The 72,089-nt window shown below is 40.5% G+C and overlaps 1 protein-coding gene across 1 annotated transcript; it reads right to left on the bottom strand.

Annotated features, from left to right (window-relative positions):
• Positions 1-30,084: 30,084 nt before the first annotated feature.
• On the bottom strand, positions 30,085-71,841 carry CPE (carboxypeptidase E; the record flags this gene model as incomplete). Its single annotated transcript, XM_079534984.1, has 9 exons — positions 30,085-30,183; positions 31,257-31,375; positions 33,762-33,861; positions 35,725-35,864; positions 39,648-39,826; positions 40,867-40,988; positions 41,547-41,714; positions 43,655-43,851; positions 71,556-71,841. 9 exons carry the CDS (start codon positions 71,839-71,841, stop codon positions 30,085-30,087), a joined length of 1,410 nt encoding a protein of 469 aa, XP_079391110.1.
• Between the last annotated feature and the right edge of the window lie 248 nt (positions 71,842-72,089).

The following is a 72,089-nucleotide window of genomic DNA, read 5'->3' as shown; positions in this document are numbered from 1 at the left end:
GTGTTAAAAAGACTTTCGGATCCCACATCTATTAGGTTTTGTTATGCTTTTTTTTTTTTTTTTTAAATACCACACTCATAATTGGTTGGTTTTCTCCTTTTTTTTTTTTTTTTTTTTTGGTGGAGATTTAAACAATGCTTTTCAGGTGAAACCAGACCTGCAATACGCTCTAGGCTAAAACATGACTTGCTCTGAGACATTAAGTTGTATTTCTAACAAACGCAGACTTTAAGGGTTTTCTAACTCCGAGGGATTCTGAAAGAATCCTCAAAACACACTGTGCAGAACTGGCATAGATGAAACCCTCTGAAGAAACATTCTCTACTTCAGGCAGTAAGCCCATCGCATTCCACTAACTCCAAATGATTTCATTACAGGACTTCCCTTCAGTATTTATTCCCTCAGATAACTGAGGAGTAACCTGCAGCAAAGGAGCCAGCTCTTGTAAATTACCTGCTTTGTCTCCCTTCTCTGAGGAAGAGAAGATAGGTAGTTTGTTAAAACAAGTATGATTTTGGTTGGTTGGTTTGTTTTGTCGTTGTTAATCTTGGTGCTCTGTTTGATTTTGTGGAGTTTGGGTTTTTCTGTGCATTTTCCTTTTTTTAAATACACACTCATGGAGAAAGAACAGTTCATCAGGAAAATAATTCAAATGCTCAAAGGCAAATCATCCATTAGGCTCACCTACAAAACAGATGAAGTCCTGCAAGAAGTTTCCATGGAATGAGTAAAAACTACTGATGTAGCAAATAAAATTCTGTTCCAAAAAGTAAAGCCATTTTACCCAAGAGCACTGTAGACTTCACTGGTGCCAAAAAGCATCAGGAGGTGACGACCACACCATTCTAGGAAGTCCTGAGTAAGGACACAGTACTAAGCAGTATGGCTGCCAGAGAGACAGAAACACTTAAGATTATATTGGCTCTTTATTCCCATGAATCACAGAGGAGCAGATTTGTTATCAGCAATAACAGCCATTCTCCTAAAGAGAGGGGGACGATACAGGAAGCATATGCTCCAGGCTATTTATGAGGATGTTGCCAGAAACGGGTGTAACATCATGAACATGGTGACCTGCACCTTTAGATTATAATAGTACGTGAAGTCATAAACTAGACAGAGGGACATAAGAGGGACACAGAAAGGAAATCTTATAAAAACGATTAATACGTGATAGTTTCCAATCCATTATTTCATCAGGAAAAGAATAAAACTGCATATTGCAGCTCTTGGACTCCACCTTTTAGTTTCTTTAGCCAGGAACAACTGCGTTCAGCTCAAGTTTCTGTTTTATCTATCGTAATGACAAACATCTCATCTAGCAGCATATTTAATATTTGCTCTAGAGATATCTAAGTCTCCCTGTCAATGATTAGGGAAGGACTGGGACATAGCAACAGCGCCGTTGGGTTTAGTGTCAGCATGAGCTGCCAGTGCTTACTTCCAGTTACCTATAGATAGTTTATCCATTTCTAGGCTCGTTCAGAATAAGCCACCAGTCAATTTGTGCTAGTTTCCTTACAACCTATTCTGCTAAAGAGAGTAGGCTAAGGTGTGGCTGCCTAAGCACAGTAATGTTAAAGATTCAGTTCACACTTGTCTAGGTCATATCAGACATACAAAACCATTTTGATATAGTATTTACTGCCAACTTCTCTTGTTTTTGCCTGAAGCTCTGCAGATCTTCTTCCACCCTGGCCGAATAGGTCACTGCAACTGAAGCTATTCAGTGCTTATTACTTTATTTTCTCTGGGATTATTTTCTGTATTACACTTCTGCCTATATCCTGCCCAAATAATAGAACTGACTATTTCACTATATCAAATTTCTCATGATAGATGGATTTCAACATCCAAATACTTTTAGGCCCTTGCAGAAAACATCTCCTTGGCTTTTCAATCAGCAGTAAGCACAACTCAAAACGAAATAAAACAGAAGAAAATAATAGACAGAAAACCTTAAAGAGTCTAGCCTATGAAAGAATAAGAAATATTTTAATAAACATATACATACTCCTGGATTAATTCATCACAATTAAAGTGCTCCTTAGAGAGACCTGGAATTCTCTCCCATTTGACTTTCCCATGAAAGCTTCTACGTGCTTAACTTATTTCGATGTATCAGTCAAAAATTCATGTGCTGTTACACATCTGAAGTGGCTGTGGATATTTTGCCAGATTGCATGATCAGCTGGCACTGCTGTCAGATCATATGGACTTCTGCACAGGAAAGCAGTTTTTCTTTACACAAATACATTCAGCAAGTGCCTTCAGACGTAAAACCACAAATAGCATTGGTGCGGTGTTTAACAGGACAGAGTTCTCTGTTAAGTCCTTAATCCTAGTTGTTTATTATGGAAGAAACAGATGGAATTCAATTTTTTTTTCCCCCAACTGTTACGAACCATGAATATCTTTTCAGTCAGTGCCAAGGGAGTACAGAGATATAACAAAACAGCTTGGAGATCAAAATATAAAATATGATTCAACATGAAGAATAAATGCAATTATCATATAATTTGTTGCTTCAGCCATGATTTCCTTACACACAGCAGGCCAGTAGCTTTGAAAAACCTGGTTTTAGTACTTAACCGCTGTATTTTCTAACATAGTAATTTCAATCTAACTAAAATCCCTAATTCAAAGCTACAGAAATCAGTCAGAACATTTCATGTCAGTTACCACTGGCCCTAAGAAATGTCACCTTCAGATTTTTGCCGCTCTTGCAGATGCTCATCAGCTTCAACCTCAGTTTTCTTAGTCACTTTTCATATTGTTCTGCTACTACCACACCTTCTTTCAAGCCTTTCCTCTGATTGAGAGCTTGTTGACTTCCAGAGGCTGAAATCCATCCTTCCTAGAAACTGCACTCATACTTTTGGAGGCTATCATAGATTCTGGTACTGTTCACACAAGTATTTACGTGGAACACTACTGTATGCTTTCTGTATTGCTTGATTTACGTTTTCAGTCATTTAAGAAACAGAGAAGGGGGAACTAAGCTAAGAAAAAAAAAAAAAAAAAAAACAAACCTTCATGCTTGGTTTTCCCCTTGCAGGATCCTCTCCCTGAAGCCATTTGGAGGTTTGTCCTGATTTACACAGGAGACAGATAGGGCTGTAAATCAACTTCCAGAGATGTACTTTTTCTTATTTTTTTTAAGCATTGCCCTGATTATTTTCCAACATTTACTTCTACCATACAATATAAATCAGAAGACTTTCTCTTTGCTGTTTGTCAGAGGTTTTCCTGCAAAATTCATAGTGGGGATTTAACGGAAGAATACCAGCGATACATGCAAGACGTGCACACATTTTTCTTTTGAAATTACGTCTAAGGTGGTCTTCAGTGCCCTGTGATTTTTCCCTATTGTATATGAAGTGACTCACTGAGACATTGGCAATGCTCATTATTTTCCTGCTGCCTGAAGAAGAAAAAAAAAAAAAACTCAAGAAGCAAGTGTGAAGAGGCCTCTGCATACTGGCTCCATCTGTGCTTCCTCAGCGACTCCTGGGCTGTCAGAGTCAAGGACAGCCAGTGCTCTCCATGTTCCAGCACCACGCGCTCTTGATGGGTCATTGTTTCCCTACAGGCTATCATTGTTTCAAGTTGTCACTTGAAGGAGATGTTAGGTTTCTGGCTGCCAGGTCGCTCTGCCCTCAGAAGTGGTGTTTATAACTTTGCTGTAGCCTTTTGCTAAGGCTGCCCGGCAGGCTGGGACTGAAGGAGATCTGAGCAGCTTTTCTTTCCCTGGTGACTGCCAGGTTCTTTCCATTTCCCCTCACTGCTCCACGCAGCAAGATTTACATAGCTACCTCCACTGCTATAGAGAAGAACCTTAAGATCCTTTACGCTATAAAGGTCAATTCATAGCTCAGGTTTGGGAGGAGCCAAAAGTGGAAATTTCTGTTAAAATACAGAAAGGTTTCTGGGGGAAGCAGGCAATTGCAGCACAAGAACTTGTAGGATTGGTGTACAATAATTACAGCTCTTCATCGTCTACACATTTCAGGAGAAAAGCCATGCTGCGAATTGGATCCGCACAGCCAGCTTACAGGCTGGTATAAAGCTGAGAAGTAAACGTATGGGTAGTTCATAATCATTTCCTTAATCAGGTGGCACTGCTGAGTGCAGCGATATTCTGAAAGCAAAACTGTGACAACCTCAGTACTATTGGGGGAAAACAAAACGCAGTTGTCCAAACTTAAGGAATCTATAAACAAATGCGTGGAACATTAAGATTAAGAGGAAATATACCATCCATAACAGCCTAGAAAGAATAATAAACCTGACAACCTGAGCTGAGCATTTAAAAATGTATTTGCATACTTGCAGAATTGCTGTGCTGTTAAAAAGAAAAAAAAAAAAAAAGAAATCTCTCTCAAACTGTGCTCCATTCATCAACCCCTCTCATTATCACAGGCACACACCACACTTGGCTCACAGGTGCCAGGCCACAGCACAGCCAGCAGTTGGGAGTCCTTCACCCAAGGACTTACAGCTGCTGTGGAGCACCCATTATGTCCCATTCCTAACATTCACATTCATCCCCAAAGAAAAATACACAACCGGGCATGGCATAAAGCATAATGAAAGAGATTCAATTCCTTTTTAGGGAGATTTGCAGGAGGCTCGAGTTCAGACCTTCTAGTTGTGCATTTGAGATCCATCTACAAGCGCCCTCATCTGACACTCTCCAGTGGGAATTTTCCCCCACTCAGATTTTTTTTATTTACTACTATAAATATATATTTTAATAGAGGCAGCCTAGATCAGACTAAATCACTTTTGTGCAAATCCCACTCAAATCGTTATGAGTCGCCTCCTCTTTATGCTATTTATTTCCCTTCATTTTTGTTAAGCAAGTTACTTCTGCTCAATAGGGTTATAAAACTTATTACGTGACTCAGGGACAAAAGAAAGCTATTAAATAAGGCTAAAATTTGCTTGCTCCCTACCAATAGGGTTTTCCGTCACTATCCATCATGAAAACAACCTCAGAACAAACAGCACCTATGCATCATATTTAGTGATAAAATCCTTTGAACATTTAACAGATGTCCCCAAGTGACCGAGAAGTGTGCATCCTACTACCACAGCAACACAACTGAGCAGTGGAAAGACAAGGAAAAGGAATCAATCTGATTAAAAACTTGTTTTTTTATCTGACAAAATAAGCTTCTATTGACAAAAAGACAAACCTTTATCATAGTACAGAGAAGATGGAATACTTGTTTACCAGAAGCACCAAACATTTTGCTCTCGCTGCAGTTTCCAGGACTCCATAACAATGGGAAAGCCCTCTGCTATCAGTTGCACATGAAAAGCTGATCCAGGTAATGCTACTGTCTTTACAGAAGCTACCAGCTGGCCTTCCTGGTCTGCCAACCTCTCCCACTTTCACAGCAGCTGAAGGGGCAATCAGGGCATGCATTGTCTGTGCATACAAGCCACCCAGTTGTGCACCCACTGCTTCTGCTATGAAGTATCTTTGTGTTTCCTGATTGCGGTATCCGCTCATTTACTCATCATGTATTTAGATATTTAGTGTATTAGCAGGAACCATCTGTTTGCTGTGAAGAGTGAATATAGGTATCCTATCTCTGATTGACAAGTCTGATCTCTACTTTACTGTTAATTAGAAAAAAAAAAATCTTCCTTCCTATTTTAAATTGGAAATAGAAAAAAATCTTTCTTGAAAGAAAAATAGACTTATGCAGAATGGCAGTAGAACAGTCACTGTGAAATAAGCACAATTTACCTCCTTCAGAAGCACATTCACATCCCCACATCACAGGATATTACACACATAACATCCAGCAGGTAACAAGGATCCAGTCGGAACGCCAAAAACTAAAATGATCAGCAGCTCTTGCATGAAGGTCTTTGTAACATGCCTCGTAAGGAACATGGTTCAGTGAAGAATTTTCCAAAAGAACAGGGAAGTATTATATTTTGAGGAAGACAAGGTTTCCTCAATGAGACGCTGCAACTCAACAGACATCTGAATATAATGTAGTTGGAGGACTACAGGGAGATCTGTATTCAGAGTAAAGGAAGTATTCTGGTCCAAGTAACATGTCCCAGCAAATTTACACAGTGTAGCTGATGCACTGGAATTAGATTAACACAACATTGCTCATTTCCAATTGCAAAGACTGTGTGTAGAAAATGCTTAATGGCAACACTACGAGGAAACTTGCTGAAGCAGTGAGACACAGATGGCCAGGGCTCAGCACTGAAACTCCCTAGGAGTCAAGTCGTTCTGGGGCTGAGATGAGATTTCACGTGCACCGATCTGCCCCGTAGAGGACAAAGAGCAATTGTGCCTACTCTGGAAAACAAAGGAAATGTTAGAACAGCTACGTGCAGCACATTTAGGGATGGAGAGGTGCCAGAAGAAGGTTCAGAATTTCCTTCTCTTGCCAATAATGAGCAAGCAGATTGAATACTTTGCCATATAGATATCATTCTATGTGTAGTCAAAGTAAAAGGAAAAAAGAAAAGCTTGAAAATCTCTGTATCAAGAGACCTTGGTGACTGGGAAGACATCAATAAGTTATTTGGTGCTGCTGGATTTGTACTGTAGACATTCTGGGCATTCATTCCAAATTAATAGTGTGTGTGTCAAAACTTCCGCTCTCCCTCAATTTAGGGATTTAGGGAGTGTTTTAAGAAAAAGGATATTGTAAAGTAAGGGTGGGGTTAAACACCAGGGAAATCAAAACTGTCTCATTGGTTTTACCACAAAAAAAAAAAAAAAAAATTCAGATGACACTGGGGCAAGTCATTCAGTTTTTCCAGATTGCTTTTTTATCTACTTAATACTGAGATTAGAATAATAACATTTCCTCCCTTCTGCTTTTGCAGAATTGTGTATTTCACTCCCCTGAAGGCAGCAATACATGTCTTTCCAACTCCTGACACAATAACTCCCACTTCTGAGCTGGGGACTTCAGGAAACACAATTTAAACAGGCAGCGTGCGTATAAACCCATCATTTGGTGGTAGATGAAGAGGGCAGCAGATGAAAAGTGACTCAAAGAGAAAGAGATGAGCAAAGGAACGGCACACAGGCATTCACTTCAATACAGATATGAACACATTTCCATACAGAACTATCTGTGGTGCCTTTAAATGCTGCACTGAATGCAGATGTAACATATTTAACCTCACAGCAGGGTGGAATTGCTCAGCTGGCACGAGGCACTACAGGAAATAAAGCAAAAACGGTCCTGAATTATAGACATACATACCAAAGATTTAAATGGTGCCCCACAATTAAAGCCGATGAGCATGCTTGCCCAGCCATAAATCTCAAACAAGGTATAATTACAGCCACTTTAGAGCAACAAGTATTGCCCTTTAATGTCATTCTATGTTACTGGACTCCATTTTTCAACTACGGTCAGCGAAATAAGGTCTGAGGCAGGCAGAGGAGAAACTTCCTTCGAAACAGAGAAGTAGAGACAACACAAAGCATTTTGAACAGCACTTTCTAAGTAGCTGTCTGTTACACCTGCCATCAGCACATTTTCAAAAGCATCCCTTAACAGCAGGAGACATAATGCAGTCACAAGTTACCCACACATTATGTTTGAAGAGTTCCTAAATCAAGTAACTTCTCAATGAGTGGCATTTCAGTGATCAACTTTGTTACAGGCAGAGCAGATTGTGTGCATTTTGTTTCCATTCATGCCTAATAAATTTTGGAATTTCTTAACAAGATAATCTTTCTGTAGTTTTTTTTTTGTGTGTGTGTGGGTGTGTGTGCTTTTTTGTCAGGTTTATCAAGAAGTTCTTCAGAAAGCTATGAAAACTTCTTACGAAGTCAAAAAAAAAAAAATCATTGAAGTGAAATCATTTGAGTGAAACTCACTGCTCTCCAGCAACCAAAATACTTCTCATCCAGTCACTAAATTAAATTCTGTACTCAAATGGCTATTCCAGGTGATGCAGATTATTGATATTTCATCTTTCATAAATTAAGTTTTACAGCCTTACAGAATTAAACTGAAGACGGTCGTAATGAAACACGGAATTAACCACATAATCCACATTTGATTGCAAAATGTTACATTTGTCTTACTCATCATCCTGATATTTCCAGCACTAGACAACTGAAAGCTCTGGGGACAGTCAGCTTTACAATCAAATATCCAGGCACACAATTCCAGACAGTGACAACATGTTCGTGACTTTGACAGTCTGTGATTTAGGACTCATTCTAATCCCTGCAAAGCTCATTCCTAGGAATCAGTGTCTTATCAGCACCAGTATGCACTCAGCTATCTGAGGTCTCTATGTCGATATTAACGAGGTCAAGTGCTTAACAAATTTAACTCTCAGGAAAGTAACATAAAAGATTTAATCACAGATGTAAACTATCATCTTACCAGTGTCAAACTCCTAGCAAGGAACAAACATCGAGTGAAAGTAAGATTTTTGTTAGTGTAAAAATAATCACCCAGCTCAAGAGGCCTGCCCTGTAACAAATTACTCTGGTCCAGTGCTCTCCCACAAACTCAGTGGTGTGCTTGGCTACCAGCTGGTCCTCCTGCCCACAAGGCTCCTCATCTCCTTAGCAAATAGAGCTTTGGCAGGCTCCACGTTAAGGCTGTTTGCACAACCTTCTTTGCTTTTTATTGCTCTTAGGTGAGGAAAAACTGTCATCCCCCTCCAAGAACGTAGTGTTTAACAATCTATATCTAATATCAGGCACTTTGAAAACAATAAAGAGTATCAGTGGCTGGCTGTTACTTGCCCATTCACAGATCTAGACAGAAGCGTATGTAATTAATACATTCCTAAGGTGGTGACTGAGCACTTTAATTTTCAAATAATACATCAGCTGAAGTGTTCCAGTTTAAGTAGCAAGAAATAACTGCACTATAATTATGATAATTAGACAAATGAATATAATCACTGATCCAGATAACATATTAACATGAAAGAGTATTTTTGCTATGATTAATTGCACAGCATCCTTGCTCCTCGAACTGGCTCAAGCCATTGCATAGCACTGCAAGTTCAAAGATAGCTAAAGAATAAATTGCAGTTGACACCAAATAATCTGATAAAACTCAGACGCCAGTGTAGCCAAAACAACAACATTCATATCCTTAAGGCTAATAACAACTAATAACCACAACAACAAAGACAACGCCATTTTCTCTACTATTCACAAAGCCTTCTTTTCTGTCTGGCAAGTCTTCCTTGAGAAAGAATGACTACTGCCTCATGTTCATCATTGCTAGAAGCATCTACACAGAGTAACAGTCTTTCTTTCTGCATCATTGCTGTCAATCAACATTAAGAGAAATACTGCTCTGAGCCATGATAATTCATGGGTGTTGATGTTAGACATTTGCTTATATAGATGCAGACGACAAGAGAAAGTCTTTAAACCAGTTCTGCCTTTGTTTGAAGTTGTTTACTTGGTCAATAATAAGGGATAAATTATGAATAAATGATCATATTCTGTTGGTTGACTCCTGTCAAGCTTGCATTATTCACCGTTGCAGTTCTGCAAGTTCCCATCTTACCATGATTATTTTGCTCCCCTGTAATCATTCTTACTTTCTTCTGGATACCCTGGGAAAGGTCTGGATTCTGCATGATTAAAGTTAATGGGAGCTTTGCCATCAAATTCAGAGAACATGGAATAATGATCTGTGCCAAATTCCATAAACCTTCCAGTAAGCCAAAACACCTGTTTTCCTTCTCCTCCCATGCCCCATTTCTCCTCATTGCACATTTTTTCTCTGCTCTGACACCTATTAATCCGTGCACTCTACCCAATCCATCATATTCATCTTTCTTCACCAGTTATGTTGCCACAGCTCTATGGCTGGAATTAGTAGGAGAGTGCGAACTCACTTATAGAAGTGCTACTTCTCTTACTGCCAAAATAATGTCAGTGCATCACAGAACACAAGTTCAAAATGGTATGCAATATCTTTTCATGCATCTTGACGTGATTTTAATTTTGCTTCCAGTCCCCCTTGGAAAATCACCACCCAATACATCTATTACTAAAATGTTCTTACACCCAACTGTTAAACTCTGCCATTGTTCCATTGAATTTGCTGAATTCCAGCCTTTTCCTTCCTACTAAGTGTAATGAACATACTTTATTATTCCTGCCAAAATATTTCAATATTCAAATGCCAGCACTTCTTCATTCCTTGTGCTAAAACCCTCCCTGGGATTTTCAGCTTCAGTCCTCCCAAGTTTTTAGAAGACATATCTTTAATTAAAACACCTACCAAGAGAAGCAAAACAAGCAAAACTATCTCAGTAGAATTTAGAGCTTCAGCTGGTAGTGACTAGACAGACTGAAAGCAAGACAATCATTTGGGAATGATTGCCTGGGTCAACAGTCTCAAATACATATTAATCATGAAGGGGAAGATTAAAAAATAGGGTACTTTGGGAACAGTCAGTTCCTTATTGAACCGAGACATACTGCTCCGTCTCATTACTGAGTGCTCTTATTTGTTAAGACCTTTCATTAGTTGTGTGAAAGTAATCCCCTACTTCATCCCCAAAATGCATGACAGGCCCAGCAGCAGGTGAAGAGCATCCTGTATTCAGCTCCGTCTGACTTTGACTTTATTAGAGTTATTCATCATTCAGGATTCAAATTAACATCTACCCCCAGAGACACACTGCATGGCTCGATATTTGCACTGAAGCATTATTTGAATGTGCTGGTTGTACACACAAAGTATACTGCCATTATCAGGAAACTTATCTTCCACTACTGGAGACCATCCTGTGAAACCCAGACTCCTGCTGGTTTATAAGATGTGATCTTTTACCCTCACTTTTTTCCTCGGAAAAGTAAAACCTGAGCAGCTGCAGTACTAAGTAAATAGCAAACTGTTAGACATCCATTCAAAAACCTAGCCAAACACACAGTTCAGATTCTAACAGCCAAATGCTTGTTGCTCACTCACTGCTTCACAAGAAGCTAGGACATTGACATCAAGTATTTCCTAATAGTACCATTGAAGCTGAATTTTGTGTCTTTATTTCTAACTCCTAAATACAAGAAAACCAAGCAGCTTGGTCCAAACCAACATCTGACCAGACTGTTGGAGTCTCTTGGTCAAGTAACCATAACATGCCAAAGAAATTGCACTGTAGTCCTGTCCACCATACATTTTCAATCACTGAATAAATGACATCTTAGCTTTTTTTTTTTTTAATTCAAAGAAAATTAGGCACTAGAAGAGTAGCAAAGTAGTTCTGAAGCCTTTTACCACTGTTTAATCAGTAAAATTTAAGTAGTACAATCCAAATAAAAGAAAATCACTTCAGTACATTTTTGAATTTGCAAAAGGTGCAGAGAAGAGCAAAGCACTGAAGCACTACTCTCACACAGAGAATAGAATTTTCTACCTAGCAGCACAAGCAGATGGGGAAGCGTAAAGGGAAGCTGGGGCTTTCACAGCAATTCCATTAGCATTTGTGGGCTTTCAGAACCGCTGCACTCTAATAATTGTTCAGATCCCAGGTCCTGATTTGCCTATATATGCTCATTTCACTGTTGATTTTATTTCCTTATCTTAGCTCCTATTAATGACCCTGCTTTTTCAGCCCCATGCGAGGCACTTGACTCTTTCCAGTCATCAGGTAAGCTTAAAACTAAGTGCTGGTTTAAACACTTGGGAAAATTTAAAACTACACTGGATAGTATTCAAGCTATTTTACAGGCACAGAGAGCAGAAAAGATTTTTACAGCGATGTTTTATCCAAATAAATCCTTTACAGTTGAACATTATATTATTAGGAATTTTTTTGCCCTCCTACTTCTAAGCCAATACTCCAAACATCAAGTTTCTCTGCATTTTTTAAAGATTGGAGAGAAAGATCAATTTCAGAGTAAGTTTTGTTTTGTCACCATGCTGTAAAATCATTCTCAAATTAATTCTGTGCAAGTTTCTATTTCAAAGGCTTACTCTGCACAGTGATGAGCAAGTGTTACAATCTGCCAACTTCCGAATCCACACTCATGTAGGCACACAGGCTGTAAGCCTGAGAGTTTATGGCAGCACAATTTACTTCATCTTCAACTGAGCTGTGCAAACCCCTCTTGCACATCAGTGGGATTACCCACTGCGAATTTGTTTTGTGCAGACAAGGAGTAAATCACCTGATAATCTAATGAGGATGGATTGTGTAAATAGTTGCACAAAGAGCTAATGTGCATAGATAGGGCAGTAAATTGGAATGATCGATGGGACTAGAGCCACAGGAAGATCAAAAAGCATGAGGCTGCAGTGAGTGTTTTAATCACCAGACCTAGCGCTGCCATTAACCACTTCCCGTAAGTGCTCTCTCAGCACTCCAGACTAGAGATTTCCTGCACTTTTTTTTTTTTGCCTTAGACCATTCAAGGTCAGCAGGATACAGCCTCCAGCAGCACCAGATACCAGGTGAAGTGCAAACAAGACTGCCCTCAAGATACATCTGCTCAAGTCATGCAGTTCTGCATGCTGCTACACGAGGGCTCCGCCAGCAGCCTGCCTGCTGCACACCATCTTGCCTTCCACATGAAGGATTACTAGATGAAATTGAGAGCATACCTTCGGGACACCATGGTGACATAAATGGACACTGCCAACCCATCCCCTTCAACGCTGTACTGGAGTTCTGCCATTAACAGTTCAGCACGCTGAAGGAGAACAGGCTATCACGTGGCAATGGGATATCGAGATGATGGCAGCAGTCACTTCTGCCCATGCTGTCTCCTCTGAATCTCCTTGAGTTTGCACTATCACTGCCTTATCACAGAGCAGGTATATTCTCTGAAGAGCCCCACCTGTATACTGAAGAAGTAACGCACTGATGGTTTTTACTTTTAATTCCTTTCCTCTCCATGGGGAATGGATATTAAAGATTCTTAATTAACAGCTGGGTTTTTGGGGATTTTGGTTGTTTATGATGTTTGTTTCATTTTAAGATTTAAGACGCGCAGTTTTTTGGTTTCCTAAAGATAAACCTGAATGCCTAGCTCTGTTCCGAAGTATAATCTCTCCTGACGTGTCAGTACATAAAAAAAGTTTCAAGAAAACACTTCATTTCCCACACAGTATCCTCAGGCACTCTTAGCAGCACTCTCATGTCCAGATTCCACTGTGAACTCATTCACAAGACAGGCCCAGTGAGTAAGCTGAGACGTCAAGGCAACATAAATGCTTGAAGAAACAATTGCTCAACAAAGGGTTGCAGGATTTTCTCCTAAACATGAAGGTCGAATTACTGGAAAGCAGGAGGCAAAAATTATTAATTCTCTCCTTTGGATTTGTCTCAATTTCAAGATAATAACTGTGTCATTTTTCTCTCTGGGAATTTCAGCCAGTTGCTGAGTCTTCTAAAGTTAAGACCTCTGCAAATCACCATAAGCGCTATGGGCACTCCTTACTAAATCGGTCAGGATTTGCTTTAACTCCACAGTTAATCCATTTTACCCTGGAAAACAGAAAAACAGATAGGAAGGACATCCAGTCTGGACACCGTAACTAGCCAGATAGAAAAGATTTGCAGTGGGAATTATTTTTACAACTGGTTTCTTTCTGAAACAGAACCCCTAAGAAAAAAAAACTTTACAGTGAAGACTTTCAACGAAGAGAAAAGCAAGTACATCGCCAACCAACCCAAAGTCTTGATGGGTCAGTGTATATACAAGCTAAACAAAACAAACACACGCTACTGCAATCACCACCACAACCCGCCTGCACGTCTAACTCAGAAGCAAGCAAAGAAAAAGAAAACTCACATCAACTGTGTTATGTTTCACATAGCAAACTGTAAATAGCAACCAAATGAGAACAAAATCTTAGCTGGAAACTGCAGAGCAGTGACTGGCTGAAATGCTGTGGCTGCCATTGAGCTGGCAATCCACCGCAAAGCAGATATTTTGTTATTTGAGTCATCCCTGATTTCTTACACGCTTTCTAATTTTTGTGTTGGGGAGTTTGTGACCGAGGAGGGATGCGTGCAGGTTCTAATTACTTTTAAAAATATTAGGAAGTCAGTTATACTGGAATTAAATCTACTCACCATTTAAAAAAAAAAAAAATCATTTTTCACTTGCTTGAGAAAGCCATTCTGCAGCACTTACTAGTAAGAACTAGTGAAAATTACCTATACGGAAGAGCTGAACCTTGAGGCTAAACTAAGTACACTGACCTTTCACTCCTTACTTAATATACATTCCTCATATATTAAAGTAACATATGGAATAGCTCCTGATTTTTTTTCCAACACCTGGAACCTTGTGGTGCACTATAAAGCACAGAAAATATCTGCTACAGCGTTCTGACAGTATAAATCTATAACCCCAAAACTATAGAGTGAAGCAATAGGTTATCTTGCAATTCTTCACTCAAAGGAAAACCACTCCTCACACACAAATAGAAATTAATTGCATAAAATCAATCTCTTATAATCTCTTGCTCTATACGCAAGAGCAAATACATTAGTCTGAGACTTATCTGACACAAGGTGGCTCAAAGGAATCTCAGAAACCAAGGTCAAACTTCATGTCAAAGAGTCACATCAAAGTGAAAAAATCTAACATCAGTGTTCAAAAACATTTTCTAATGAGCTGTGGTTAAATAATATACATGCATATAGATATTTAATGAGCTTTTAAAACTGCATATCTTCAACTTCTTGACAGTATCGCATAATAAAATGTCTCCAATGCAAGATGCCCCATGGCAATCATGGTGTTAGAATGGATAAATTTATCCTATGACCTCTTTGGCTACCAAAAGCACCAAAAGAATATCACGGTGCATTTTCAGCTCACTTTTATCTAGGGCCATGCTACCTGATTCGAGAGAGCATTTTCCATAAATTAACAACTTAATTCGTTTTTCACTTTTGCTTTCTGTTTCACTTGAAAGGAAAGCCCTAAGGCTGGGAATACAATGCAATCCCATGCTGGTTTGTAATGGAGAGCTGTGCTCCAGAAGAGTCCCACTGCTGGCCTCAAGTGCCGCAGCACAGCCAGCTAGAAAGAGGCAAAGGAACAAAGCTTAGCTTTAGAAGACAAGAAAGAAGAGCCAGGATTAATATACAATAGATATTAGCTAATGAAGATACAGTAAAGTTTTTCTATAGTTTTGTTTTTGTTGCTTGCATTCAGATACTCCGCAGAGAAAACAAATAATCCAATATACTTTGAACCTATCATAAGACTGAAATGGTAAATTGATTTTAAATACTACTGTTAAATCCCTGTGAGCCAAGGTACTCCTGATCTTTGCGAGCATCTTCTATACAAGAGTGTGTAGAAAGGAAGAAAAAAGTAGCTAACACAAGCAGGAGGGTGGGCACGACATATAAATGGCTGAAGAGAAGTCTCTTTTGGGGAGAATGCTAGAATAATTAATCGGAAGAGGTAAAATGAAGATCAGAGTTAAGGGTGGGGGGAACTTCAGCATCTGTACAGGATGTAGAAAGGTGCCTGACAGGGTGAATTCTTGAGGGACTTAAGGGATTACTGGTTGTTGGCTCAGGTTAGAGCGGCTTTTCATACCTAGACATCATAAGCACTGGAGAACAAGATTTGGAGCATCTTGTTAATCCTTCAATGACAAAAAAGTGAACAAACTATTTTACTAACTACCAAGCTTCTCTGATTCTGATTATGCACTTAAGTTAGCTTCAAAGGGTATGAATTGAATTAAAATTTAGATTTAAAGTTCAGCACTGTGTAACTGAAATTTCTGGTTTCTAACTTAGAAAAAGCCACAATACGTGCGATTTCCCAGTTTGATTCTTGATGCCAGCAACACTATGAAAGAAGTAACTAGAACTTCTGCTATGAACTCAGCACAGCAGATCACCCCTAAATTTTGCTTAAATTGCACACGGAACAAATTAAAAAGCAAAGGAAGAAAAGCAGAAGAGGAAAAGCTTCTGAGTACGATGCAGATCTACCAAGCCTTCAGATATATTAAACGTTATTTTTCTGCCCATTTCTGACTAAGGCAATCACACAAACTACAAGTAAGTAGACTACAGCCTATATTAGCTCGAGTATTACTACAGGCTTATCTACACCCAGGCTAAATCCTGAAAGCCTGAGAAAAGGGTGGATTTGGAATACACATGCGACAAAGCTTCCTTGTGTCCCATTTTTGCATTATTGAGCTATTGCACAGACTTTGGCTCATCAGAAAAAAGAGGAAATGAAAAAGGAACATCTGCAATGTCTAAGGTATCCCAAGGGGAACACATGGGAAGGATGTTTCCAAGCTATTTGAGCTAGTGTCAAACAGGGATAGGAGATGCAAAACCTGATTAAGTCACATACCAACAGTTTACCTTCTGAAATATGACTGAGACATACGATAGCTACATATAAACACAGTTATGAAAAATTAACTAAACAAACGCAATCAAGAAACATACGCAGTGGATTTCTCATAATATAAACTCATCCTTGTGTTATATTACATACTCACAGCTCACAATAAAGGAAAAACAGCTCAGGTGAAGCTGCTACTTTGAAAGAGCTCGCTGCACCTACTTGAGAGCATGCTTTTGTTCGGTTTGCCACTAAACTCTTTGTTCAGGTATTACATTGCCATCTAGTGTACGTCTCATATATTGTAAAATCCAAGAAACCGACCTGTGGGCATCGTACAGACATTCCCCTAGCTGGCTTTTCTCAAAGCATTCAGTCCTACAGAAAGATAGATTTCTTCCAGTCAAGAAACATATGTTTCACTTTATTTAAAAAACAAAAACAGCACCATATAGAAAACACCGCTCCAGTGGCAGCCTGTCTACTCGATCTGAAACAGCAGGTACATCCACTGATAGATTTAGGAATTTCTAGTCCTTTCATCAAAGGGTGTTTCAGCTTCAGCCTTACTCCCCCAGAGGGAAGGTGAGCCCTCACCCCTACCATCAATACAGCCACTGCACTGCAGCAACACGGGGCACAGCACAACGCTGATCTTTCTCAGCCTGCTCTCCATACCAAGTTAAACAACTACTGAGAGAGAAGGGGGTGGCAATACCAAAGCCCCCTGAAGGGCAGGAGTTCTGTGGGATGCACCACACACAGAGCGAGATAGAGGAGGCATCTGGCCCTGCTAAGAGTGGGGCTTGGCTGCTTGGAAGGTTTGCACCGCAGAAAGCTGAGCACTGTGCACTTGAACATGCAAGCCTCACTCCAGCTTAACAATTCAGGTTTTTCTACCTAAAAATCTCTGAAACAAATTATTCTCCAACCATAACAACAACATTTAACTTTTTCAGAAGAGTCCTTTCAAAATACAAACAGGCCCAAGTTTAGAACGCAGAGGTTAACTCATAACATACTGCAGAGGGAGCAGAAAACATCCTGTCCACCAAACAGCCCCAGAGAGGCTGCTCCAGCACTGAGCTCCAGCACCAAGCCCCAGCTGCCTCCCCAGCCCTGCCATCAGCTCCAACTGCTGCAGTATACAAGAAAATGGTTTTGCACTCACCTCAGCCACCAGTTCAGCCAAGAGAGGAACAGGAACTCCACTGGACGGAGAAAAGATAAAGCAATCCTTATTTTGATCAGGAGAAAAAGTGATACCTATAAAACATATTCCTGCTTTCAGAATCAAGCTTCTCAGTTGTTATCATTTACAAATACAAAGTTTGTGAGAACTCACTACAGCTGTTCTCTTTAGTATCTAGCCATTTTGAAAAGATACCAATATCCTAACATTATGCATAACAAGTAGATTTTACCTTTTTGTTGTAAGCTGTTGGAGCTTAAATTACTAGTTCTCCTTGTTAAAGTTTACTTGCTTTACGACTCTTACCATATGATGTATTGCATGAAATACAGCAACAATAAACCTATTTAATAGCCTGTATGCTGTTTTTCCAGCCATCACTTTACGCACTTGCATTTGTTATTTCATTCTAGATACAACTTTCATCAAATTCAGTGTTGCTTCGTTAGTGACCCCCACAGATTACTTACAGTATGCTTCAAATTGCCAATGCACAGACAGTCCATGAACAGCTGAGCTGGAGAAGGAAGCTAACAAGCTCCCTAATTCATTGGAGTCTGAAAAGCACAAGTTAACAAAATACAACTACTTAAACTGGGTAATATCATTTTACACAAACTGTGCAATAGCTCTCTTCTCTGATGAGAAAAGCCAGTCCATCCAAAAGGGAGGGAGATGAAGGACAGTGAAAGTTGTTAACTCCTCTCATTGATGCATTGCAGAGCATTAGACCAAGAAACAAAGTGCAAATTAAGTTCCAGAACTATTATAATCTCATTGCATTAAAAACATGGAATGTTAATCCAGCAAGAAACTAACACACGTACTAAGTAAATACACCTTTTCTCTTTTAATAGGGTATCACCTCAAATTCAAAAGTGCACAACTAACAAAAGTACAATTAGAAAAGTGGTGCGGGTAGGATGACAATTCACAAGTTCATAGTTAGAAAAATCACCATGGTAAAAAGACAAACAAAAATCAAAAAGCTTACCCACATCCTAGGCTCACAGTAAAAGACTCCAAATAGAAGCATCTTCAAAAAGAGACCCTTCCCCTCTGCCAGTCAGCCTTAAATGGAGTCTAGGAGAGGCAGAGCAAGGCTCTACCCTTTCTGGTCACACAGCTGAATTGCCTTCACCTGTGCTCCCAAAGCTGACTCAGTGCTTGCCACAGGTGATCAATTAGTGGTTCAGGCCCTGACTCAGTAATTACCATACAAAAAGTGAAGCAAGTAAGTAGCTGGCTGAATTAAATCCTTAATGTAATCATCTAAAGAACTGGTAAGAGATTTTAGTACACCTCTTCCATCCCCTCCTGTGGAATGCCTCCCTTGTTCTATCATTGTTCTTAAAATTCTTCCATAAAATCATATTATCATGGATTTGTCATAGATAGGCACAGCATCATCAACGTTATTCAAGTATATTCGTACCCTTAGGGATGCAATCAGAAAAACCTGTTATTGCTTTAGCTAGAGCCAGGTGCATCCCCCATTTGCAGAAATAAAAGCAGTTATAAGTGATTAATTGATCATTAGCTTACTATCTGAGTAGCTAATACAATAAGTGGATGTTATATTCAGAGACTCACACATGAAAAGAAGATAATTTTTACTGTGATAAGTAGGAGTATTAGCCTTGTTTTCCAAAAAGAAAAATAAGATCTTAACTAAGGAAAAAGCTGTTCCAAACAGATGTTACATTTAATTGGATCCTTTTCTACTGATTTTTAGTGATTTTTCTTTTGACCAAAAGTGAAAATAGAAAGATTCTAGCTTTAAAATGTAAAGAATTCTGGTGCTTAACATGATATAAATTTCCAAAAGCATCCTAAAATTGGCCACAGTTTATCAGATCTAACAAGTTAGTGACCAGCCTTTCATTTGAACTTTACTACAATAAGAAGGAATTTAATCTAAGGAGATAAAGGTCAAGAACCATCTGAAGATACTGTCCTCTTGATTCCTTAGCTAGAGCACAAGACAAAGCTTCTACTAAGAGCACTCTGTACCAATTTTGAACACCTGCTGTCTGTTATCAGCTGAAAATCAGCTGAAATTAGGCAATAGGACTCTCAGGCCATTTAGACTTTGGCTTCACCAGAAAGTGTTTGCGGGTCAAATGATCATAAATGATTTTTCTTAGTAAAACTAGGTGGAAAGCCATTCATCTACAGAATTGTTTCCCAAAGGCCACTGTTTGTTACTGAGCATTCGTGACTGGAGAGCAAACTGCTACCGAATTTAGCAGCAAGAGAGATGGATCTTTACCTGGAAGAAGAGGATTTCACATTCTTGTCCCAAAAGCCACATCTTCCGTTTAAGTTTCTGCAGTGTTTTACATGGTTATTATAACGTTTTATTTTTTTCACAAAGGAAGTGGTAAAATACTGGGGTTAAAATGATAATATAAAGAGGAAAGCCTTAGTGGAATTTCCTATGGCAGTATGAAGCTTTTACTCATGAAAGGGTAACCTACCAGTTGAGAGCAAATCTAATACCCAGATGCATCCAGAACTTGGTGCTTCCAAATATTTCAGGTATGTGAGGTTGGAAAACGTGATATATGATGCAAAAAATGCGCACAGGAAAGGCAAATCAGTATCTGGGAGGGAAATGCACAGCAGCAGCACGTGCCAAACTGCCATAGCTCAATGTTAAAGCTGGGAAGGAGGATCTTTGTGGAGGAAAGAAATGGGACACGAGGTTGTTTTTCTACTCCCAAGGTTGACATTTAAATCCAGAGTAATTCCACTGAAGTCAGTGGATTTAAATGTAGAGTAGAAAATAGACTCCGTTCCTCCTTTCTAATCACGATGAGAGGTGGAGAATCAGTTGAACGTGTCTTCACCAACATCCTCCTTTCTAGGGGACAGTTGGGATCAGGACCTGAGAGATATGCAAATACCTGGATTTGCTGACTCGTAGAGTTGGATTTAGGACTGATACAGAGGGAGGTCACCCCATCAGACTAAATCTGTTCCATCTCTCTAACAGGGGAAGTTACCTAGAAGTAGGGCCAATATGACTGTCAACACACAGAATCTCAAGCCAAAAACATATGAATCATGTGATGTTTGCAGTAGGCAGAAGCATAGATGTCTAGATCCTATTTTAAGTTTTGGTCATGGAGTATTATTTAAAGGGGTTTTAGTGCTTTTACTCAGTACTTAATTTTATGCTTAGGTTTTCCAAATATTTGGAATCCACTTTTTTTTTTTTAGCATTTGTTTTAGCTTTACAAAGCAATTTTTCCAACTGTTAACAGCTTCAAATGGGGAAAAAAAAGCCAAAAACCTATGACAGGAAGGGTGTTTATAACTAGATTTTTGTCTTTTGGACATTTTGATCTCTGCAATTTTAGGAAGGGAAAACTTTCAATGGAAAAGTGTAACATGGATTTTTTTCCTTTTCATTTCAGGCTTCTGAGTGCATTTCAGACCAAATAAACAAACAAACAAACAAGTAAGGAAAATGAGAGAGAAAAAGCTCATGTTTAAGTGTTTATTGATTCTTCAGATAAATAACCACACTGTAGCTTTCCTGCTGTTGCTTCTAATATCACATGTACTCAGGTAAGAAAAGGCATGATACACTTGCCTGATGCTCTGGGGAAGAACTAGATTGAACTTAGAATCGTGGTGTGACTTTGTCATTTTCCTTGATTGCGTGTGCAATATCTCCATTAATGTGCAGCTTTCAAACACTTTCCCTTTTGTGACTGCTTGTGATTTTCACAGGATCCACATAGGCATCCATTTGTCTAGAAGAAAGCGCAAGTTGCTGTGAAGTAGTTTGCTTTCATATAAGATAATTAATTGTGTGAGGATCTGAGACTAAGAGGAAGCAGAAAAGAAACCGAACTGCAGAGAATGCTCACACCTGTCTAGCTGCATCTTTAAGGGGAAGTGCTGAGTAAAGATCTGATGGGGCATGGACTGTGAAGACAGCCCATTGCCTTCAATTCTTTTCAAAGTCCCAGAATAATGAGGCTGCTCATTAGAAATGATGCAGCTGTGCAAGTTCTATAACTATATGGCCTTCTATTACCACCGGCAGCTCAACTTCTGATAAAGAAATTCCATCTTGCAACGATGTCACATCTACCAACTTGGAATCCAGAGCGCTTTGCAGCGCAGAGACCACAGAATCATAGAATCACAGAATGGCTTATGTTGGTGGGGATCTTAAAGATCATCTAGTTCTGACCCGCCCCCCCGTCATCTTAAGGTGTATCTTAGAGACACTGGAATGAAAACTGAAATTGTGAAGAAAGAACAACTACAGAATCCTGGAGATGAGGGTGAAATGTTGGTCTTTGATGTCCCATCCCTCCCCGTGGAAGCAGCTGGATTTGAGAGGAATAAAAGCTAGCAATGCAAACACTTCTCTTGGCTATTATGGGAGCTGAATCTGCTCACATAATGAATATTAGGCCAACGAGCCAGGCTTTACTTACTGAATTCTAGGAACAATGTAATCTGAGAAAAATTGAAGGCTTGTAAGACTGTAGAAGTCTAGAAAGCACTTTTGAGCATTTTGATTGATCTCAAAATCAAACGCGATACTGAAGATTAAACATGTGCTGCAATCGAGCCAGCTGAGTGGCCAAAGCATCTCTGGTATGGAGGATGGTGGTGGCCTGGAACACTGTCATGGCCCTTGAAAAGCAAATCTTATGGCAACAAAACATGCACATGCAGAGCACAGTGGATTAGCACGTTCTGCTGTATTTTTAAATTCTGTTTATGATCAAAGCTAAGATCTCCCTTGGCTTAGTTTGTGGAACAGATAGCAAGAAAACCCAGAAGCAAACATAACAAATCAATATGCAAATATTTTTAATGGCATACAGATCCTGACCTCAGAATCCAAAAGTGAATTCCTAGAATTCAGTAATTATTGCATCCAAAAATGTCCTTAGATTGATGAAGCAGAACCTCAAAGGTGTGGATGATTGTCTGATACCTCAGGAAAAAATTAAACCAGAAGGTACTATCTGTAGAAAGGGAATTCACATGAAGAATAAAGGATAAAGATGGCACAAATCTGTCTTTTAAAAGGACAGTTTTAAAAATTCATACGATGAAAACATCTTCTGTATGGCCCCATGAACTATTCCAAAGATGAAGGAGTCCCGCTAAGAAAATATGTAACATTAGTTCTGCTTCTGAGTTTGTCTAGTTTCAGCTGCCAACTATTTGATGCTGTTTGGTCTTTCTTTGCTAGACTGTGTGTTCAGTTATGTGGATACATTAATAAAAAGCATGAAACCAATAAAAATGCTTTCAGGTATAAGCATTAGCCTCTACAACCTCAAAAAAAAAAAAAAAAAAGAATTTGTTATAACTGAAGCATTCAATTAGAAGCAGAATGTTACGTTTTTCAAAATTTTACTATTCACCTTTCAATAGCCCTTTTCATTTTATTTTTCTGCCTACGGTTTTCAAAGGAACCCAAGGCATGTGGGATTTCGTTTGTAAGTGAATTGTTTTGGCACACAGACATTTATTGCGATTTTTTTCAACTTCCAATCATTATATTCTTTTCTGGAGATCCACGGTGTTTTCTGGTTTTTATCTTAACTTAGGTTTCTCAAATTTAAAATGAGATTTTGGGGATAAATTTATTTTCAAGATGTATATGAACACACCTCCATATTTAAATGCTTTGCTAAGGTAAAATTCCACTGATTACAAGTTTCATTCTTCTGTGCCACTTGTTAAGGTATATTACATGTAAATTTTATAATTTTGGGGGGGGGCTTTGTTTTCCTGGCAACTATTTAGCTAAGAATTCTTAACATAAAATGCCAACAACTTGCGTAAACTCACAATTAATAGCACTGAATATTTTTCATGTTACTTTGAATTTCTCTTGGCATCTTGTAATTCCACGCAGTACGCTGCCAAACAAATATTGACAGATTAGCTTACAATTCTCTCCAAATTTTGTTTCTTCTCAGTGGAAATCCCCTGCAAGCTCTGTCTAACTTCTGAGACGTTACTCAAATGATCAGAAGATTTTGCAAAAGTTAACTATCTTGCCTATTACCACATATTCCAGAGAGATGGTGGAGTCACGTCCCTGGAGGCGTTCAAGAAACGTGGAGATGTGGCACTGAGGGATGTTGTGTAGTGGGCTTGCTGGGGATGGGTCAGTGGTTGGACTCGATGATCTTAAGAGTTCTTTTCCAACTTTAATGATTATATGATTCTATGACATTTTAACAGGTATCTGATGCTGAAGCCTGTCAGAAATACATGGAAATTAAGAACTAAAGAATCTGGGGTTTTTTTTTGTGGGATGAGAATGTTTTATGTTTCACGGTACAATGAAGTTCAAGACCATTTTCGTTTAGTCTTTCAAGTTTCCTGAGGAAAGCACAAGAAAGCATTGCCTTCAGAAGCTTTATTTCACGAAATCCCAATTACAATAGTTAACAAGCAGACTTTTTAGGTCAGAATACAGTAGAGGTTTCTTGGCAGGCTTCAGCAGAGGGCTGTCTGGTGCATCAGGCAGGATGAAAGCAGCCAACGCAAAGAGCCAGCAGCCGCTATTGTCAATTCAGTGTAGTCACCAGTCCCTTTGGAGCCATTTGTTGCCTCCTTTAAATTACTACTTTGAGCAGTGACGGGGTCCCAGGCTCGCCCAGCCTCTCCACCTTATCCAAAGCACCCGGGTCTGCCTGGGATTAGCGTATTTTATTTAGATAAGAGCCATGAAACCATGAGGCTGAGATCTTTTCATAGAAAAAAAATAAATAAATAGGCACCTTCAAGGATTTCTGTGCACGTAAAAGCCCACCATACCCTGGAGATGCTGTACCTTGTAGCGCTACTCTTTCATTCCTCCTCACATCTCCGTACACGCACAGTGCGTGCAAAAGGCAATCTTTGCATCTCAGCCTCTTCTTTGCCAGTTAGACTTTTCTGAATCCTAAGTTTTCGTACTCCAAACGTGCTGCCCTTCAGTCTGCCTCCCAACAGTCTTCATTCATCACAGCTGCCCCGTAACACCAACACCTCCTTGGTCAAACAGAAACAAATGCAGTGCAGCACAAACAGCTAGCTGCATTTCAGCACACTTCTTCTCCCAGAGCTCTGTATTTCAACCGAACTAAACTAAATGGCATTTCAGCCACTTGAATAGGGAACACAGAGCAGATCTGCTGCTTTGCAGTGATGAATATCACTGCCACAATATATAGTGATAGGTATTTATAGGGACTATAACTACCTTGATAAATCTTCAAATAAATTACTTGAATCTGAAAGGGAAATAAGGTAGCATTAAATCAACCACTGTTCTTTTTTAGATTGAGTTTCTGAGACTGTCTCAAAAACCACATCTGAGACCATGTCCAGCCTGTGGGATGCAGGAATGCTTCCCATCCTCCAAGTCTTGGCACATGCTTGCCCTGCTGAGGTGTGGAGTGAAAGACATAGGCCAGATCCTTCCTCCCATACCAGCAGGGAAGTGCAGTATAGGTCTCCTCCCTCCATGGAAAGAAACTGATGGATGCAGGCCATTAATAAGCTGCAAGTGGGGTCCCAATTCTGGAGACCTGATTCAGGATGCCAGGCCATGCCATAGGAGATCTGCCTCCAAAAGCGAACTTCAGAATTTTGAATGCAAGAAAGCCCTGTAATCCAGTCCTGATGGGTCTTGGCACAAATCAGCCTTGAGCTGCTCAAGCTGGGCTAGTTTTAGACACACCCTGAGAGAACTGGAAGCAGCCAAGGAAAGCCACATGAGCGGATATTGTGTGAACGGAAGGGAGGCAAGTCAGACTGTAATTCTGTACTGCTCTTGGCAGCTAAGGCTACTCTTGAATCTTGTCCACAATCTCTGAAAATGTGTTCAATTCACCTTTTGTGCTGGAGGTGCTGGAATGTGGAAGAGGGATGCTGGTTCTGTACGTTTGGACACCAGCGCGCACAACAGGAATCTCACATTACCGGATGGAGTTGCAACACTATTATCTCCTCTATTGAGGCCATGCTGCAGTCAGGTGAGAAGTTCATCCAGCTTGATATTTCGTCTCTAATCATGGCCCTGACCACATCCGTAGTGGGTGAAAGCAACAAAAACATCACCCTGATTTGCCCTCCTATCCTCCACTGAGATTTAGTGAGCTGCAGGTTGCCTCTGGTCCAGCTGATCTCCCTGATTTCTACTTCAGGTGTTGCAATGACCCGTAACAAATTCCACAACCATTTCTGCATTTTGAGAAAATGGATTACATTTCTTATTTTCTTCCATCTTTTTTTCTGGAAAAGATGAAGAACAATTACTGTTAATGCAAAATGAGCAGCCTTGGCAACATATACTCCTGTTTACTCAGATTCCAGGCTTGAGGGTCTGATAAAAACCCCAGTGAAGGTAACGGGAATCTTTCCAGAGCAGTTTTAGCTTTAGTCTAAAGACACAGACATGTTCCACTCCTAGAATCCCATGGGTCCATAATCCTATTCAGACTTTTCCTGAAGAAAGATTAGCAGAAAGATCTACAAAATCTACTTATTTCACAATACTAAACTGCTTCCAGTGCATTTCCAGATGTCAAATTCCCTCAACATTCCCAATGCGGGAGCCAAAGTCTTCAGCTTCTATCTTTGACAATTTGCACTGTGCACAAAGGGATGCATGATTACAAAAATCTGTGGTGGCTTAACTTAATATGAAAGTAGGACAAAGATAAAATAACATGCAAGTATTAACTATGAATTCAGGGAAAATCTAGCACTGTGATAAACGGTGCCTAAATATGGATGTGTTTAAGTCATTGCTGAAATATAATGCCTAGGATCAGCAGAGCAAGGCAATTTAAATCAATTAACACAGCTCTCATTATCCCTGTTAGTAAAAGTAAAGATCAGTTGCTTCTTTTTTTTGTGCTGCCTACTCCAATACTTGCTGTACTACCCACAACCTCAGCTTCTGGAGGCATAGGATTACATCAGCTTCTCGGTTGTCATTTTCTTCTCCCACTAAAGCAGGCTGTAAAAATGGAAACTTGAAGCAAGCTCACTCACAAAGCCGGGAAAAAAACAAACCCACTGTATTTTTCTTAATACCACGACTTCAAGGAAATCTCTTGGCTATTTTTGTTTTCTGGGTTTAATTACAGAAGTCAGAAATACTGGAACAGAGGCTGTGTCAGCGACCAAACTTCTGAGTCAAATTAAAAAGCAGTGAATTATTCACGCTGGATGTTAATTCTACATAAAGAGAAATGTAGGGGGCAACAAAATATCTACGAGGAGATGATCAGAATGGGATCACTGCAAGATTCAGGAAGTTTAAAGATGGGGACAGCAGTGATGTTTCTAGGTCTCATGCTCCCGGTGCTGCTGACTACAAGCAGCAAGGCACTTTCTCCCTGAAGGAGGTCTACTGAGAAGCTCTGGGGGCAGCTCAGACACACTGACACCAAACTGCTGCTGTTCTACAGCTTTTGCTAGACTGAGTCAAACCGAGCTCAGAAACAGAAAGAACCAGGCGGGTGGGATCTGAACCTGCTTTTAATCGTCTCCTCTAAACTTATCTGTCATACTTGCTTCATTATAATCCTGAGTATTACCAGTTTTGCAAGCACTATGCTTGCTAATCCTAACAATTACTATGAAATAAAAAAATAGATCAAAGAACTGTAAGTACTGGGAAAGGGAGAAAGACTCACAAAAGTGGGTGACCTGATCCCACTGACCCCATACAGATGCAGAGCATCTCATTCTCCCTCATGACTTGACCTGAAAACCTGCTTGGGGAAACCCGCATAGGAAAGAGATACAATCCACAAGTAGGCTATTCTGGCAGTGTGAAGGGGTACGGATGGCTCTCGGTGGGATAGTGGCAGTGAGCCCACTTGTTTCTCTGTTCTAACAACAAATCAGTTGGCATACACCCCTCACTGGGGATTTGCTGCCATACTTTACAGACATACCCAGAAAGAAGGTCACAGCTTGAACCTGTAAATTACTCACACATTGTAAGTTTTAAATAAACCTGTAGATTTATTGTACAATAGTACAGCATGTGCCTTTTAAACCAAAAGCTCAGCAGCACACAACACTTTAATCTTCCATTTAAACATACACAGCCCTACAACACAGCTCAGTTCAGCTAGGAAAGCCACATAAATCACTGAGAGTCCTGGCTACGTTGCTCTGAAGGATGTTTACCTACAGCAGGAACAGTGGCAGTGGTTCTGCTGTTGTAACAGCTAATGACTGTAACCTGCTCTCATCACAGTAATAGCAAGCAGTCACCTAAAGCAAAACGTCAACGGGACACTACATTTCACTGCCAATGCACAGAACAGTAGACTAGAGAATCTCACATGTTGGTACAAGTAAGGGTGAGAAACGTATTACGAGATCAGTCTGATGCAGTGTCTGCACAAGCTATGCTGTACAATCCACCACACAGGAAGACTGGATGCATGACAGGCATTGCACCACATAGTAACACTGCGTAGGTTGATACAGCAAGGTTTGGAAGGGGCAGAGCAGGGTGTTGTATACAAATATACATTCACCTTATTACATTAGTTTACAGGCCAGAAACACTCCTGTAGCCAGTCGCCCATATGCCAGTGGTCCCTTTAATTTTTATGCTGCTTGCTTCAGCTTTACCTGGTTCTGCTGAAAGCGGCATCACTGCTTCCAGGCACTGGATGTGCCTTAGTATTTCCAATTATCACTGCAGCATCCTTCACCCAGGCATGTTCATGTGCCCAGCTTCCCCAGGCTGCTCCCAAGACACGCACAGGTTGGACTCTTGGTTTGACACAGGGGCTCCTCCTCACACTGGAGATTCAAAGGTCACCGCTGGATAAGGACTCACAGCACGTTCAGTTCCCCCAAAGGCTGGAATTCAATACCTAACAACTAAACGATTTACAGGTTTCAGAGTAAATTCCTGACCAGTGAGTATATTCCTTCTGATTGCTGTCCAATCTATCAATGTGTGGTTACATTTTTATTGCAAAGGATTGAGTACTGTTTTTATTAGAGAATACCAAATTGTCAAAAAAGAGTATTTTTCTGTAGAGTTTTAAATACTCAGAGGAGGTAAATTTGGATCCTATTCCTGGATATGTGATTTTTCACTTAAGGTGGGAATACGATAATGCACTGGTGGTTGATCCTAACTGGTACCGAACTTCTACAACATCAGCTAAAATAACATGCTCATCAAAACACAGACAGAGGAAGGAAATCCGTATCAAATACCTGATCTTGGATTAAAATAGAGCAGCAACAGTGTCAGAACTTTCAATGAGATGCTTAGTTGAAATACAGCAGTTCCAGAAGAATTGTACCAAACTTGTACCCACTACAGCTCACGTGTAATTCTCTGACCTCACAAGTTTCACTCAACTCATACAAAATACCAAAGCAAGGTAATTAAACTATAGTACACTTCAAAAAACAAAAAGAAAAGGAGGGAGGAGGACTTTTTTTTTTTTTTTAAATCAAAGTTACCTTTTTGGTCAAATTTCACCACTGATAAAATTCTCACTGATCTGTCTTGCATCCAGATCCCAATAAGACTAACCAACGTAAGAATCAAAGTTGGAACAAAAGCAAACCATTCTTGGCTTGTGAAGCTAAATGCATAGCAGCCATGATTTTCAGCTGTCTGACCTTTGTGTAAAGTTCTGGTAGCTTCCAGTGACCACAGAACTTTCAGCAGACTGTCTAGGCAGCACTGATACACTGAGAGTTTGTTGGAAAGGCAGGTACATAATTTCAACTGGTATGGTCTGAAGTTCCTTTTTTCTTCATGGAAAACAAACACAAGTAGCATATCAACAAGATGCATGAGCTTTTCTTCTTTGTCTGTTCAGAATTTTTACTTTGGCTAGCAAATAATGAGAAATAATATAGACCTGATCTTGAGATACCATGAACGGTTTAAGACAAAAGATCTGAATTCCTGAATTCATTTCATGCCATCTTTAATAGAAGAGTTAATGCAGATTCTTTCTGCTTCCTGAAATGGAGTGAGAAGTTTATGGTTCTTACATATTTGAACAGTCCCAACACCAGAGACACACAAAATGTTATAATGTATTTTAATCATTACACCACCACATTATTATTATAAGCCTTTTCAATCACACTCAGTATAGAACTCAGCAAAGAGCACTGTCTACTACTATGCACTGTCAAATATTTCTGGTGGTACAGGGAACTGACTACAGTGTTTTATTTATTTTTTCTTAAATCAAAATTTAACTTACACATTCTGAACTTGTACATAATACACAAGGCTGCACTTCCATATAGGCTGCAGAGACATTCACTCTTTTTTTCTGATTTGTATATAAGAGTAAATTTTCTATAACAATATGAAAGAAAATTAATAACTTATGTATCTAGCTAGGCGTTTAGTATTTATTTTTAATCATAGTAATCAAAAGATGACTGAAAAAAAATCAAAGTTAAATATTGTGAAGTGCACAAAAATCTAAAATATAGGGACCTTCCACAGTACATTATACTAAATCAACACATAACAGATTCAAAGCTTAAAAGCCAAAATCTTCATTTAAAAATTTAGTGTTTCTGACATCATTTTCCACCATTCCATCAGCTCTTCTTTCTCCTCTTCTTTTCTTTCAGATAATGACTCCAATTCAAAATCAACCTGAATAAGAGAAGCAATCAAAATACTGGTAAGAGAGAGAAGTGTGGGCTTTTAAGAGTCATTTACTAAAAGTTGTTTAACACTGCCATAGGCCCTGGGGAAAGACTTTCTATTTTAGGCTAGGATTTATTCCACAACCTCTTGTGTCTGATTTAAGGATGTGCAACACTTCCATATCAATACAATGAACATCCATAAAGAACACAATGGTGCATAATAAAATTTCCAAAAGAATCCAGCCCTCTGAACAGCATTTGGCTTGTCCAAAGACTTCAAAAACTACAGGGCAAGGAAATTAAGAATAGTTTACAGGTACACGTATCTCCTAGCATGTAACATGCATCTCTTTCACATACTGCTAGCACCTAGCAGGGCAGACTCCCAACATACCAAAATACATGCTCTATTTTATGTCACCAGGAAAATCCAGGGAGCTTTTCTGGCACACGGTTCACTACTGTGGATATGACATATGAGTTACACACTAAAGAAATAAGCATCTATTGTAATTTTTAGGAGCCGACTCCATGCCCATATGGAGGATGAATAAACAATGCTTCTGAAGTCTTAAAACGGAGCATCAGTCTTATCCACCATACAAAGTGGGTACGAAGCACAGCTCCATCATTTCTTCTGCACAGAGCTGAGGACAGTTTTTAACCTGTGCAGGTAGGCACTTGACAATCTAGACTAGAAAGACAAATGAAAATCTCAGGACTGCTTACTCCTTATGCCACACTACTTAGAGATATGCTGTGATTGCCTGATTTCCTAGCCATGTAGCTACTCATAAAAAGAACAAATATCTCAGTATCACCCTCCTCTGTGCCACCTCATTTCAAATGAGGCCATAAGGAAAATAAATGAGTTTAAATGAGGTTGTTCTCAGTGGCTTACACAGCAAGTACTAGAAAAGCAGATTTCCAGACTGTCCTCTAAAACAGTATAAAATATTCTGAAAAACAGCCTCTAGGCTAGGCTATATATATCAGAAAGAAGAAAAAAAGTTAGCTTTTTAGTTTTGTTTGTTTCAATGTAATAGATGCTAAACAGACATCCATATGATCACTTACCACAACTGCAGGACTAAAGGGCACAGCTACTTTTTTAGTTATTGCTAGATAACCTGGTGCTGAGGCTGTGAGTTTGTAGTTTCCAGGCACAAGCAGTCTCCAGTAATCACCATCCTTGGCTGCACAGAAGATGAAAGAAATAAAATCAAATAAATATGCATAAAATGAATTACTGAGCCAAGGAACGGGGACTGTCTAGCTTGTCAGCAACTGCTGTGTTCCTGTCAGCCTTCTTTCAGCTGTCTGAAAGAAATCTTCTGTAAAGACTGTATGAATATATCACCACAGATTTTCTTCTTTTCAGGTTAACGCAACAAGCATTTTTAACTCCGAGGTTGTGCTGTATCCTCCTTCAAAGACTTTGTCTTCTGAAGCTGAAAGCCCTCAGCACACTGAAGAAAAGGGCAATCTGGGACATGATCCTGCTAAAAAAGTGCTTCTCCAGCCAATGCACAGCCTGTTTTAAGCATCTGAGCTTGCCTGCAGTGCAACGTGGATTATTTATGTCCTTCACTCAAAATTCTGGAAATTCAAATTGATATCTATTTTATTCTGCCCAGATTCAAATAAATAGGACCACTTTTCTCAAGCTATAGTGTAGAGAAAGCAATAAATTATCACACCCTGGAATATTCCATGTATAATGTCTCTGAAAGTATCTAATCATTTCAGTATCCAGGCAATGTCTAGGGCTTTTTTTCCTTCCATTTAACTGAACAAAGAAATAAAAGCTTGATCTACCAAGGTCAAAGAAAGGCTTCTACTGCTCTGACTATTACTGCAGACAATTTCTTTTTTTTTTTTTTTTTGGCAGAGAAATAAATTACGTGATGTCCAAAAGAGTGGTGAGGCACTGGAATGGGCTGCCCAGAAAGCTGGTTGAGTCACTGACCCTGGAGGTGTTTAAGAAATGCTTAGATGCTGTACTAAGGGACATGGTTAAGTGGGAAATATTGCTGGTAGGTGGACGGTTGGACTGGATGATGTTGGAGGTCTTTTTCAACCTTAATGATTCAATGATTCTAATTTGCACAGTAAAAAACGTTAGTAATCGTTCACGCTGTTCCCAGACTTTTTGCTTTACAAAACAAAAAGGAAACAAAATACAGAGCAACAGTAATGATCCATTCTACTTTCTGGCAACGAAACAAAGATGAATTTTAAGTCACGAACAAAGGAGCAAGAGAACAATTTAAAAACAAATCCAAACCACAACAACTAGGTCTGTCCTTTTTGAATGTGCTCAAATTTAAGTACTTATTCTCCTCCCTATTTTGACAACACACAACTTCTCAATGAGTACAGATATAAAAATGTGATTCGTGACAATGCTTTTTTATACCATAGAAGTGTGCTTGCTCTCATATTCCAGAATATGCCTTTGCACAGCTTATTCCCTCATTTTATCCCTGAACATTATTCTCAGCCTTACATTTTTTAGCTTTCCTACACACTGTGAAAGAAGGTGGCTAACGTTATTGTGGGCTGCTCTCCTCTTTCGCAGAGATGCTGCCCTTGTGAAGGTGATGTGAAAATACAGCAGAGCCAGCTGAGAGTCTGCCAATCCTATATCATGCTATTCTGTACCGCTGTAAGAGCACAGTAAGACATACCAATGGGAAATGACCATCATGTAAAATGCCAATGCTTTATTATGTATGATCTTTTTTTTTTTTCTTCTAAAAAGTATCTCGTTAAAACAAAAGTTTTTGGAACTTGTCATCTAGAATAAGAAAGCACAGTCAACAGGGAAGACTGCAAGTCAGCAGTTGAAAACAACCTGTGAACTCACTCCTTGGATAAAGCACAACACCAGCCAAAAGCTGACTCCATTTTCTGTGAACGCCAACATGACATTTTTCTCTTTCAAATGCCCTTCTTAAAAAAGAGAAGAGGAGGAGAAGAGGAGGAGAAGAGGAGGAGAAGAGGAGGAGAAGAGGAGGAGAAGAGGAGAAGAGAAGAGGAGGAGAAGAGAAGAAGAGAAGAGGAGAAGAGCAGAAGAGCAGAAGAGCAGAAGAGGAGAAGAGGAGAAGAGCAGAAGAGAAGAGCAGAAGAGGAGAAGAGCAGAAGAGAGTACATTTAGACATGATGAGGTATGTTCACATCGTAATATAAGTTCTGGACTGCAATTTCGCCTTTCAGCTCAAAACAGCACTGCCAACAGCACTGCCAACAGAACTTAAAATTCTAGCAGATTTGTGAAGCACCACCACAAATCAGAAGACAAAATTAGCATGAATAACCAACAGCCATCAGTAGCACTTCACACCAGAGATCCATTAAGCCCCAGCAACTGCTCTTCATCTCCTCTGACAGCAAAACACTAGTGGAATATTCATGACATCCTGCAGGCAAGGAGTTTCTTGGGGCACAACATGTTTTCCTAGGTTCAAAACTATTGTACCTTTAGGCATCAGCTAATAAAGCCTGAAATGACTCCAGTCTGCAAAGGAAAAAATGTGGCAGTATATTCCAGCACTCAGCTTCTTGAGGCACAAAACTTACCAGACGTAATGTCATGGCTTATCCCTTCCACAGAAATTGTAGCATTTGCTATTGGATTGCCCTGAAGATCTTTAACAAAACCCTTCACTCCTCGGTGTATCTAAAATAATCAAAGGCAGAAGCACATACAAAATCATGTAACAATTCCTAAGAGAAGTAATTTGCATCAGTATATTGATATATATCATATAGATATATCTAAGGATGCATGCTGACAACTATCAAGCATAATTCTTAATTCTTAATAATTATATACATACATACATACATACATATATATATATATATACACACACCATTAATAGGTCTTTAATTTTTCTCTGTATAATAATTATTAAACATCAAGGTCAAAGAATTCAGCTTAGTTATTCTAATTCCTCCACATTAAACAAATGTTTTTCAGAAACACACATCAAATCACAAAACATGAACACTGGCTTCAAAGCACTGGTGATTGGGAATTCATAAATGTGCTGAAAAATTTCCGAAGAGAGGCTGAAAATAAAATTTTACAAATAGAAGTTTCACCAACTGTCAGAATTTAGGGCAAAAGATGGATGGAAATGCTTAAAAGTCAAACAAGGTTAAATGTGGGCACTTGGGCTCTTTCTCAAAACGTCCAGGGCTTTGAGCTGGGACAACTTGGAGTCACAGCACTCCCCACTGAGCTGCAAAAGAGCTACAATGGATCAGGTCTTTGTTCCTTCTTGCCTCATAGGCACAGCATCCACTGAGCTTTTGGGATCTCCAGCTGAAAACCTTCTCTGTTCAGTTTCAGTGACAAAACCAGATTCCCCCATTTCTTTAAAATCAAAGGAGGAATAGCGGTGGCACTGATGTTTAAGAGGTGCTTGAGAACAGGGACCAAGATTCACCATCACTACTCACTTTCTTCTCAGAAAACACCAGGATTATCTGAACTGTCTGTTCCTAGTGAAATTAAAGCACTGATGTGACTGCAGTGTGTGAGGAGACCAGATTGGCTGAGAAAAGCAGAAAGTACACATTAGCACTGTTCTGGCAATCACCGGGGGAGCTGGAACATTGGGCTGGCCTTGTTACTCTCCAAGATGCCAGGCAGACCATCTGAAGTTCAGAGATAAAGCCAGCAGCTCCACAGGAGCTAGGAAGTTGACGAATCAATCTCTTACACGTTAGTAATTAGGGACGTGCAATGACACCACAGTTTTAAATGACAGAAAGAAAATTAACCCATGCAGCCAAGGAGCTGAGCAACGTCTACATAGCTGAGACGTGGATCCCATATTAAATTCCAGCCCACATACTACTTTCAAAACTGTTCAACTCAAGCATTTAAAATGATGGAGTATTTCACATTTCCAGCTAAGTCAAGTGGTTCTGCAAAAATAAATTCTTGAAGTGAACATATTACTTGAGCAACTCTGCCAACAAAGTATGTCTCTGATTTCATAATCCCAAGTGTGCAGCCATTAATGACAACAGAAACGTTTGTGATCTTTAAGTAACAACCTCCAGATTTCAGAAATTTGAAACTGCCACAGTTTGGCAGATATGCTCCCTGATGCTATACTGAGATGCCACCTACAGCCCAACCTGGTCATCTAGGCTCCCTTGTGCGTGCAGTCATTCATCCCATCTCTTGCACACACACACTGTAGAGGGCAATTTCTCTCCTTGTGCACACATCCATGCTGGTGGGATGGGTTTATGCTCGGGAGATGTGTATTAGTAACCATTCAGGAGGCCAACTTAAGTTAAGCATCTGTAAAAACTGTGATGGATTTCATATTTTTTTTTCCTTTCTTTACTTTTTTGACAGCCTTACATTCAGAAGTATCACACAGGATTATCACCTTGGAGACATATAAGAATTACGTACCGATCAGATTAATATGAGATATCAAAGTAGATGTTCACTCAGCACAAAGTCCAGAAGTTTCACATACAATAACTAGAGTTGTGCCATTCCTTTTTTTCTTACCTGCTCAATGTAATTGATGAGGGAGTTCTTGTTGTCCTCCCAGTAGCCCTTCAGAGTTTCTTCCGGTGGGAATTTTTCACAGCTAAGCTCCACCGTGATTTCAAAGCAGTTGCTGCTGAGGTAATTGAAATCCTGCATTCCTACGATGACAGAAAAGAGTTATGAATGGATTTTGCATTGTTCCTAAGTAATTGGAGCAAAGAGGGACATGTGAGATGCTGGACATACCAAGAAAATAATAGCTATAAATACAATCGGTACAGTTCTATTTAATCAGCTTAGTTCTGAACTGAATGCTGTTACAACAGAGAAACTAACAAAACCCTTAACCCTCCAAAAACACTTTTGTTTTGGAAAGTTTAGAAAAAACATGACTGTGATGATACACCTGACCGGCGTGCTCCTATCCGACAGGTTTTTCAGTTGTTGGCATAAAAATAACTTTTTTTTCCTCACTGGAAACTTGAAATCATTTCCAATTATGTCTCATATATCTCCTGATGAAAGTAAAAGGTGATCATTTTGTAATTGAAAAAGAATGACAATTAACTATAGAGCAAATGAAGCATGATAAAATGTCTTTGAACGAAAAACTGATAAACATTGGTCAAAAACACGATAAATTTCCTGAGAATGTAATATTTCAACTCAGTAACATTTTACTTGAAATAGCATCTGTTTTCTAAAGAATATTCTGAGTTTGGTCAAGCTTTTGTACATAGATCCCAGATATATGATTTTCCACAAGAAAAAAAAGAAAAAAAAAAAAAAGCAGACATCCTACTAATTTTTTTCCATTTATTTGTTCTATAGACAGAACGCAATACCTTTGAAAGAGAAACACTGGACAGATTTTGATTAATTAACAGAAATCTCATTATAAATGTAGCTTTCACCATACAAATTTAAAAGTATATACAACAGCATCATCAACAGGTGTAAAAACCTGGTGAGAATGACATATTCTTTTGCATTTCTGAGCCACTCCTCTCTCTGCAGTGGGAATGTTGGCTACTGCAAATCAGTCAACAGATAACCAAGGCAGTTCCAGCTCTGTAAGTGGATCAAGAGCTGAGGGGAATGTGATTGTCCTTAGGAAGGTTACAATTACACTCTTTGCAGATGCTGGTAACAGCTAAGCTCTTGCTTTCCCAATCTAGGTAGCAAGCAGAGTCAGTGGGCTCTCTAACAGAAGGCTGAAAAGAGAAAGACTACCAGGTATTCTGAGCATCTCCATAGATGCTCAAAGGATTTACAAGTAGCTACTTCATTCAGCCCTGTGTTGATCCGTGTGAGCTATGCAGGAGACCTAATACGATCTCTTTACTAAAGCACTGGCACTGTGTACAGCAATGTCCAGAGAGCTGATGCCATATCCAAAAGAGAACACTGAAGGCAGCTAACAGATTGAGTCAGGAGGGATTCTGCCAACATATGGATGAAGAGTCTATTTTCTGCCGATCAGGCAATAGACTTTTAACTACTGATAGGAACAGAGACTGTTCAGACTCATTAAAAAAAAAAAAAAAGCTTTCTATTTTTAAGCCTGAGCATCTCCATTAGATGGCAGGAAAATGAGGACACAGAAGGCAAGATGTGCTCCTGAGAGGGACAGCTCTGATGTCCCACCATGCAGAATATGCGATGGATCATCACCTGTACACAGCAAGAGAGCAGCATTCGTGAGTCACCCCGACAGCTGACTGCCAGGGAAGTGTTCCACACAGCAGATAATGCTGCTTTTCTTGATTCTTTCTTTCTTGTGGAAGAAAGAAAGAAATCACGAAGGGAATAACATGGTGCCAAAGAGCAGAACATAATTTTACTGTGATGCCAACAACCCTTGAACACCGCAGCTCCAATACTCAGGAATTTTTTCCTTCTCCACCTCTCAAAGCAGGTGACACCAGGGATGCCCTAGCATCCCAAGGACAGAATTAAGAAGGAAGGTAATTCTTGTTTTGTGCAAAACGCTCATACCTCATAGTTTGTTTCCTGGCTCTTGGTATGGCCTCCTGAAAAAAGTCCTGCCTACATCACTGATATACAGGTGATGATCTGAATATCTGGCACAGAAAATGAGTTAAAGATAATCTGGATGTGAACTACGCCTTACTACATCTGCAGTGTGGTTGTACTGGCCTGGCTACAATTTGCACTCTTTATCTGCCTGTTCACTACAGTAATTAAGTGCAACACTCAATAAATCAATACATTTCAAAAGATTTATTCAACCCTGCAGCAACTTTGATACCACTGCCCAAGCTTCCAACTGCCCTATTCCTCATTGTTATGTACCCAGAATATATCTGAGGTATCCACATCATCACATTCCCAAAGCTTCTCATTTTAACAAAAAAAGGGGAGTGTGGTGTACCATTGGAATCCAGGCATCAGAATTACCTACAATTTGAATTAAAAGCTGTATCAGAATGCTGGGTGTACTTCCACATGTGTAAAGCCAGTAAATTCCAGCAAGACAGGATAGAGCCTTATACACAACGTGGAAAACGTGCATCCTACATGCATTGCATAAAAACCCTAAGAAATGTATTAGTATCAGTATTGCCTTCCAAGCTGGTAGCATGAAAGGTAATTGAAGTTAGATGTGAATGAACAGAGTGCCAAGAGTGATTAAAGGTTATCTGAAACAGAAAGATACCTAAGCAATAGCCTATGAGCACAGCAGTGGAAACTGCATTGAAATGCTATTTTCATAATGACGTTAGGATCTGATTAGATTCTGGTGACACTGCCATGACTGAGCAAGCAGAATATGCATATGGCTTGTTAGTAATTCATTACTATCTGCTCTTCTCATTTATATTTCCAAATAGCTATTCCACACAAAAAGTACATTAAAAAACCATTACTGGTATTGAAAAGCTATGCACTCAATAGTGAAGGAAATTCCAAAATTATTCAATCATTAATTACAAGCTGATAAAAATAAGACCAGCATTAAAGAAAACATTTCATATACAGGTTTGTTTTTGCTTGTGGCCTGATGCGGCCTCTTCCTACAGGAGTACAAATTGCTTTTCAATAGCTTACATCACTGCCAACTTTGAGCATACTACCATCTGGATAGCAAAATGTCACCAATACAACAGATGACTTCACTGCCACTTTCTGTCTCCTAAGAGAGCTTTCCAGACTAAAGGAATAAAATTTCAATAACATTTTAACTTGAACTAAGTGATGTTTAGTTATTTTCCTTAGCTCTGTATGTAGAAAGGACTGCTTTCACTGAACTCCTTTTATGCTCTTGTTGTTGCTTTTCTTCTGAGTCACTCTGTCGCTCTTACTACCATGAAGGTTTTGGTCAACAATCACAGCTTGCCAGCTGACTTTTACACTTGGGAAAAACAACAACAAAAAACAAATTCATGCTGTATGGTTCACAGTTATCTCCATTGCATCTCCCCATTTTTTACTGCATTGTATTAAGATCACAGACTCTGGTTAGAACTAGGACTCCTTAATTCTTGCTTTTGTATAAATACATGAAAAAAAAAAAAAAAGGGCTCTCTTGAGCAATTTTCAGTCTAATTTAAAAATAAGATCCAAAAGAAGAAATTAATTCAAGCTTTCCAACAAGTTTTTCCAATGGAAAAGTCTTTCTTTGTCTTGTGCAGTTTAGTTAGGATGAAAGCACTGCATCGAAACAATGGAAAGAGAACATTTTCCTAAGGAAAAAAAATAGAGGCTAAAAGTTAAATAGGTCCACATTTTCATAGCTAATATTCAATATTTCAGTAAGTCATTTTTTGATTGAACTGAAACAATTAAATTAAACAGTTAAATCTTTCAATCTGGTGTTGCTGTGGTACTAGAGCAGTGATATTCCAGTCTGAGGGAATGAGTTTCCAGAGTGAAAACTCAAGCTTGAAATAACCACCTGAGTCAGCCATGGGTCTCACCTCCTGGGACACTGTACCATGCACCACCATTTGTCGTTCCATCCACAAAGCTGCTGTCATCATCATTTTTACGACACGGTGGTCTGTTTGGATCAGACATAGCAGGGTTTAAAGATGAGTAACTGCGAGCCAGGCTTTGAAAAATAGCATCATCAGGGCAGGAGCTGTATTCGTGAGCACTGCCTGGGGAGAAAAGAAGGTCCAGGAACAAGAATTACCAAAAACACAGTCATACAGGCTGGGGTCAGAACCGAGGCTACCCGTGCTGCACCTTCAGGATGGTGCTGGTAAATTCTCTGTCTGTCAGTAAGCCTTCTGTAGCACTATCAACTAACATGGCGTTATTGGAATCACACTAACATTCCTCCAGTCCTTAATCAATTGCCTATACCAGGCTGCCCTGTTATTAACATGAGTATTCATATCAGCCTTAATATTTATTAAGATATGCGTTTCAATGTGCACCAAAAAATCCAAGGCATTTTAGGCTTTCCATTCTTTTTAAGAAAACAGAACATGGAAAAATGTTTCTACTTAAGAAGTTGTGCAGCCTGGTATTCCAAGAATTTGCAATTAAACTACTGGAGGGTAGACTGAAGAAAGTCAATTACCAACAATATCATCACATCACAATCATTTCAGTGATGTGTACAACCTACAGTGGCAGAAACAGCCGTGTGCTAAATGGTAACATCTCTACCTCGAAGTGATCCTTGTTTTTATATGACCAATACTGATGAAACAGTAATTGCTGTTTTTGTTAGCATAATGTTGCTTTCAGAAATCCTCTCTGTAAACGTGCAAGTAGAGAAACCTTAGATCATACAGACAGTCTAGACACATCTATCTAGCTTCACTTAGCAAGGTACAAATGGCCTCAGCTAATTAAAGACCTAGGATGTCTTTATTAAATGACGGATCATGACTTCCTCAGGCATTCCATCACCTCTGTCATGTAATTCTTGCAAAACAAGATATCTGTCTTCAAACCTGGACAACATGGTCATACAGTAACTACTTTTAAACATGTTATTAATTAATGAGTAAACATTAATGAATAATAAGTCATTACTGTCATTCCATTATGTTTACAACGCGGATCTCAGGTAGCATTGATGTAAGTACATGACAACATAATACAGAGCACTGAATAATGTTTATTATAATAAATATGGGGAAGAAAAGCATAGAATAAGTATTTCTATCTCCTCGTATCTACATACCACTCCGAGTCTCATCATAAGGGTAGTTTGCAACAAGGTCTCCTCCATGAAGATTGGCAGAGAGCACAAAGGGAATATCCATAATCCAGTGAATGACACCTTTCGTTTCAGGAGCGAGCTTTAACAAAACAGCATTACCAGCAGTTAAAAATTGATTATTTAGTGTAGAGACTTAGTCACTTGCATATATGTGACTTAGTTATTGTCATGCGTGTTGTGAAATCATTTAAATGAAGAGAGCTGGATTAGTCTTTTACATCAGAACTTGGGTTGGTTCATTATCAGCCTTAAATCTGGTGTAAATTAGATCAGAATGAGGAAACATATAAGGTTATCTCATTATTTTTTTTCTTCACATTATGATTATATCTAAGCTAAAACTATAACATAAAACCAAGAATAATAATTCAAAGTATAAGTTGTTTGGACATAGTCCAGTTCTCTGCACTGAAAGTGAAATTACTTCATTTAATAATCTGAATCTGAAGATAGAAAACGGCTATTAAGGACATCAGATGAATAAATTTGAAGTGATCAGAAAAAAAAGAACAAAGCAGTTACACAAAAACAGAATCACAAAGACTGCACACACAGCTTCAAGGGTTGGCTGCATATCTGCTTACAGAAAATGGAAGAGAGAGGCGTGCAAGCAACTTGCTCTTCTGCTTCTGCTTACCTTGGGATTCTGGTCCACAGCCTTCTTCATGTTTTTCAAGAGGTGATTGTTTGGGCCACCCTCCTTCTCATTAACGTAGACTATCCTATCCAGATCAGGGAAATTTCGGTTCAGATCTATCCCCTGGGCATTACTTCGACCAACAAACCAGTCTTTAAGTTCACCGGGCTAAATGAGGGAAAGAAACAGAAAGAGAAGGGAGCTTGGCAGATTCAGGAGCTTAGGAATCAGTTCTTATGTAGGTATATTTATCAGTGTAAATTTACATCGTGTTCTTACCTTTCACGTTCTCAAGAGTAAGAATGGACCACGTGGGAGTAAAAGCTAAATAAACCCAAACTGTCTCAGAGGAGGAAATCACTCCCATCATAACAAGTCTGGACTAAAGACGGGCAAAATTACCATCAGACTTTCCAGTGCCTGTTTGGGTTGTGCTTGTTGAGCCTGCCCTCAGGACATGGCTTTTCCCCATTGACTCAGGTGCATGCTTTGCCTTACAGACCTCATTCCTAAGAGCCTCTGAGCAGCTGTGGGTGTATCCACCAGCAGCAAGGCACATTTGCACTTGCTTCGTAGTTCTAAATGGCTTCAGGACAAAGAAGGACATTAATCTTTATTTCTCTTGAGAGTTTTATTTTTGTGGCAACCGTCAGCTTCATCTGCTGCAATGGTGGCACCAAACAAAGATGCAGAGAAGAGTTCTGCAGAATCTTTCAGCTGCTCCTTCACATGAGATGTGATTCTGCATTAAGGAAATGCCTTCAGCATGCGTAGTTTTCCTCAGCTTGTCTCTCTAAGCTTTCAGTGCTCTGTGAAATAGGCTTAGGTAGATTTTTTGTCTTAGTCTTGGAATATATTAAATGTTGTGTCACACACCGTGCGTAAAGATGGTGCTAAATCAGAACTAAAAACACTAAAAGAAACTGCTATGCAAATCATTGATAATTTTAAAACAAGGCTTGTAAAAGCAAATGTACTTTGGCTAAAATGTTTCAGATGATCTCATTACTGAATCTCTACAGTGAGAGATTTCAATCAAGTGGAATAACGCACCAATTTGAGGACAACTGCTTTATTACCACTAGAGGGAGACATCCTCATGGACATGGGTTAAAACAGGTCTCAGGTTTTTAAATGCCCTCCTAATAGGCTGCTGAATGAAGAGTTCAATGGAGTTTAACTTACTTAACCATAAATGAATAGCCACATCAAAAGATTCCATATTTATATATCTAAATATATAGAGACATCAATAGGACTTGTAGAACAACTGTTGTTTTCCTTTAGAATAATAATACACACTAGAAATGGGACAGAAGAGTATCCCATTTGTCCTTTATTTGCTAACCATGCACTAACACTCTTTACTGAGTCTCCATCTTAAACTAAATACTAGATTTTCTTGACTAATAGCACTTAGCTTAACCTAAGTACCTTATGCCTAAAATATAGATTGAGTTGCTTTTATTAAAAATACGGCTCACTTAGATTCCTTGAGATAATTCACATAATGCAACTAATTCACATAAATGCATTTAAGTTAGAATATTAGAGGAAACATCAACTTTTTTTCCTCTCTATTACTTTGGAAACATGATGTTTTCCTGCAAGTTACTTGTTCAGGAAGCAATTTGGTCAGCCAACTCAGATGAAAGAATAGGCATGAAGCATAAACATCATTACATTTTAAAATGAAGTATATTCGTTTAAAACAGAGACAGCTATCCTTGGAAAGCCCAAGCATGATATCTTCTTTGTTAAAAAGAATAAGCCTACTTTACTATTAGAAAATAAATTAGGCTGTACCATTCAGTGATCCCCACAGAGTTCATATACTTATAAAATAAATTAAGGTGCCATTTTGATCCTCAGGTTGATACAGAATTACAGAATCACTTGAATAGGAGGGGACCTTTAAAGGCCATCTAGTCCAACTGCAATGAACAGGGACACTTACAGATACATCAGATGCTCAGAGCCCTGACCATCATGACTTTGAATGTCTCCAGGGACAGGGTATGAACAACCTGTGCCACTGCCTTAGGAAAAGAAACTTTTTCTTTATAACCAGTCTAAAATACATAGATAGATATTGTAGTTTTACAAACCTGAGATGCTGCCTTCTCAAAGCCATCCGGATTCAAAGATGGCATGATATGGATACGTGTGCTATGGATCAGGTTGATAATAGTTTCATTGCCTTTCTGGTATTCATTACATAAGTACTGAGCCAAGAAGATGAGCAGCTCCCTTCCAACAGCTTCATTCCCATGCATATTCCCAACATATTTAAATTCTGGCTCTCCTGCAAGAGAAAGAAGCAGCATGTCTTAGAGTAGCACGAAAAAACCAGGCATGGACTACATCACAGTACATCAGAGACAACTCTACTACTGTGACTACGTTTTGTCACAGCATCCCCAGGAAGCTACAAGCCTCTTCTAGGAAAGTGGATCTAGATCTTTTTTCTCCTGAACTCTGGCTAAACAGTCATTTACATTTGGTTGTTTGCCAAAGCCAGAGAAAGAATACCACTATTTCAAAATAAATGCTAATCATAGCTATTAACAACACTACTGTTGAGGTATAATGCAATTGATGCCTCAGTAACACAAAAAGGTGTCCTAATTTTTAAATATACAAACTGACACTAACAGAGCTTCTTATCCTTCATGTTCTCACCAAGATTAGGTTAACCTTGTCCCACTACACACGCATCAAACTGCAATTCGTCTACCAAAATACTGCCAAGAAACAGCTGCTGATCCTAGTGATCTGAAAAACCCAAAGCAGTTGCTTCAGATATTCAGCTCAGACTTTATGAAGAAAATGCAATGACCTAACCCATGGATCACTCCTGCTGAACATTCCAAAAAACATTCCATGCATGTACCTATCGTATGAACAATAAATTCTCATGAACCATGTGAATTATTGTTTTATATATTGAACATATACAAGGATGTTTAATTATATATTTAATTTTGGCTTTAATACATTCTGCATATTTTTATATATTCATTTACCTGTGCATGTTCACATAGAAGTTTATATATATATATATTTGTAAGTTCAGCACCTAGATAAACATTCCAACATTCCCAAGTTGCACCCTCGTGATCTTAGAAAGAGAACACATTGCAGAGGCCTGAGGTCTCACAGAGCTATAAAGGATTTACCTTTTGAAGGACCACATCTTGGACTCTAGAGATACTTTAGTATAAATGTAAATATCTGAAGGGGGAACCAGCAAGGAGAGGAAGAGAGACCCCCTATACTCTGCCCTTGTGACACCCCATCTGGAACCCTACATTCAGGTTTGAGGCTCCCATTACAAGAGCTGTTGCAGTGGGACCAGAGCAATGCCACGAAGATGATTAAAGGTCTGGAGCACCTCTCCTATGGAGATAGGTAGAAAGAGTTGGGAAAAGAGAAGGCTCTTGGGAGACCTCATTGCCACTTTCCAGTACTTGAAGGGAACCTAAATCAGGAGGCAGATCAACTCTTTACACGGCCTGAAAGTGACAGGACAAAGCTAAGAGGCCTTAAACTAAGAAGGGAGAATCAGGCTAGGTGTTAGGAAGAAATTCTTTACTCAGAGGGTGGTGAGGTCCTGGCACAGGCTGCCCAGAGGGGTCATGGATGCCCCATTCCTGGTGAGGGGCTCAAAGCCAGGTCTGAATGGAATCCTGGGCAGCCTGAGCTGGTGGGTGGCAACCCTGGCCATAGCTAGGGGTTAGAACTAGATGGTCTTTAAGGTCCCCTCCAATCTAAGCCATTCTATGATTCTATGATTGCCTCATATTTAGCCAGAAGGACATGCTGGCTTTTCTCGTTATTTGCCTTTTTAGAGTTCACCTGTTAGCACAGCTTGAATCAAACCTTCTGCTGATAATATGCTTCAAATAGTCTCCATAAGCCCTGGGATAGCCTTTAGCACTATCACAGTGGCAAATTCAAGGCAAGAAGCATTACAAGCAAGGCCTAAATAATTACTAATCAAGCACACAGCTGTATCTGCTTACAACTCTTTAGTCTGTGCTTGAAAACCTTAATCCACTGATAAGGTCCTAGCAGAGCACTATTAATTCCAGGACTTCTTTTCTATGATAAGACAGCTTTGTACATATTATTCCCTCATGTTTTTTGTCAGTTAGGTTAAAAAATACTCCGATTCAAATGAAACAGCATCGTTTTATCTGATATGTACAACTCCATTACTGTGACTAAAGCCCTACATTTCCTCTTTTGGCATTGACTTATTGTTTCTTCCTATCTGTTAATACCAGGGAATGTAAGAGGTCTAATCATTAAGAGTAATCAGGCCATGCACTCAGCCCAACCCTATTAAATCAAATGGATACTATTTAATAAAACGTGCAGCAGTGCACATCGCAAATTCTCATAATTAGAACACTCATGCATATGTATATTGCCATATAACTTATGGGGAAAAATTGTTTTGCAAGCCAAGACATAAGCTTGCTACCATGGCAAAGATGAACAGAGCCACACTTGGCATTTATGGTTTTTCCTAGAACACCATTATGGAAGCCTGAAGGAGAACTCACTTCTCCTGATTCCCAGACGTTGCGTAAATAAATAACGAATGCGTTATTCACTTGCCTTTCTCTTCCACCTGAATTTACAGAACTGGTTCAAATGAAGGAATAGAAACAAAGGTTTTCCATGCAGTATCACTTTCCAGCGCCAATCAAAGAATTGTTAACAGTTTTTTATCAGGGTTTTTGAAAACAAGTACAGTCTAAAGTGAACCCAGAATAAAGCCTCATCGACCAGCATCTCCAGCAGCAATGAAAATCTCACATGGGCACAAAAAGCTGAAAGGAGTTGTGGAAGAGGCAGAGCGAGTCAATGGAATTACAGAAAGTCTTTGCTATGTAAAGTGACTGAAGATAGCTGGCTGGAGGAATAGCTGCTCTTCCCATTAATCCCTTGTAAGCCATTTAACATAGACCTTAATCACCCTTTATATTCCACAAATGTAACTGCCTCACAGAATTCTTATTTTTTAATAAAAGGACTCTGAAAATCTCAATTGGATTATGAACTTTTTAAAAGTTTCTCCAAACGAGCAGAAATGCTTCCCTTCCATGGCAGACAACGGGACACAGATCTTACAGAAGAGGTATAAAAAGTCTCATTTATCTGACACCCACACATGCAATAAAGTAAAACTATGTTAAAGAGTTTCCATGTTCCAAGATATGATAAACACAAAGGAATGCATCTGTTGCATGAATATTTAAAATTCTTATTTAGCACTATTTGCTTTCTGACAGTATCTGTACAAAAGACAATCTCTCATTCACAGTAACCACGGCAGGTTTTGTGTGATGATGGGAAGATGACATTTATAAACACTTACATACAAATTCAGCCCAGATACAGAGGTTTGTGATAACAAATGAATGGGTGGATGACTAGTAACATCTTTTGGGGCAAGCCATAAGAAATTAATGCAGCAATCGACTTCATAAATATCTCGGTGTCTCTCATCACGCCTAAGCCAGCACATCATTAAGGCTTTCAGAAAGCTTTTACAACCCTCCTAGATTGATTACAACCTGACAAATGTTTGAGGAAAGAGTATTTTGAAACGGCGAGCATTTCTGCTACCTGACAGACACTGTGAAATGTCACTATTTGCTTCTGCAGTTACAGTCAGCTAAGCTCTTCCGCAGCTTCCTAGGAAGAGAAGGAACGTTGTTGATATTGGAAAGGTTGCCTAATTAAAGGTGACTAACCACTGCCATTTTTAGGTCAAAGTGTATTTGAAAAGACAGTTATCTTCTAAATCACAGGAGCAAAAAGTTTAGCACTTACTACGTAGGTCACTCTGAAAGTAATGCCTCCTACAATTTCCATGGAAACCACAACAGATACAAGTAGCACAACAACGCCATTTGATAGAGCACATTCTCCACTGCAAAACTCTCCTTTTCAATGTAGCCACCACCTCTAGCTCTGCATTTTGCACTCATGGAAGTGCAAGCCATACAGAAGGAAAAACTGACTACTGGAAATTTTAGGTCCTCAAGGAACTGTTTTGCAAATGAGTATCAAAGATTCCTTAAAGACTTTCATTTCTAAAGGAAAAGCAGGTAATGTTCCTGAAATAACAGACTTAGTGTTCTTGATTACAGTTGCTTTATCTAAAGGTGATCAAGGAATTTCTTACGCTCCCCATTTTTGTTAGTAGTTCAAAGAGAAACAAATTCTCTGGAGGGCAACTATGAGGAAAATCAGGGACTGTAACATGAGTTTCCTCTTTGAACATAAAAATGGCAAGAGGAAAAAAAGAAAATAAATGAGGATAAAATGTAAGAAAGAGTGAAAGGATCAGAAAATTTAGATTTCTATCATTTTGGTAACTAGGCACTTCCAACCTGCCTGAACAGCATTTTCAGTAGAAACACTGATTTCTATGACATGCAAAAATGAACAGCCCTGCAAGACAGAACAGCAGGCAGTATTACTTTCTAAATTCTTGCATAGGCCTTAGGATGTTAGGATGATGTTTTCTAAGTAGTGTTGGTTTAACACTGCTGAAACATAAACTTCTGGGGGTTTCACAGCTGGCTTACAAGAAAGCATGAACGGGTCAACATCCTTCTTTAAAAATTCCAACATTTGATATTCCTGCCATGAGCTATGACAAAATACACTGGGAACAAAACAAAAAGAAAAGATATTCAAGGAACTTCTTGCAAGCTCTTGCTTTTAAAAAAATGCACGTATTTTTTCACAGCCATAACTCAAGACCGGTCTGAAGCTGGTTCTGGAAATCTCTGCAACTCTTTAGCACTATGCATTGTGTATATTAAGTATGGAAGGGAAATTCTCCAGACATTACCTCATGTTGAAGCTGGTTATTTCCACCATAAGGGTTCTGTGTGACTAGATGCTCTCCTCGTGCTTCCAACAGCCCACTCTCCCTGCTGTCACTACAGGACGTGGCACAGCCACCCACGAGCAGCGGGCACAGCATTTGCTCTGCTTCTGCAGATCCCATCACAGCTCCCTCCTGCTGCATTCCTCTGCCATGTTTATGCTGCAGTTGCACAGCACAGCACTGACTGAGGTATGTCTGTGGTAAAGGCCATGCGATGCAGCACAGAGTGGAATACGAATAAGGCTTTCTGCCTAATGCTTGTTTGCATGGTACTGTGCAATAGAACTGATGATTATTCTTTAAATCGTAACTAATTAAACTTACTTATTGAATCAAAATCCTTAACTTAATAAGAAATCTTGAAATATAACATGCACAAGGCTCTGATTTTGTATAAATGTGTTAAATGACACACTCACATTCAAAGCAAAAATATTGCAAGCTTGGAAGCAGCAAATACACACCTATACATATAGCCAGATTCATTAGGCTGGTTTTGCATTACATTGCATTTTCCATGCTCTAGGATAAACAAACATGTCTTTGTTTGTATAGGATTCACTGCTTCACTGCGATAGCAGTTATGGTTAGCTCAGCATGGAAGATGAGCCTCATAAGAACACTAAATATGCAATGGACAGTCCTAAGTCATCCCTACCAGTTACTGGCTGAGTATGGGATATGTTCATTGGTCTCAATGCTAGGGAAAAAAAAGAAAAAAAAAAAAAAACACCAAAACAAAACACAAAACAGGCCCTGGGCCTCTTTCTGAAAAATGATGGCAGTATGGGATGACGCAAACGATCCTCCACCTGAGATGCTGATTTTGGGATGCAACAGTTTCAGTTCAGCTTTTTACTGTGCTCAGTAAAAAGAGCGAACTTCTCCATTTAAAACTACATGTGACCAAGCAAATTTTCATTTCAAAGACTTTCCCTGTAACCCTCCAGTTTTGGTTGGCATGTAGTGCAAAGATACTTTTTTAATCCATCAACACATCACCAAAATATATTTTTTAATGAGGAGAAGGCTGATACATAATTCAGGTATGTACTTACGACAGCTCCTCACTAAGCTCATTTGACAGGCTTTCTTCAGCAAACTACAGCATCAGCTTTTTCACTTCAGCCACAAAAGCTGTTGCCAATCATCACAGCACTTCAAAAGGACAGAGCTCATCTATCCATCCCATTGTTTTTGTAGGCAATAAGTACATGGGAAATTTCAAAGCTAAACTAGTTCAAATTGCTGCTGCCAGCAGGAGAAATCATCCTGATTTTCTGAAAAGACAAAATAAAAGATGGAAATAACCCATTTATATCCAGATCTCAGGCTCTGGAGTCAAAGAGGAAAGCAGAAATGCTGGACCAAAAAAAAAAAAGTAGAAAAAAAGAAGGAACAACAGCAGTTCTCCTTCTTTACTGGAAACAAATAAAGAGAAATTCAGTGGGAACAAACAGATCTCCATGGAGCTAGTAGCAAAGCCCTTCTACCTGCCTTAGATTTTCTCCTTTAATCTCAAGGAAGCTGTCTGATACATCATAGTGGCACTTGTTCCTCCTCTGAGGCTGCACACACTGGATAGTTCCTTCTTACAGGTGATTCAAACATAACTAATCCACCACCATACTATCACAAAGTGGAGAAGTGTGAAAAAGCTGTAGGTTGCAGATTTGTGATTCAGATAGATGGTGCTGAAGTTGGTCATCAGTGACAGATGGAGAGGGATAAAACGTCCCCATACATATGCATCTGTCATGAGTGCCTTGTGTAGACAAAGTAAGAATAGCTTTCGCGTTGACTTATTTAGTTTCCCATGTCTAGATGAGCTCTAATATTCACCAGTGTTTGTTTCATGACTACAGAATCACAGAATGGCTTAGGCTGAATGGACCTTAAAGTCCACCCAGCTCCAAACCCTTGCAGGGTCAGGGCTGCCACCCACCAGATCGCGCTGCCCAGGGCCCTGCCCAACCTGGGCTTGAATGCCTCCAAGAATGGAACACCCACAGCTTCTCTGGGCAGAGAAACAGGCAGTCAATACTGGCCAGAGAGTTTAAAGGAAGAGTTATGAACTGCCCTTTTAAAATAAATTGCACTAAGAAAGAAATAGGCAAGCAGCAAAAGCTAATCACGTTGTTACCTCGTCTCTCTGTGGAAAAACAATGAAAAACTGACTTGTGATGACTAAGAGAGGACACTGTTTACGTCAGAGAACAAGTGATCCGACATATGCCAGTATCCTTAGAAACCGAGGGGAAAAAAAAAGGCAGCTTCTTTTAGCCCTAATATTACATCAGCACGTTGCTTTTGCTATAAAGAGCTAAAGAAAAATAGAATTCGAGTATTTTAGAAGGTAGGGTTGGTTGTTCTGGTTTTGCAGTACAGGCTTACAACGTGTATGAATCTTTGATTAAGAAGTGTCTTACTGAAACTGTTCTATTGATGCAGAGGGTCATCAAGACATATTCCAACAATACACCTACAAGCATTGCACACTTGGAGTCAGAATTTTTCAATGGAATGTGAAATTATACTTCAAACTGGTACCATAATGATTTGTTGATATCCACAAAACAGACTTGGAGTGGGGTCTTCACACTCACATATGTCTGAAATACAGATACCCTTTACAAAATACCCGTGTCATCCGAAACACTATAAAAATGAAAAGAAGGGTGATGATTCCTTACGACAATAGAAGGAATGGAGGCTACACTGGTGCAAAGGCAATTGGTGCAAATACAATCAAGTTTGGTGCATAAAAGGAAGAAATGAATCATAAAATAACTTGTTGACTCAAGAATAATGATGCAGATGACTGAACCAGACGAATTGTTTGTCTCAATAGCTGAAGGGAGTGGATCCAGAAGGCTTTCAAGGTATGTTCTGCAATAGCAGAAGGGATTGGATCCAGAAGGCTTTCAAGGTATGTTCTGCATTTGGATGAAGGAGCTGCAGACAAAAAAGACATAACAGCCATGTCAAGCTCTCCTTCTAGAAGAGCAACCATCATGTTAGCAAAAACGTGCGTGCTAACTACTGGAAAATGCCTTCACTAGTAAGAGTCCAAGGACTTCTATTTCTGGTGTCTGGCTTCAGTTTTTGTATATTCACCTGTGCAGCTTTTTATGTTTTTTAAAGGCATAATAAAACACCAAGAGGTGAAATATGTTGTCATACTTCAAACTGATACTGAAGGGGTGGAAGTAAAAGGACAATCGTGCCCTATCTTCCAGATTTGTAGCATTTTATTTCCATTTTATGTAGGTGTAAAATGCTGAAGAGGCACATAATGAAAAAGAAAACAAACTCTAGCTGAGTTCTTTATAGGCTGGCTTCGTGCATTTTGTGCTTTTATCAACCAATTTTCAATATTATGAGATGGTGGAAATGACTTCTCTTATGCATAGCATAATTCCTAATGGCTTGAGAGCTCATTAAGGAGCTAACTAGCCATCTTACAGAGGAGAGCGTAACATAGCCAAAAGGCTTCTCCTCAGAAGCTCTACAGCAATATTTTCATTTCGAGGCTTCAGGTATTTGTTTTTTCCCAGAAAACAAAAAAAATCCCAATGGAAATAAGACAGTGTGATTTTGATAGGAAGCGAAGCTTTTATTGAAAAGCTATTTTAAAGCAGAATTGTTCTATGCCCTATTGTTATGACTTACTAATAGCTCCAGGAGGCAGACAGAAAATGTGAAAACACTTGGATGCTTGAAAATATGGAAGAGAGGCAGTATGAATCCTAAGAGCTAGATGAGAAAAGAAACGCACACCCCTCAAACGCTCTGATAAAATTATCCCTGTCCACCAAACAAGAGCATAACAATTTGCTGCCCAAACCACTTCTGCACAATTAGGATAGGAGAAAGCTGCAAAATTCCTATGTAGAAATGAGAATTTGAAGGCTGGGTAAGCTTGGCAACAAATCCACAGAGATAGAAGAAATACAAACACGTGCGAACACATCCGGAGCGCTGAGTTCCCCACGCAAGAGAGGCATGGGCATACCGGACAAAGGCCAACGAAGGGCCAAGAAAACAAAGGGGAAACAGTGCTGGATAGTGTGCATGAGAAATTCTTTCTCCACTCAGCATACGAACACTTGCCTATTAATCTGCATTTGTGAGAGGTTTACATATACACCCAGGTACACACACTGAGCAACTGGAGCACCAATGAGGTCATCCCCAGGTCATGAAAATATCTTTCATGTTTCTGTTCACTTACACGCTAGATCTAAAGCGCGCTTCTAATTTTAACCGAAGAAATTGCTTTTGCAAATATTCCAAATCATATAAAAAGACTGATCTGGCACTGTTCTCAAACAAAATCAAAACCACATGAGTTCAAGACAGAAAGAAACTGAACCACTTGGTAAGCAATCAGGTATTCCCCATCTTAATTAATGCTTTCACACTTTAAAATTCAGCGGTTCTTCTTTTTTATCAAACAATGTGAAAGAAAAACCTTTCTTATCATAAGACTAATATTTACTTCAATATGCAAGCTCAAAGTTGCATGAATTGCTTTCTAAAATATGAGCTATCCAGTCTTTGCCTTATTTTATATTTTTTTTTTTATACGCACTTTTACATAACTTTCATCCTGGCTTTAACTTTTATGATCACAGCACGAGAACTGCCAAAAGCACATTTCAGTATATTTTTTCCAGCTGTCTGCTAAGCAATAGGGAAAAAAATAGTTACAAAACACAAAATATTCTTTAAAAAATGTGTTTGGATTACAGGAACACAGAAACGTGAAGGCAGTGAGACTGAAGATTAGATCATCACATTGGCCATTGAAGACTGCATTTCATGAAAAGCAACAAATTTGGGAAAGAGCAGCCAGCACATAAGCTTCACTTAAGACATACTGTTGATCCAGCAGGTAGGAAGAATACTTTTTGATTTTCTTCTTCTCCCCAAAATATCCCAGAGATATTTGTCCTGATCTATAAAATAAAGGCATTCTCCTCTTTAACTTTGCTAGTAGTAAAATCAATCCTTGAAATTACATTGAAAGTTCAGTTCAGAAAGTTCAGCAAGGCCTTCTCTTGGAACTAGATATAAAGAAACAGAATTACAAGAGCTTGAAAACACCTCCCAGAAGGCAAGATAACATTAGGGATTATGATTCTATCTGAAAATACACTGAAAAAGGTACATTAAAAATATCATGTTTGCAGTGAGGTGTAGACAACTAGGAATCAGCTTTGCAGACGCATGTCTGGTAATCAACAGCACAGAAACACAGTGAGGTTAACAAAAGAAATTGGAATGTCTTGATGTTCCTTCTTTCTCTTCTTTTACTTACAAGGCGAGATGGAAAGTAAAATTATAGTTATATTATTACTATATCAAGTCAACTCTCCACTGTTAAGAGAATAATGCTTTTCTTCTGTCTCAGAAGACAACGCAGCCCTTAGTGATATGGCTGTACCAAGAACAAATTTGTGGTAGTCATCATCATTTGCCCCTCTGGACATATCAGTCTAAGAGCATAAGATTAGGAACTGCCCCCAAGCCTCCAATCAGGATGTTACTCTGTCAAGGCTACGTAACTTATTACCAAGGTAAAATACAACACAGTGTAATACAGGAAACTTACTAAGCTTTCTGAGCTATGTGCTACACATGACTGTTATGAGCAACTCATGCTTTGCTTCACAGTTCTTTCCAACCAGGAAAGTAGTTTAGCCACACTGTTCTTCCTCAAAAGAAAAAGACTGCTACTTTGGACTGCTTGGCTGCCACAGGTCTATACATACACAAAATAAAATCTGTGCAGTTTATTTTAATGCTCACTAAATCACAGGCTTGTGGTTTGTGATTTTTTTTTTCAAACAGCTGTCTGAACTAGCAGCCCTCTTTCTATACACAAGCATAGTTACAAGGCATGGTCACAACAGACAAAGCCACACCATGATCTAATTACAAACTACTCAAAGCTGCCACTCCAGCCGTGTGATACTTTCCATACATGCAGTAATACCATCATCACACATGCTCAACAGCCCCTGTAACAGGACAGACACCACTGTGCCTTCACTGAACAAACAAAACAAGGACCGCACCTGCCCTTGGACTATTTGCTATCTGCATAAAGGAAGGAAAGACGATAGAAGCATATGGCAAGCACTAGGCACACTGTGATCTCACTGTAGATCTCATTAACCCCTCCTCCTCTCTTGCCTCTGATAACTTCTATGACAAAAGTAAATATTAAGGAGAGATTTGAAAGAGGGCTCCAAGTTGCTGAACTGAAAGAAACCTGCAAAAATAGGCAGAATGATGTACCTGAAATATGTGCTGAAATACACAAACGCATATGCACATCACTTTTCTTAAGGAACAGTTCATTTCACCTTCTAACGAAGAAAATGAAGAATCACAGAATCATTTACATTGGAAAAGACCTCTAAGCTCATTGCTTCCAACTGTTCACCTACACCAACATCACCCACCAAATCACGTCCCTAAGTATCACGTAAAGAAACAGAGGTTTGTATAAGAAAAGTAAGATCATCCAATATGAATATCAGTTGACTGTGTAATTAGTATAAAAGTCGGTGAATACTGATAGAGGAAGCTCTGCAGAGCTCTTTCCCCACAGATTTTCACAATAGAAAAACCCTAGCAGATGTCATTTTGCTTTTGCAGCGATGCGCATGGGAGAAAGCAGGACAACATGTGACACTCAGCTGCTATGTGTCACCTTTGTGCTTTACAGCTATGTGCTCTGCAAAGGAAGGAAGGATATGTGCTATCTTGTGGTTTTATTTTAGGACTGATGAACTGTGATCACTCCCACACACAATCATCTACAAAAGAAAAGGCGAGTTTTGTGAAAGTAATGTCACACCTAATGAATATAATATTTTTCTAGGTAAATCAGACAAAACTGGAGGAGATGCGGTGTTTTCCTTATGCTGTTCACATGTATTTTTATTTAAATCTCATAAAGCATCTCGGCATACAAGAGTGAAAGACAAGTAGGTTTTGTGAACTGCGCTAGTGAAGAAGCCAGACAACCTGGCAAAGCCTACATGGATATCGTACGTGTATTTCTTCTGTCAGACAATTCTGCTCCGAAGTATTCTCCAAGACTTATGTATTCATTTTTAATTAACACATTTTGAGCCCACCTGACACCCTCTGTAGACTATTCTTGGGTCTGATGGGCCTTCCAGGTCATTTATCTTTTTGACCACGAGAAGCATACTCCTGCGCTGAGCTACTTGATACTCGTGGCAGTTGATGAAGCTTTCTCACTGCCATTTATTTTCGCTTCTCTTTTCTTCTTTCATTTCTCTGTTGCGCAGAGAATATACTCTGTATAAAATCTCGCAGTTCAACACAAGAACCCCATCTTGGGGGGAAAAAAGGGAGCTGTAACAGACAGGAGGTACTGTCTGCACTGCCCTTCACAGCTGAGCTCCACATCCGAATGAAGGCTGATACTGTAAGGAAACGTGAAAAAAAACTCTCCACACATCAGATGCGCAAACACTTATCTAAGAAGTGTGTGGACAAGACCTGGGATAGTAAAATTTGGTTGTCTTTCACCCCCCAGTTACTTATTGGGTGAGCTGTATAATTTCACAGAGGAAGAAGATTCTGCTCTTTGCATATGATAAGCGTTGCTGGTTTTTTTCTCATCTGTTTTCACTCTCAGCTTTGCACTCTGGAATTCCTGTAAGTATATGGAGATCTGACTGCCTCAAGGTACCAGCTAGAAATAAATAACAGAGATGATGGTCACAGCAGAGTTTGGGCGGCAGCAAACCACAGAATGAGCGCATCGCTGGGCTGATGAGCAACCATGTAACGCAGATGTGTCTGCCATAAATAATTCACTCTGAAATCAAAGCATCATCAGCAACCATGTAAATCTCAGAGCACTGAAGAGGCAAGAAAGATTCTCCACAGAACACATTCTGTATATTAGATGCGTTTGCTCCATCACATATAGGAAATTTGATTTTATTTTGGCATCAATATTCCATGCCTTGGGATACTGAACAGGGAAGCAAGTACTGGACAGTTCTGCATGCCAAAGGCATCCTACTTAGGTTCACATGGAAGAGATAAATCCTACTTTACAGTGCACTGCATACAAACTTCAGATCATAATGGGCTTAAAGTGAATATAAAAAAAGTATGCTTTTTCTCCTTAAAAAAAATTTAAGGCTATAGGATTATGCTTATCATCTTCAAGCATTTCATAAATGTTTGTTCACTAAGGCAAAGAGTTCTTTCAGAACCACCTCTGGGTTTTGAATTTATTCTGTCTTTTACAGAAAGTCATAAGAGAGGCATGTTTGAATTACTAGCAGCAAAGGACGCACTTTAAAACAAACTCTTAGAAGGATGACATATTATACACACTAAGATTTTTCCTCTGGAAGTACAAATGCTGGCCTGCTCCTGTAATGCTTATGTGTCTCTCAGCTTAGGGAAGAGGAGGCCAGAATTTCCTGAGGGTAAGACACAGTGCAGAAGATAATCACACTGGACTTTTTTTCCATCAAGTCAAAACATTTCACAAGTTACTGCAGACTTTAGGGGAGATAAACTAAACTGTCATAAAAGGTCGATTAATAAAGGCAATTACAGGGAAAAAAGCATGAACAGGATAACCCTCCACAGGCAGACAACAGGGTAAAATAAGAAATACTATACCACATCAGCCCCTGGAAGGCAGGAGTTTAGTTTTGCTGCAAGGCTTGTCAGGGAGCTAAAGGAGAACCACAGCAGCTGGGGAGCAGCAGTCTGAAATGCGGTCATCAACCCAGAGGGTTATTCCGTGGCTCAAGATGATATTTTCCAGAACAGCAATTCTGAAGAAATTTGAGATTTGGAAGTAAATGAGGAGGGAGAAGGAAGTCACAATATTTGGGACACAGAAATGTGAAGACAACCTGCAGAGGGTGCAAACCCCCCCTCTTTCTGCTCCATCCCCTCCACTAGGAGCCCAGGCTCAAAGAGGAACAGATGGAGGTGCCAGATGCCAGCAACCTGGGCACACGGCCCAGCGGCAGCCCTGAGTTGCATGTGCTGAGGACACTGACCTGTCCCCAGAGCCGTGCTTCACTTCAGCAACAAGCAGCACTGGTCTGCAAGGTCAGTGTTCCTATAACCTCATTACAGACCAGTGACTGTGTCACCAGCCTCCATCACCGTTGCCCTTGTGACACTCCAGCATCCAAAGCAGTCCGCTGTTTGCACAAGATCAAAAACTGCAAAATATGGAAAGGGAAGGGAAGGGAAGGGAAGGGAAGGGAAGGGAAGGGAAGGGAAGGGAAGGGAAGGGAAGGGAAGGGAAGGGAAGGGAAGGGAAGGGAAGGGAAGGGAAGGGAAGGGAAGGGAAGGGAAGGGAAGGGAAGGGAAGGGAAGGGAAGGGAAGGGAAGGGAAGGGAAGGGAAGGGAAGGGAAGGGAAGGGAAGGGAAGGGAAGGGAAGGGAAGGGAAGGGAAGGGAAGGGAAGGGAAGGGAAGGGAAGGGAAGGGAAGGGAAGGGAAGGGAAGGGAAGGGAAGGGAAGGGAAGGGAAGGGAAGGGAAGGGAAGGGAAGGGAAGGGATCCCCAGAATACATAAACTGGCACGGTAATTAGCATCTATTCACTGCAGGCCTGCCAAACACCCTAGAAAGCAGCATCTAGGTCTCCTAAGTTACTGCCAAATTAATCTGTTTTCATCTGTTCTCTTAACGGCCTTGGCAAGTGCTAAAATTTAAGTAGCTCTTAGCCTCCCAAAGGATCACAAATGATTCTTTTTCAAGTGCTAGGAATCAATGGACCAACACAAGCATTTGTGTGTTGCTTTGTCCCAGTTTTGTATGTCAGAAGACTAAATTATTCTAGCTCTACAGGCTTCATGCTTTAAAATAAACAGTGCTCCTCCTGAACTATATTTAACCTTCCTCTCTTACATTTTTAATATTCTTTTCCCTGAAAAAAAAAAAAAAAAAAACATCTTGCAACTGATTTCCAATTAAAGTAGCTCACAAAATACACAAAATCCAAGTCATTCACTGCTGTGTTGACTTGTCCACTCAGGAACAACACATCAATCCTTGTTTTAACCAGAACAAATTGATTAACGAAAAGCCGTGCTAATGGTGATGCTCTGATCCACAATATGAACCAAAATTATGTTCTAATTACAGGTCATTTTCAAAAGCAAAATGAATCAAAACATCACATATATGATATGTGATATCACTCTAATGAAGAGTTTTGCCCAGTCCTTTCCCTTCTTCTGATCACGTCAAAATGAAAACATTCAATCCTTAATTATAAACACTTCCTAATTCATTGTTTACATTCCACTTATCAGCAAAATGCACTTCCATAGAATGTACCTCCAAATACTGCTTATTCCTGAGGAAATCCCACAGAGGCATAGGCTTGAAACTGAAGTCATGATATTTTGACAGCATTATGAGTCGACACATCAAATGCAGTTCAGCACTGACACAGGAAAATCAAAAGCTCAGGAATTTCCTTTCAGAGTTGTGACCAAAAAAATTAAACCACAGAATAACAATGTAGGGAAGGAAGGAATAGAGGAAAAAACCTCTACAATGATAGTTAAGACTTATTTTAACCATTTTCCTTGAAGGAATAAAACATGAACTAAACCACAGTAATTATAATCCTATTAAATTTTACAACTTCAATAAATTGCAACTGTTTTAATTATTAGGGAAATTTGAAATAAAATCCATTTTAAGAAGTTTGCTAGCAAAGTGGCATCAGCAAGAAAAGGAGAGCACCAACACCATCTCTGTGGCATAGCCTGGGATATTATTTTGCACCTAAGCGTACAGGGAAATGTAGTAACATCCCATAATATTTCTGGGATCGGCACAGCATGTCACTTAGACAAAAGACATCTTTGCTGTCTTATTTTTAGGGACTACTAGGATATGACAGTACCTCCAACCCCTTGGGAATTAATGCCTCACACCGTTGAAGTTTTTCTCTTCCTGAGGCTGTGACAACCCCCACATTATCACAAAACATAATGAATTCATCTCTGTCATTAAAAAAATCCACCATACCCTTAATGAATGTTCAGGTTGTTTATCATGGTTCCCTCTCTACCTTTCACCTTCTGCAACCACAGTCCTGTATCCAGTGTGACAGCAACACGGACACGTTCCATTTGCCTAAGGAGTAAATCTCCAGTTTAAACACAGGCTAGCAATGCCAATAAACACCAGTGATCCCATTAGAACCTCGGGAGAAACCCTTAAAAAAGTGTAGGAAAACCTCTATTAATGTATTTCCATCAACACTACTGGATTCAAGCTTTTGACTAAACAAGGCACAAGCATGCTGTTGGTTCACTTGCACTTTTATATTTGGCAGACATATACAAAGAAATGGGTTTTGTCTCCTCTTTCCTGAACAAATTTGTGTTCCTCACACACTTATGCACAGATCAATATCCAGTAATAAATTATACTCCAATGTCTTCTTAACTTTCAGCGCGCTCACATTCTGGCTTGGCTGTGGTAAGGAGGCTTGCCACGGTTCTTCAGAGAAGACACTGCTGAAGAAATTTCACAACACAGATCTTTTTAACCGGCATCAAAACACTTCGTCCCCTTTTGATATCGCCCACAGAAAAACTTTCTTCAAATACTGGGCACTCAGTAAACTATTTCTGCTTCAGCATTATAATTGCTCACATAGCAACACACTAACTCTTGGGAGAATTTTTTTGTTTCTTTTTATCTAAAGAGCTTTCTCAGACTTCAGCATTAGGTAGATTCTTTCATTTCTTTTCTCTAGTTGTCGAGAAAGAAATAAAACAGTTATTCAAGATGCACCATATGCCTCTAACCTATCTGCTTTTACCCCTTCAATACATGAGAAAGTTCTAGAAAGTTACCTTTGATATTTTTGTTCCCATTCTCTACAACTACTTCCTTTTGAAGTTATTTATGCTTTTTTCCCTTTGAAATTACTGAATTGCAAAGGAAGCAAGCTCTTGACTTGAGCACAGCTTAGTATATCTTTAAAGGCTTTTGAGCCCCGTGCAAACATTTGAAATTGTGTTTCCTAGGGGCATCTTTCAATCTGCCACCTACCCATGGTATTTCAGTTTGCCTTGATCGTCTGACTTGTTGTTTCTTAAGTAGTTCACATGGGATCTGGGCAATCTGCTCAGACTCCTCGGTGTGCCTCCAGGCCCTGCAGGACTCTCTCACTGTATTCCAGCAACAGCATCCTTATTCGAATTTGCAGTTCCCAAATAATGTTTAGACTGGTACTTTATGCCTAATTGTGATTTAATCATGAAGATCTAGAAGTTTTTAAATTCCTTCTAGAAGAAATAATCGGAATATAAATGTTGATTTTAATGCTAAAGAAACATATTTATCTGTCAGGATATTAACCATAGTCACTCCACTATAGACATTTTATCTTATTTTGCTACAAGCCTGAAGATATCAAATCAAACAGTCCCCAAGCAAAATTCAGCTTGCTACTTCCCTGGAAGATGAGTTGTGAGACTAGAAGGTCTTCACTCATCTACAGCTCTGCTCTGCTTGAAGGAATCCTGCTGAGACTGAAGTCCTTGTGGCTGTGGACAGGAAAACCATGCGACCTGAAGAGTCGCAGGCAGAAAAACCACAACAGCAAGAGCCATAAAATAAGAATAAGTTATCACCACCACCATGGGAAATGGGAAACCCTAAGTTATTAGGGTTCACTCCACTCTGTTCAGCGCTGTCAGATTTGTTCCCCAAATCTTTACAATGAAACCGCAACTGTTATGCCAGGATTAGAGGCAAGGCTGATGTTCACACAATCATAGAATCATTAAAGTTGGAAAGACCACTGTAGTATCATCCATGCCAACCAACAGCCCATCCCCACCACACCACTAATCCAAGTCCCTCAGTGCCACATTTACCCTTTTCTTCAACACCCCCAGGGATGGTGACTCCAGCACCCCCCTGGGCAGCCCGTTCCAGTGCCTCGCTGCTCTTTCCAATAAGAGACTTCTAGAGAACTGTCACAAAGTTCACAAGATCTCTTTCTGTAACATAGGCTAATGTTTGAAGTTTTGAAAGATGCGTCAACATACATATGCCAGAAAATCACCTGCTAAAAGACCGCTGGAAAATCTTTTAGGCAAAATGCACCAAGAATGTATGTTCTAGTATGAAATGGGGAGGGTGGTGGGCCTGCATGTGGCAGGGGGCTGGAGATTCATGTTCATTGAGTCCCTTCCAACCCTGGCCATTCTGTGATTCTGTATTGGCAAACCTGCATTTTAAGCATACCTTCATGCTTAAAATTCTAAATAATAACAGGGAAAGTTCACACATTTATTCACTTTCATTAAAATTTACTTAGCCAAACTATTTTAAGAAAATCTCTTCAAGGTGAAATTTTTCTAATGGAGAATTACAATCACTCCCAAACAGTTTTGATCAAACCAGAAACAAAGCGATATAAATAAAACCTCCAAGACTTGTTATTTTTGACATTTCAAGTCATTTAAAATGCGCACACATCAAGGTCATTAATTTTTACATTGACGGGATTATTCCCCATTTCCTCTCCCAGCAGTTTTTCATAGAGTAAAATCCAAATTAATAAAGTACATTTTAAAGATTTAAAGATAAAAAGTACATTTTAAAGATTATCTGAACGATTTCAAGATGAAAAGAAGCATGGGGAGAATTTCTTTCTTTTTGTTACTCTCCCAAGAGCTTAGTAAGAACAGCTGTTTTCTGAAGCAGTCTGAACTTCAATTGCTGCTAAGGATAGCCAAATAAACAGGAAACAAAATTGATCAGAATATCAATTTTGCAGAGACTGAAAGCCACTAAAGCTTTGCCAGTAACATTGAGAAAGGCAGAACATCAAGGATTAGCTATGTTACTGATGGAAAACAAGGGAAGCACATGAACTTCATTTATTGTATCTGTTGTTAAACCTTTCACTGTATGCACGTTAACAATACATCCCATTTTTTGCTGTAAACTACAGCCACAGCTTCCTCCTACATTTTACTACCTCGATACACCCTATAACGCAGGCATAAGGCTGAGGAATACCAAAAGTCTAAAGAATCCACAGCATTTTCTTTCGTCCCTTCGGTTTCCTCTCCTCTGTGTCACCTCTGCTGAATTCTGAGAGGTTGCTCTTGAAGGACAACTGCAGTGATTTAATAGAAAAAAATACAGAAGAGACTGACAAGAAAGGAGGAAGAAGAAAGGAAAGAAAATAAAGCATTCTAAATGAATCCTTGAGTCAAAAAAAACCCAAACAAACAAAAAAAACCCCATGCCATTCATTCATAGGTTTCCAGGATGCAATGAGTTTCAGTTAGAACAGGGAACTTGCAAACGTTTCAACCTACACTTTTTATACTACCAATAGGGTACGGCATATGTAACTCAGTGTCCATGCAATTAATTTTAATGGAAATTGTCTCAAAGTGCTCCGAGTGGCAGGTATCAGCAATAAGAAAACTGAACACTGTTGGTCTCTGATGCTTATCTGTCCCTTTGCAAAATACGTTAGGAAAGTCTCTAAAGAGCCTTTGAGCTGGACCTGCAAATGAGACTCCACCTCCTCTGGCCATGTCACATACTTCCTTTTTTAGCTTAGATTATCCCAGTCCTCCCCTCATTTCTTAGGAAGCAAAAGATGAAGAACAGACACACTTACTTGATAGCTCCAGTTTCTGTGGCAATTGGGCAACTGACAGACACCAAACAATATGGCTCCAGAGCCCCAGAAGGGAAACTGAGTTGCAGGCACACCAAAAGCCTTCCTCAATATTACAGTGGGAGTTGGGTGTAGAGGTGAGCACTAAACCCTTGCCAAGTCTTACACAAACACCTAAGCACTCCAGAGCAATCTTATAGCCTGACTGCACTGGGATTACTGGACTAGCACTGGAATACTCTCCAGTTTTTACCTAGGACAAAGCTTAGGAAGCATAATTCTAACAGCAGTTCTGCTTACACTGGTAGAAGCTTTGATCGATTCTTTGTACAGGAGACGTTTGCCTTCTGATAATTCGGCAGTTTCTGTTTGCAGGCTTGTGAGACTGACTCCAAAATACAGAAAGATATTCTGGTAGTCCAATAGAACAGAGAAAGCACATTGTTAAAATGGATCTCCAGATGTACTGCAATGGGATTGTGATAAGAACTTGCCATTAGCCATTTGAGGCTGGTCGCTTCAAACGCACATTTTCACACCGCTACTTTTTAGGGCTCCTAGTAAAATCTGTTGTAAGGGGTGTCTGACAAATTCACCTATGCTGATCCCACATGAATAGTAAATCTAAAGAATCACGTTGAATTAACTTACAAACAAGGAACTGGGGCCTGGGAGCAGTGTGGGGAGATAAGCTATTTGGCACTCTTCATGTGATCTATACTCATTCTGACAGACTGGAAACAGGACTAAGCTGTAAAAACATTAAGCATATAATGTAATCATGGTAAAGCTATTTAAAGGAGCTAGAACATCCATGCCTGTGTGTTTATTGGATCCTGCATTTGAAGTGAAATCATAAGAAGAATTTATTCTGGCATCGAAGTCAGTGCTCCAAAATGAAAGCTTAAAACCTAAGGGTTTCTGAAATAGTTCCCAAGCCCTTAGTTTCATATTTTTTCTTGTGCCACACAGGGCATCACTGCTATCCAATGAATCTCACATCAGTCTCTGCAAACAGCTGTTATGCACCTTCATCAGTAACTACAGAACATCCGTAATCGGAAAATGCAAAAATGTAGTATTTGCTGTCAAGACTGAACTTCACATTCAGCTTCATTTTAAGTCTCTACAAGAGAACAAAGCCTCTGGCTAATTTTCCCTGCAGCCACTTCTCCTGTGACGCTCAGCCCACGCACACAGCTCTGCTCTGGCACTCACCAGCTGCAACAAGAACATATTCTAATTAGTATTTGGTCACCCTTTAGCCACCCATCCTGCTTGGGGAGAAACTCGGGGAGTAATCAAGAATCATGATTAAAATTAGCCCTCCAAAAAAACTTTAAAAAAGAAAGAAAGGAAAACCTAAATTCAGAAGCATCTGGGCAATGTCAGCGCTGTAGCCTAAGCTCCTTTGGAAGCTAACACCCACTCTACAGCAGTATTAAGGAAAGCAGATGAAGACTCACAGCTATAAATAGATCAAAGATATGGTTCACTTTAACTGAGTCTCTACAAAAGTCTCTTGAATCAAACACTGCAAAACATATTTTCAACAGGACGTGGCAAAACTAAAAGAAAACCAAAATAGTTTACTTCTTGAAAGCACAGGCTCCAACACATCCTAGATCTGTTGGTCAAGCTTTATTTGGTTCATTTAACTCTGTGCCATACCTTTCCTCAATACACAAACGACGAGCAGCAGAACCTCACGGCCATTCCATGCACGTCCCAGGCAGCCCCACATGCACACACCTGAAGAAACACGCACGAGTGCACGTTTGCGCAGAGAATGCTTTAAATGTGCGTTGGCCAACAAGAAAACAAACTCCAGAAATTCTCTGCACGGCCCCAATTCAGCTGTGACTTTTCGGAATATTTTTTTAGGGCATGAGGCTGACTTTGAAAGACCTCCAAACTCTCGTGATTTGTCTCACAAGCAGAAATCAAACGATGGCGGCCGAGCCATCCCCCAGCACAACTGCACCTTTAAATACCGCCGATGCCAGATGGTCTCAGCATATAAAGCAGCGTGAGACAACATATTAACGCTGCTCAAACAAGCGACTCATGCTAGCGGCAGACCAATGAGATCAGTCTCAGGCTGCTAATCCTCTCTGTCACCATGGCTACATCTGTTTCAGACGATTCTTCAGTTTTCAAGTCAGATGAGCTTGCTGGCTCTTAAGCTTTGCTGTTTGAGGGTCTTATGGTGGAGTTTTTGTTTTTTTTATTGGCCAATGTTATCAGTATCCTCTCTTTCTGTTTGTTGATAGGTTTTCCCACTGCTATTCAAACAGCCTTCCAGTATTTGAAGAGAGCTTACAAGCAGGAGGGGGATCACCTTTTTACGCAGTCTAGCAGAGATAGGACAAGGAGGAATGGCTTCAAACTAAAAGAGGGGAGATTCAGGTTAGATGTTTGGAGGAAATTCTTTCCTTAGAGGGCAGTGAGGCCCTGGCACAGCTGCCCAGAGAGCTGTGGGTGCCCCATCCCTGGAGGTGCTCAAGGACAGGCTGGATAGGCCCTGTGCAGCCTGAAGGTGGTGGGAACAGCCCTGCCCATGGCAGGGGCTTGGGGCTGGGTGGGCTTGGAGGTGCTCTCCAACCCAAGCCGTTCTATGATCTCCACTAAAGATTCCTACTATTTCCACTGTGGATTTGCTCCCCTAACTGTACCACATGGCAACCCCCACAAACAAGTGTTTCTGCTATGACTCAGCCCATCAGCACAAGAAGAAAAGGGAAGGCTAGTACCTCCAGTCAAGGCAGATAACCAAACAACAAAAAAATTGTATATCCACAGCTGATAAACAGGGAGAAAAGCTCCCAACTCGCCCTTCCCACCATATGCATGCTCACATAGCTGTGCTAGCACAAGTACTGGGGCTGCTTCCTACAGGGAAAAAAAAAAAACAAGAGGAGGCAGGGAGAAACCATGTCCTGGGGAAAACCAAAAGCTGAGCCATATGTTACCTATTGGGCATGCACACTGATCACCTGGCATCACCATACACCAAGCTACAGCAAGGATGTGGAACATGCCTTGTCATGTAGGTGAAAACCTGAGCAGGAACGCAGAGACAATGTTCTTATCCAAAAGGCAAGGAAAGCACGGCAGAAAAAGACAAGAAGGCATACACAAACTTTCATTTACCGTAGGAAGTAAGTTCATTTTGAGTGGTAAATGTGCAAGAAATATACCGCTTGCAACGGTAAAGAACAGAAGTGTGCCAATGAAAGGACTGCACTGTAAGCTAATTTTGCTTTGGAGGGACACAGAAATGGGAGGATATGTTTTGCAGCTAGCAACCTCAGGGGAAAAATGTACAGCAATACACATTTGTTATTGAGTTATCTAGTAGTGTGATGATTCAGGAAACAAATACGCAAGAAGCTTTATCTTCGAAATATTTCATTGTCCTTTCCACTGCCTTTGTTTCTAAATTACTTTTCCTTGTAGTGAAACACTTTATGATTTCACTTTGGCTGGGAGAGCTGACAAGGGTCAGGGCCACACTTCCTAGATAACATAAAACTCTGCTGGATCATTACATCAGCATGCTGACAAGGATGGCTTTGCCAAGAAAACGGTTCTTTACACCTTGGCCAAACAGCCAGATGTGCCATTTGATGAAACAATGCTCTGTGCCTTAAGGCAGGCTCACAGCTAAGGTAGGTATTTAAAATGGCACATGGTGGCCATCCAAGCTGTTGGGTAGGCATCTTGTCAGCTGTAAATCAGGCCACTCACCTTCACAGTAATGAATGGTTGCATGGATAGAACAGCCATCTCAGCCTGCTCCTTGGGACCCACTTTGCAAGTGAACAGAGATGTCAGGCTTTGCTCATGGTTCAACATGAAGCTACTAGTACCAGCTACTAGCTTATATCATTGTTAACACCTTGCTTTGGAGAGAAAAATAATAATTAACGTCAAGTTTTTCCTGCCTCAGAACCACAGGTTTATGACTTCAGACTCTCTTACCTGGCCATTGTAGCTACATACAGACGTTTCAAACATACACCCCCATACTGAACTGAAGCTCATAGCATCAGAGAACATCCCAAGTTGGAAGAACCCACAAAGATCAACAGTCCAACTCCTGGCTCCACACAGAACACTAAAAAAATCAGACCCTACATCTGAGGGCATTGTCCAAACGCTCCTTGAGCCCCATGGTGCTCTGACAACACCCTGCTGTTTGCTGCTGTCTGAAGAGCTGTGGCTTCCAGCTGGCAGGATGGCACACAGCCACAAACCTCTCCTCCAGAGGAAGAGTGGTACAGACTGAAAGCACACTTTGGTCTTGGAACCAGCACTGCCAGCAACACATGCGGAGGGACCAAACAAGGCAACACCTCCATGCCATAGAGTACTTAGCGTGTCACATCTCTGTTTCCAGTGGGAACTGTTATGGCATTCTGCAGATGCAGGAGGAGATGATAACCATTCATTAAAAGAAATTAAGTCAATGCAATCAGCACTGTAAGGAGCACTAGGGCTGTCATCACCAGTCCGAGTCAGATCAACAAACTCAGAATGCTCTGCACATCAAGACTGATTTTAAGTCTGAAAAACTGAAGAACCAATTGCCCTCTGTGGTGTCACTGTACTCCTTACGGCTATGGCCCTTCTTACTATTCCATAAAATAAAATAGAAGCTTCCCACATGCAGTAGCTGGGATCCACCGTGCTTTTGCTGTTAACACACGGCCTCTCTCAATCTTTTTCAACTTGTCTAATGAAAAACTGAAGTCATTAAATACCTCAAATAGCGAAGCAATTTGGAGAAGGAGCATTACAGCTCCAGGAAACACTGCAGAGATTGCTGAGGACAGCTGCCTGACCACACATACTATAAATTTCCATCTACTTCAATGGCAGTGTGAATGGCATCGCCAACTAGCTGCGACGTGTAAACTGAAGCTGAACCAGCGACAGCAAAAGGATGGCTTAAACACAGAATGGTTTGAGTTGGAAGGGACCTCTAAGCCCACCCAGCCCCAGCCCTCCTGCCATGGGTAGGACTGCCCGCACCAGTTTAGGCTGCTCAGGGCCTGTCCAGCCTGGACTTGGGCTGCTCCAGGAATGGAGCATACACAGCTTGACGCCTGACACAAAGCATTCTGCTCACATCCACACATTCATAGCATTTGCAAACCCCACCTTCAAGTGACACAGCTGGATGAACACAAACTCCCTGTACTCTCATTTACCAGAGACTGTATCCTCCAACATGTCTCTTCAGAAGAAGAATGCTAAGCAAGCATTGATAAAAACTGACAATTAAAACTCAAGCATGCACAAATTAGGCTTGCTCACTCATATGCAACTTTAGTAACAAAGCTCTTGCCATCTTCAAACTGCATTAACACCTTGCCAAACTGGGGAACATCAAGGGGCCCCACCAAATAACTCAAGATGTTTACATGCAAATTCTGAGAGTAAGGGAAAGAAGATTCACAAAGTCAAATGCAATTAATCATAAGTGATAAAACCAGAGCAGCAATTCTGAGGGTGTGCTTCAATGACAGAAATAAGACCTAATACAGTTTCCATATGAGTAGAAGGATCTTGCATTTCCATATTAATTTCACTTCAGTGCTCGCACCTCACCGCACTTCTACTGATATCTGTGGGGGAAGGGATGAACAACAGAGTCACTAAAACCAGAGAGTGCCTCTAAATGTTGCTCTGAAAAAGTATGAAATGCTGTGCTCAAAGTGCCAACATTCTGCTATTTTCAGGATTTGATGAAGATGTCATGATTTGCTTTTGGCGTGAATCAATTCTAAATGTATTGTTGCTATTAAAGAACACAGACTCATGCCCAAGATGAGCTTATTAACAGTAATTAAAAAAAAACCTCAAGAGATCAGCTTCCACTGGGTGTTTGCTCAACGTCAGACACCCAAAGCAAGAGCCTCTCACACAAGCAGTCAGCGCATAGCAGTTAAGGCAAAGTATTATTTCCTTTCTAGAAATAACACATGCTTCGCTGCCAACTGTTCTTTGTTGTCCTTCAATACGTCTTCAGTTTACCACCTCACTTCTTCTCCTCACTTCATCTCACCTTGCTGTCTTCTGCTGCCTTGACCAGATTTGGGTGGTGAGGCGCTGGCACTGCTGCCCAGAGAGCTGTGGGTGCCCCATCCCTGCAGGTGCCCTATCTCTATAGGTGCTCAAGGCCAAGCTGGATGGGGCCCTGGGCAGCTGAGCTGGTGGGCTTTGAGGTCCCTCCCAACCCAACATACGTTCACCCCAGCAAAAGATGAGGCCTCAACGATTTGGGCCAGTTGCTTTGTTCATTAAAGATGTTCCAGTGGCTTCGGAAATCTAAAGCATGTATCTAAAATCTTCCTTTTAACTTCTGTCATGAATTTCTTTTCAAATGTTGCATAAATATTACAAATATATTTGGAAAGCAACTGATATTCCAAACTAAGAGGCGATTCAGGTGTTTGCACATGACCCAGCCACTGTGGCACAGGCATGCCATCCATATGCTTATGTAATGGATGTGCGTATGCACTAGCTTCGATGTGCTCAGCGCAAAGCCTCTTTACTTGGTACAACACGTCTCCATCGCTGCTCTGCAGACACCTCGTGGATTTGTTTGGTCACTAAGTGAGGGGGAACATTTCTGCATGTTTTCATGGTGGTTCGCTGGATAATTCCAGTGATAATTCTCCACAAATCTACCAGGCTTATGGGGCACAAATTCTACACATCACAAACCAATAAGCCGTAGTGTACCTTACATACTCATGTAAATATTTAAAAATAAGCCCTGTGACACATATCCTTGTAGAAGCACAAAATGACTTCGGTTGGAGGGGACCTCAAAACCCACCCAGTTCCAACCCAGTGCCATGGGCAGGGCTGGGCCCACCAGCTCAGCTGCCCAGGGCCTCATCCAGCCTGGCCTTAAGCACCTCCAGGGATGGGGCACCACAGCCGTGTGGATATTTTCCAGCAACTCACCACCTTCTCATAGTAAAATACTCTAAATCTCTCTTTTTTAGTTTTAAACCATCCTCCTCCCCACCTATCTGTGTAAGAAGTTGATTTCACTCCTACTTATAAGCTTCATTAAGGCTGCTATGAGATCCTCCAAGAGCATTCTCTTCTCCAGGCTGAACAAGCCCAGCTCCCTCAGACTGCCTTCCAAGGAGAGGCACTCCATCCCTCTGAGCAGCCTCCCATCCCTGCTCTGGACCCGCTCCAACATCTCCACATCTTTCCTGAGCTGGGGGCCCTACACCTAGATGCAATACTCTAGATGGGGCATCACGAGGGCAGAGCAAAGAGGGACAACCTGCTCCCTCAAAGAGGGATGGCCTGCTACCCTGCTGGCCATCCCTCTTTTGATGCAGCCCAACGGGTTAGGAACGGGTTACGTTCAGGTATAACAACAGTCGCGTAGCCTGCTGTGAAAAAGCATCCGTATATATGTCTGTGAGTGTCCCCCATGTTATCTACTAACAAATAAAAATAGATGAGGCGGGTTCTGGCCCCTGAAGCGTTCACTGTGTGCCACGCTTGGCATCAGAGCCACTCATTCTTTGACAGGAAGTGGGATCCCTGCTCCGGGATGGCTGCAGGGCAGCTCCAGAGCTCCACTTCTTCTCATGCACAGCAACAGCACACGTGAGGAAACGCACGGCGCTGCCTTCCACCACACAGCAGAAGAAAGGGTGTTTCATTAAGGAGCAAACACCTCCAACGTGATCACTGGCATCACACTGGGGCGCTCAGGTTCCGTAACGGAGCAGCGCGGATGCTGTGAGCACCTTTGCAATCGTGACACACAACGCTGACAGGCCTTGAGTCCATCTTGCCAGGTGACCCCCAAGCCGCCGCTGCGGGCAGAGATCTGCAGCCGCTCTGCACCGTGCCCTGCAGAGGGAGGGAGGGCTTCAAACAGCGAGCGCGCTCCACTTCTAATCCTGCTTAATCCCACGGGGGGAGGGAGCATGAAAAAAAAAAAAAAAAAAAAAAAAAGAAAAAAAAGCGACTATTTTCAGCATCCACCTGGACAGATCGGCAGCGCTCATCACATTCCCCAGCACGTGATGTGGGCGCTGAAACATGTGGCGTTTTTCATCTCCGGGGCTGCCTTTGCGAAGGACCCAGCACGACACAGACAAGGCAGAACACTCGTTGTTCACGCGCTTACAGGCGGATGGCACCCATAGGGAACGTCCGTCCCGCCGTTCTCTCTCCCGGCGGGCAGCCGCCGGCTCACTCTCAGCGCACCTGCGGCGCCGCCGTTCCCGCCGGCAGCGCCGCGCAGCCCCACGCCCGCAGCCCCTCCGCCGGGAGCGGAGGCACCGCCCGCCCCGCTCTGCCGCATCGCCCACCGCAGCGTCCTCCCCGTCCCTTACCGGGCTCGTGTTCGCCGGGCCGGTCGGACACCTCGATGACCAACAGCTCGCGGCCCTCGGCGCTGCGTCCTACCGTGTAGATCCTGCTGATGGCCGGGCACTGCAGCCACACGGCAACCAGCGCCTCCCGCAGCTCGGCGTAGCGGTGGTATTCGAAGGAGATGCCCTCTTCGGCGCTCAGCCTCCTTCGCCGGCTGCTGCCCGTCGCCGCGGGTTCGGCCGCCCGGCAGACAGCGAGCAGCGCGCCCAACGCCAGCAGAAACAGCCGCAGCTCCCGCGCCGCCATCCTCCCCGGCTCCTCCGCCTGCGGCCGCGCAGCTGCCGCCCGCCCGGCGGGAGGGGGGGAGAGGAGGAGGCGGGCGGGCGGGGAGGGGCCGCCTGGGCCGGGAGAGACGCCGGTGCCCGCGGCGGGAGGGGCTCGGGGCGTGCCGGGCACGCACGGCCGTGTGTGAATCGGCTGTTGTGAGAGCGCTGCCCTGTAAGGGAGCCGTGCGGCGAGCACCTGAGTGAACGGGTTCAGCCCCGTGCCTGCGT

Source organism: Tetrao urogallus (genome assembly GCF_951394365.1).
Source record: "Tetrao urogallus genome assembly, chromosome: 4".
In the NCBI taxonomy this organism is placed as follows: domain Eukaryota; kingdom Metazoa; phylum Chordata; class Aves; order Galliformes; family Phasianidae; genus Tetrao; species Tetrao urogallus.
The sequence above is the reverse complement of the archived record's forward strand: the minus strand, read 5'-3'. Positions and strand labels throughout refer to the sequence as shown.